Source organism: Cantharellus anzutake (assembly GCF_015039405.1).
Source record: "Cantharellus anzutake strain C23 chromosome Unknown EI90scaffold_123, whole genome shotgun sequence".
NCBI classification, from domain to species: domain Eukaryota; kingdom Fungi; phylum Basidiomycota; class Agaricomycetes; order Cantharellales; family Hydnaceae; genus Cantharellus; species Cantharellus anzutake.
In genome coordinates, this window is record NW_024067073.1 from 77,122 (window position 1) to 148,640 (window position 71,519).

Below are 71,519 nucleotides of genomic sequence, written 5' to 3' on the forward strand. Positions count from 1 at the left end.
TTTAATGACACATGAGGGTGGCAATGCAAAGGGAACCGGCCATCAGAACCAAGATCCGCACTTCGGCAGATCACGAAGACCAATTTCCATCCAAATAAGGAAGAGCCCAGTCAAAACAAAGCACAGAAAGTGCAAAACAACCTTAGATCATGAGGGAAAAATTTGAAATAAATCACGGAAGCCCATATGAAGGATACAAACACCCATGTATACCATAAATCCCGAACAATTAAACAGAAATGGTGCTCGCATATGAACGACTATGGGAACAATGCATGTGATTACTGAATGTGCATGCGAACTTTTGCTAACTCGACGAATACCAGGAAATAGAACACAACTTTAGTACCATTGGAAAGGTGGGAATAAATGAAAATTTATAATACCAAGAACGTGAAAAACCATCCAGAAATGAATGAGATACAAGGACATGAAGTTAGAAACCTGAAAATGCATGGGAAGACAGCTTCAAGAGGTCCAGAGCCCTAAATAAAATACATAAAAATATGATATCTTCGAGGACGACCTACTATAACAATGAACAATACATATGGAGGATTAGGATGTGATAATACAAAGGGGAATCAGGGGAGATGAACGAAATCCACGAAATCCACTAAACTATGACGGACCATGGTGGGAATTTTAGGGAACGATATTCTAATGAAGTGGAGAGCTATAATACATTCGTTTGAGTAATTCTTGACTACTAGCAACTTTTTCTTTCGGTTCTAAACCTGAATAATTCACTCATTTACCATTTCAAGTCTCATTTTAACTAAATGTTGCTGGATAAAAATGGAATAAATCAGCTGAAGGTCTCAGCGCAGCCGTACGCATAGTAATCCGAAGTTTGAATTCAGAATCACCGAGTCATAGCGATTTTAATGGTAAAAATGAGGAATTTGAAATAGGAAACTGCGACAAATGCAGCGCAGTCAAGTTCTAATTAACCATTAAAATAGTTTAGGCAAGGAAGGACAATAAGGATTCTAGGCGCAGTCTGACTGCAGTAGAGCCGCAGTTCAGTGCAGCAGAGTGCAGTAGAACTATAGCATGAAAATTTCATTTTTTATTCAGTTTGAGAAAAATACACTGTAAATAAATCCTGTAAATACGAGGTAGAGCGTGAAAAAGGAAAGCGACCCAAGGAGTATAAAAAGGAGACCCTTTCTGCAACTTTCGCCCCCCTCAGAGAAGTAAGAAAATAGAGTATTATTTTTCTCAAGCATTTCTGGTTGTCACTCCAGTGCGAAAAAGTGATATACAGTTAAGATTGCCACTGTAGTAAAAGGCAGCAATTAAGGAGAGAAATATTAAGTAGATATTTCAACAGGAGAGCTGGTTAACACTCCAGATTTCAAAGTGTAAACACAAAACAGTTATTTTGCTACTGTTAAAACAAGCAATAAAATAAGACAAAAATAAAACAAACTCAAGGGACACCCCAGACACAATCTAAATCATTAACTGAGTAGAATCTTTGAAACTTCACCAAGTAGAAGATTTAATTCAAGTTAAAATCCAAATTAAACAACTCTACACAGAATTACACCAGACAAATTAAGAAATTACAATAGAGGAACAGCTCCGCAGGGCTTGGTTTATCTGTAAGTCAATTCTCAGAAACTTTTAGACTAACCCATAAAATAGAATTAGCCAAAACACTCAGATTGGTACTATAATTACAACAAATATTACTAGTACACTTCCCCATCCTAACTAAAGAACCAGGGAACAGCTTGGTGGTGGTCTTGTTTGAACCTCCCAACTGACCTTCCTTCATTCTCTCCTTCAGCAGGGGAAGCGGAGTGGGGGAGTGCAGGTGGGTGTGCCCTGTTAGAACTGGGTGAGGGTGGACGATTCTGGAGGGGAACCGGAGACTTAGCAAGGAGGGACCTTTGCCTCAGCGACTCATGCAGAGCGCTGTGCCATTGCTGTTTGTCCATTTAGTCCTTAATTTCAGAGGCGTTGAGCAGGAAGTCTCTAGGGGGCATTTCAGGTCGATTTTAGACTAAGGGCCTAAAACGAGTATGTACAAGCGCCAGTATATAATGGAGAGGGCAAAAGCATGAGGAAACAAAGAGGGTCCAAATCGGAACAAAGGCATCCAAATGGGACAAAGGGAAGACGAAAGCGGAGTGGTACCGAAGGTCATAGGTCAGAACCTGTGGTACATCTGAAAGGAGATAGGGAGGGCGAAGCCCAGAGGGGCAGGAAGATGAGGTGAAGTGGGGATGATGACTAACTGGCTAGAATGGGAAGAAGCAGCAGTCCAAATAAGGATGAGGGGAAAGCACAAAAGATACATTACAAACGGCGAAAGTGCCGAGTATGATCCATGGAGCTTGGAGGTTGCAGAGCTTATGGAGGTTACGGAGGCAGGGTTGAAAGTCCAAGGAATGTTGGCAATGGTGTTTACGTTGTAATGGGTCTATCACCACTAGACTTGAGACAGAAGAGAGGGGGAGGGTTGGAGTGGTAGCATGCACAGGTTCGTTAACTGGGAGTGGATTCCGCTACTCCTCACTGTCTAGCTAACTATACAGCTGGTCACGGTATCACGGAAGAATCTGAAAATGACAAATAAGGAAAGAACAATAAGAAAGGGAAACATCGGGCTCTAGTGACTAGAAATGGAATCAGAAAAATCAGGAAAAATAAGAAATATGCAGGAGAAAACATTGGCTAATGGTGGTAGAATCGCAGGATTTGGCTTGTTTATGGTACACCAGCAAATCCCCATTACAACGTAGTATGAGGTCACCAATGCAATGGACTTAAGCTGAGGTGGAGTCAAAGTCCAAGGTTGGAACTATGATGGAATCTCGGAGCAAAGGTACAAGTGGTGTCCAAGTACAGGGTACAGGACAGTGGCGGAAGGTCGTAACTTGCTGGAGGTTTGGCGGAAGAGGGTCAGAGGGAGGAGAGAGAAGAGAGGAGTGGGGAGAGGAGTGGAGGAGAGGAAAGGTGTCAGGTCCAAAGGTGAGTATCGGAGCAAACAGAAGTAGGGCAGGAGAGTGACGGAAGGGTGGCAGTGATGTGAGGAGTAAGGGGAGGAGGGTGGCGAGAGGAGTGATGTTCGGTCCGAAGGTGAATATCGGAACGGATGGTGGTAGGGTAGGACTCCGGAGGAGATGAAGATGAGGGTCCGGGAGTCGGTTCAGGATTGGGTATTGTCAGGGACGCGTCCGGATGTATCGCCGGGCAGAAGGGCCCTCACGGGGTGCGAACCGGGCGTGCGTACTGGCAGGTCCGGGAAGGGACAGCAGTCCCTGGCCACTTAGACTGAAGTGGAGAATGTGTTATTGTTATTAAAAGGGAAAACTATACTACTTACCTGAAGTGGAGAATGTGAGAAGAAGGTTACTTCTTTGGTTCCCACTTCAGGTACATTTATGTACATGTGGCTTGAGTCACATGATGAGTGCCACGTCACCCTCAGAGACAGCCGCAGGCATCTGGGTATCCCCGTGGGGGATCCCGAGAGCGTCCGCTGCATGCGCATGTGCTGGGCACAGCGGGAAGCCATCTGGGGTGTGTAGGCCGGACGGGTCAATAGTACATTGATACAAAGGAAGGTGGTCCATGTAGATAGAAGGAAATAAACAAGAAGAGGAAGATGAGAGGAATGAGATAAAGAAAGGGGAAGAAAGAGAGAAAGGAAAGGGGAGGAGAGGGAGGAAGGAGGAGGGAGAGGGTTGGACAGTGGGGAGCGGGTGTGGTGTGGCCGGATGGGTCCGGGTGGACCCAGGTCAGGTGGGTGTGCCCTGACAGGTATGTATGGATATGACAGAGGGGTCTGGAATCAAAAGGAGCAAGGGTACTCTGAAAGGAGACAAAGGGAGCTGGAAGGAGGAACAACACCGAGGGTCAAGGGTTTGACTCAATGGTGTTTCCCAAAGGAGGAGTGAAGGGCCAAGGCCCAAGGAGGAAGGAAGGAGGATGGGAGTGGGGAATGGCCAGCTGACTGAATAGAAAGGAAGCAGCAGCCCAAATAGGAATGAGGGAGAATAGCGGAATTGAATGGAGCAATGCAATAGTTGCAAGGTCCGAAGTAAGTCCGGAAAGTCCGAACTCAGAAGTTAAACTCCGGAATATTGGCAAAGGTAACTAAATGGAATGAGCTAACCAATACAATGGGTATAAGCGGAGGTGGGGTCAAAGTCCGAGGTCGGAGCTAAGACCGGAGGTTCCGGAGACGGAGATGTGAACAGGATTCCGGAGTCGGGAGCATAGGTGTTGCATGCTCATCTGGAAGGTGTCGAGGTTGAGGTCGGACCCGGAATGTTCCGGAGTCGGACCGAAGGTGGTGTTGGAGCCAGAGGTGGGATAACCTCTTGGGAGTTGGCAGGGAGAAGGTGATGGAAGGGAAGTAGGGCTCCGGAGTCAGTTTCGGAGTTCTGGGAGCCCGGAATGGAGGTTGGGATTGTATGGATATGACATTCTCCAGGAACTTCAACACCCCTAATGAAGGCTTCATTGGAACCAGAAATTAGGGAAGTGTTGGATAAAGGAATTGGAAGGGGTGCAGGTTGTGCAACTTAGACAAGAGAAGGACCCTGGGTTAGGATGGAAGTTTGCAATGCTGTAGTATCATGACTATTAGTTCACTCCTGTCAGAGACCAGATTCACGACAAAGGAGATGTCCCCATGGCGGAAGGCTTCTGTAAGGAGTGGAGGCAACACTTGCCCCATCCTTCATTCTATATCTTTATTGTATATTTGTTGCATCATAAATATGTATAAATGTTGGAATACAAGTCACATGATTAGATTGAACCGGAATATCCGAGAATATTCTACAGGTTACTAGGTGCCTGTGTAAGCGCTGAGCATAGAAGACCCTGGAATGTTATTCAGGAGTATAAGTATGGGTGCTTTAGCACCGTATGTTCTTTAGTTAGTTACAGTTTCTCTTCTCATTTCTATATTACATCTGGGTTGCGAGGGGGTTGCCATATATGGAATGCCGCATTTACAACAATAAACACTGTATATATGGAAGTGTGGGAATGTTGCAAGGGTGGATTAGCTTTTACTTCCCTGTTGAAAATACAGCCCATTATAGCATATTTGACAGTCTGGAAGTGTGAGGCAACTGTCATATCCATGCATATCCGATTCCGACCCGACTCCCAGACCTCCTTCTTCACCACCTCCAGAGTCCTGCCCTACTGCTGTCCGTTCCGATATTCACCCTCGGTCCTGACACCACACCTCCTCTCACCCCCCATGCCACCTCCACTCCTCCGTCCCTCTCCTGTCCTATCTCCATCCGCTCCGATACCCACCTTGGACCGAACACCACCCCTCTTGCCACCCTCCTACTACTCCTCCTCCCACTCCTCCACTTCCTCCCCACAACACCTCCACCCTTCCGTCACCCTCCTACTCTTCTCCCATCCGCTCCAATACTCACCTTCGGACCTGACACCTTTCCTCTCCTCCACACCTTTCCTCCTTCCTCCTTCCTCTCTCTTCCCTCTGGCCCTCTTCCATCGATCCCCCACCAAGTTATGACCTTCCGCCGCTGTCCTGTACTTTGTACTCGGACACCACTCGTACCTTTGCTCTGAGCCTCTGTCATAGCTCCTACCTCGGACTTGTGACTCCACCTTGGCCTTAGTCCATTGCATTGGTGACCTCATACTACGTAAACACCATTGCCAATATTCCTTGGACTTTCAACCCTGCCTCCATAACCTCTGAGCTCCATGGATCATCTTCGGCTCTTTTGCCACTTGTAATGTATCTCTCGTGTTTCCCCTCATCCCTATTTGGACTGCTGCTTCTTCCCATTCTAGCCAGTTAGTCATCATCCCCACTTCCCCTCATCCTCCTGCCCCTCTGGGCCTTGCCCTCCTTACCTCCTTTCGGACATACCACAGGTTCTGCCTTATGACCTTTGGTACCGCTCCGCTTCTGTCTTCCCTTTGTTCCTGTTCAGATGCCTTTGTTCCGATCCGGATCCCCTTTGTTTCCTTGTGCTTTCGCCCTCTCCATTATATATATCGGCGCTTGTACATACTCATTTTAGTCCTTAGTCTAAAATCGACCTGAAATGCCCCCTAGAGACTTCCTGCTTGCCTCCTATGAAATTAAGGACCAAATGGACAAACAGCAATGGCACAGCGCTCTGCTTGAGTCACTGAGGCCAAGGTCCCTCCTTGCTAAGTCTCCAGTTCCCCTCCGGAATCATCCGCCCTCGCCCAGTTCTAACAGCAACCAAGATATCGCACATATAGTGCAATTAAACTCATATCTTACAGCTTTGGCCTCAGCAACTAAACCAGGAGTGCTGTGCCTAGTTACATGTCCATGCCCTAATTTACTAACTGGCAAAGAGAACTAGAAGAGGGGAAACTCTAGTTGATTTTATCACTAGGGTGTAACCTATCTACAAGTTATGTATATATAGTTACATAGGGGGCAGGCCCATGAATGGTGGGACCGAGCGGAGTGGAGCTAACGGAGTTACATGTTAGCCAACTGAATATTACCGATGAGTTGGGTTACAGGTTTAGTGGAGTGATGGGCTGTAGCCCAGAAATGGAAAGGAGGGATTGGCCTGAAGGTAGACTTGCAGGGCAAGCAACTAAATTGCCCAGCAGAGGTGGGGGTGTGCCAGCGGACATCAGAGCTGTCCAGAGGCCTTCAGGGCTCCGTACTTAGGGAGGCATAGGTAATATATTGAATTGAGGGGGTGGTGACCATCAGGGGAGTTGGAGGTGGTTGCAGAATCTGGAGGCTCCTGTCAGGGCACACCTGCCCAACCTGGCTCCACCCGCCCTCACCTGGTATCCTGCTCACCTCTATCCCTCACCTTTCATCATGGTTCCTCATTTCTTGTTCTTCCTTTTGTCCTTTTGTTCTTTTGCTCTTTTGTCCTTTCTTCTATCTTTATCTACATGGACGACCTTTCCCCATATCTATGTATTATTGACCTGCCCACGATGCGTGCATGACACACCCAGCCCTGGACAACCCAGACAGCCTCACAGTGCAACCCAGCATGTGTGCATGCAGCACACACCCTCGGGATCCCCCACAGGGACACCCGGATGACTGCAGCTGTATGCAGGGTGATGTGGCAAACCTCATGTGACCCAAGCCACATGTACATAAAGGTACCTGGGGTGGGAACTGAAGAAGTAACCTTCTTCTCACAATTCCCACTTCAGTCTGAGTGGCCAGGGACCATCGTCCCGCATCGGGCCCATCAGTATGCATGCCTGCTCCACACCCTGCAACGGCCTCAGTGATGGGCATTACACCTGGGCCCCTTTGACCCCGGACGCATCCCTGACAGCTCCGAGGTTAGTGACAAAGGAGCAGAGGTAATCCGGAAGGACCAGAGGTAGTGGAGGGTGATGGCTGTGGATGGATATGACAACTCCCACAGCCTCTGGGAGTTGCCAGAGGCACCAAATCAATCCAATCATGTTCATTTTCAATTCAATCCAAAACCTTCGTGCAACATGTGATGAACTTATGGTCGTTGTAGTACAGTAATTGAGGACCTCTTGCATGGGCATTCAGTTCATGCTTTCAGGACCTGCTACAGAGTAGTGGGAATAAAAAAAACAAAGTCCTGAGGGACACATTGGGACTTCTTGTTGAAATCCTTGTTTTCTTGGTACGCTGTGGACCGTCCATTGAGTCCGTCGGACTATACATCTTGCGCACGGGCATTTCCATGAAGGATTGCCCGATGCTTCTACTTTTGGCATCCATGTTGATGAACGCAGTCGAGGATGGCTTAAAAGCCACCTCATGCGATTTTTCTCTTTCCTCTCTCCTCAGTTCACATCCTTGGAACTGAGGTGAGATTTCTTTTCATCACTTGGAGCAGACTTTAGTCTGACACTTGTACATATTTCCCAGACTCCTTCCCAGTCGCTCACATGATTTCTCCGAGGTTTAGCTGCAACTTACATTGCCCTCCGAAATCTGTCGAGCGACTGGTACAAGTTGCAACACGTGATGTTCCCACGCTAAGTTGTAATGAGTTGTACATAGGTTACGGAATATAATTTTTAGTATTTACACATGCAGTCATTGCACTCAACCCAACCCATGAAGACTAAGGGAGCACATCCAAGGTTATGGAGTCCATATCCGGGTGTGCGCGAAGTTTAACAGTTTATATATTACTTAGTTGCTAGTCACTTGTTTGTGCCTGGTGGCATAAGTGGTATAGCGCAAGCTGAGGCTATGCAGTTTTTTTAAGTGGCACATGTTCGATTCTCACTCAGGAAACTTTTTTTTTTCATACCCTTCACTCCTTAGTGTACAGAAAAGTACAGAAAACAACCATTTCACACAATTATTCCATGGGAGGGCCCGAAAAAAGTTTTCCTATGTGAGAATCAAACATGTGCCACTTAAAAAAACTGCATAGCCTCAGCTCACGCTATACCACTTATGCCACCGGGCACAAACAAGTGACTAGCAACTAAGTAATATATAAACTGTTAAACTTCGCGCACACCCGGATATGGACTCCATAACCTTGGATGTGCTCCCTTAGTCTTCACGGGTTGGGTTGAGTGCAATGACCGCATGTGTAAATACTAAAAATTATATTCCGTAACCTATGTACAACTCATTACAACTTAGCGTGGGAACATCATGTGTTGCAAGTTGTACCAGTCGCTCGACAGATTTCAGAGGGCAACGTAAGTTGCGGCTAAACCTCGGAGAAATCATGTGAGCGACTGGGAAGGATGTCGCAAAACACGGGATTTTGTTTTAACGCGTTAAGAAGCTCTCAACACATTACAACGCTTTAGTGGCCCGTTACAACGCTTCATGAGAAAATACTCGAACACACTGTATATGGGTATAATACTATAGTTCTTACGGGCTGCTGAGGATGCCACATATAAATTATCGTGATACACGTCATATTAGTTGTCTGAGGGTCCCGCAATATTACATGCTGAGGGATGATAACCTTTCAAGCGAAAAAACATGTCTGTATCGATTACATCATTAAGTAAGTAATGGCGAGGCCGCTGTCTGTCAGATGTAGGGGCCAAAAATGCCCGCCAAGTGAAGTCCGTCACCGGCACAAAGTGAGAATTTTCGGCGTTGTCGAGTTGGAATAGCAAGAATCCAGTGGCTCGGTCTTGTGCCGTATACTCAGAGAGTGAGGCCATGTGGAAGTCGGACACTAGTGCAATGAGATCCTGGGACAATCCCGCAGATATCTCAAGCAGTGCATGGACTTGGGCAAACCTCACGCTGCTGGACAGGTCCCCCATCACTACAGCATCATCCCTGTGACGACCATGGAAAGTCTTGTTTGTCCGTACGAATTCTTCACCCCAACTTCCATCATCGAAAGATCGATACCGGATCTTGTAGTAGTGTCGTAGAATCACCTAAACCCAGAAGAGAAGTTAAAATGATGATGCATATATTATCGCAAGTCAACGTACCCAATTTGCCTTGGATCCATCAATATTATGCAGTCCATAGTTAGTACGAAGAACTTCAAAGTCAAGCCAAGATACACGGGTTCGTCCAAGTGAGATTGCTCAATAAAGGAAATTGAGCATGCGACAGCTTTCAAAGTTCTGGGTCTATTGGCACTGGGGCTTTGTGCTTCACTTGCAGAATTGACGGGTCCTTCCAGTGCCACAGTGGATGGGTCGCTGGTGCTGGTGGTGGAATGTTCGATGTCTTGACGAATAAGGTCCAGGATTTGGACTCGCTGTGTCTGGATGGTAACCTATTTCTAATGTTATTACTGGGACAGATTAAGGTGGTAGGTACGAACTCGCTCGGCGGTGTTCTTGAAATTGCCTGCATGAAATGTATCGCGAAAAAATTTGTGCTCCTTTTCATTTGGTTTCGTGCTTGAGTTTGCGGGCACTCCTTTGGCCGTGAAGGATGAGAAACTGTGATGAAGTAGGATGTGGAATTTGGGGAATGACCAGGACTTCTGTCCATCGGATGCCCGCTTGCTTCGCATCTTCTCTCGGAGGTCCTCTGATCGAGCAATAAGCGTTGCAGGCACAAGTTCTCCCTTTTGTGAGAGATGTTGGGTGAGTAAATTGGCACAATGACAGAAATCATACCTGAGTCAATTGTTGAAGCTCTTGAAGGGCCGCGTGTCCACGCGAAATTCTATCATCGTCCAGGATCTCACATTGGAACAAGATGTTGATTACTGCCATGTTCCGTACACAGTGTATTAAGCGGATTAGGTTGGGATTCAACGCATGCATTGCATGCAGGATGACCTGGGGCATAATGAACAAATACGAATGCAATATTGAAATTAATTCCTTACCCGGAGTACATGGTCCTTCGTGGTTCCATCATTGAAACTCTGGCTGAGGATGCCTGATGGGAATGATTTGAGGCCCTTCCATCGCGGGAGTGAGGATAACCTATCAGGGCACTAGATATCAGGAGATGGAACGAGTCTTGGGAATATTTGAACTTACGTTGTCTCAAATCGTCCGACAATGTCCCTTCCAAGGAGAGGGACAACACCTCTGATCATCGCAAACATATGATCCCCCCAGACGCCCTCGAGCCATGTATGTAAAACATCGAATGTAACAGCCCAATGGGGGTCACAGTTAGGCACTGTTGAAAACGCGCTCTTTGGGCCATGAGTTGAGCCTACCACTGAGAGTGCAAAGTTTACCTCATGCGATCGGAGTCCCTGTGACTTTAGGAGTTCCTCAGCCCCACCCTTACTTGCCATAGTCGCTGCCGCATTAATGACATTGCGCGATTGAACCTTTGTGCGTCTCTCAAACACCAGATCGAGCCGACTTAACATGTCCCGGGGTATAAGACAGATAGGGCATGGCATTATCGAATGACCGCCCCGCATCGCTAACATGCTCCATCTGTCATAAATATATCAGCAGGATTATTAATGATATAACATACTCACATTTCTTGATTGTCTGCAATGAGTCCAAATATGAAAGGGAAAATGCGTCTCATCACCCCATCTGCACACACTATGTTTTGTCCATATGCGCCTGGCCGACAGAGTGACCGGAGGATCTCAGACATGGCTCGTTGGTAAATTTGTGCTTGGAATTCAGCCCAATGGCTGTCACAGCTTTCGGATCCGTTTGGATGGAGCTGATTACAATGATACAAATATTAGGCTTAATTAGAGAAAAAGCACTTACATCTGGCAACCACCCAACCAAGCATCCACCACCAACTCCTCGGGAATTTCTCATAGATCGGGGCAGATTGGCCAGTCGTGCGATAACGGGGTAACCGTTGACAGAGCCGAAAGAGGAGAGTTTTGATTTGTCGGCGTAGATATAGATGCCCAATAGACAGTTTTCGATTCCATTTGTACTTTCGGGGATAGCATCCTATTGGAACAGATTAGCTAGCTAGAATACACTATGAAGGGAAATACCCAGGCAGCCCAAAAGTCATCACCCGTCCACGGCTCCCCAATGCGTCGCACCCATGAACCATCAGGATGCTGGGAGTACTGTTGCTCTGGGTACCAATGAACAGATGGACAGATGAAGGGGTCTCGCAGGAGCTCCATGACCCAGTTGAAGATTGATTTACAAAGCACTTTGACTTTCCGATAGAGGGTTTGCAGTCGATGTTCAACGGTGACTGTCTCAAACTCAATGAAAGATTAGCTACGACTACAGTACAGTTAACTGTAATAGCATTGTGCTTACAGTGGTTGAGGCATTGGATGCCTGATCAAGTATTTGGAACAGTTCCCGGTGATTTTTTAGTGTTATCGGCGAGTTTGGAATCCTCGCGTGTTGCTGAAGGAGAGAATCAATTACCTCGTTCTTTATGTTGTTCCTAATGCAGATGTCCGTGAATTCAAGATCTTCTTTAGTGGCAAATGGGTGGAATGCTTCAAAGTTGGACATAACGGGTGTTGGAGCTGCAGATAATAATAATGAAGTGGCCATCCGGGCTTTAGGGTGGGTTCTAACAAAGATCTTGACGGCATCCAAGTTGGGATGAGTAGGAAAACTGTCTGGAAAGGAATATGAATAAGGACGTCAAAGTGGACACAGTGCGAACCTTGGTGTGCCTCAGCTGCGGGCACGGATGATTCAGGCATGCTTGCATCGGCGGTCTGTATAGCTATTGTAGCATCTAATGAACCCGAGGGACACTCAAAGATTTCAAAGTCTTCTAATAAATCCCCAGTCCCCGGAGTGCGATGCATTCCTGAAGAGAGAAGCTGTCATAGTTCAAAGTCCTGCCAGTGACCGCCTAAAAAGAAAGAGGTATACATACCACTGAACCCTTCGATCTTTCTATAGCATCATAAAGACGCTGTCGATCCTCATCCATCATGCGTTGCCTCACTTGATCCCGGGTCTGATTGACACGACAAGCAGCTTCGTGCTGCTTGAGATTTTGAGGAGTCAGCCTCTTTTGACAATGAGCACAAGACTCCGAGTAGGCAACATTGGCCTTCTTGGAAACAGCAGCTGGGGCTTTAGGCATGGATAGTGGTGATGCGATTTGGACGCGTTCTGTCAATCGTCGAATCAATTGGTTCCGATGGACCCGAACAAGTCTCGGAGTCAACGAACTTACTTGCAACCGCATGTTACAATGATGTACGGAATCTTTGTGAACTAGTTATTTTTTTTCTGACTACTGAAGCACTGAGCTACAAATAAATTTTCGTTTATTTGATGTCCCCATTCACCTTTGCATTTTGGGCACTATTTTGAGTGGGCAGCGCCAATGCAATATCAGAAATGGGAATGTTGGTGTCTCCCACGGGGCCACTGACACGTCGACTCTTGCGAACAGACCCCTTGGCCTGGCTTTTCTGTGTATTGCGCTTTCTCTTCTGCTTGCCTTGAGCAACCGGCAAAGTGCCACTTGGTACACTTTCTGCAAGCGTGGCTGGGGTTGCGCCTGCAGTGGTTGCAGTAGAACCTATGGGTGGTTCTACTGCTGGGCATGTAGCTGCATTCTCAGTGACCACCGCGGCTAGGGTCCCATGGCTATTGCTGTTGTTGGAGTTGGCGTCATTGGACAATTGGTCTGGGGTCCCACCTGCCTATGGTTTGTTCGTCTCATCTTAGTTGCCAAAGGGAACCCCACACAAACTCACCTCAGTTTCTAATTCCGTTTCTTCCGTCATCACTGCTGCCTTAAACTCGGCAAAGAATTCATGCTCCAACAAGAGGTTGGACTTGGCCCCTAAGTCCGTCACTTGCGATACCGGCACCTGTTCCAACTTCTCGTTCCCACTTTGTCCGGAAGCCTGCCCAAATAACCATTCGTTCATTTGGGACATTGTTTCGTGGAAGGGCATTGGTCTGCCCTTTGCATATTTTTTCTCTGCACCAATGGCCATTATAAGACACTTCCTCCAGAAGTGGAACCGGTCTTCATCCTGGTGCCGATCCTCAGGGGGAAGTAAAACTCTCCAGGCCTACGACAGTGTCATATATTAGCGTAAACAATAAAAGAGTCTTCGACAAATACTCACTGAAACGGCAGCGAGGGCAATGAGTCCTGGAGTAACCTCGCGGATGTTGTAAACCTTTGCAGTGCAGTTTGGGGCACTAATATCCCAACAAGACTTGATGACATTTTTTGCATTGTCCATCTCAGGCAATTTTCCAGCAAAGAGGATCACGCCCAGAGTCTGTAGTTCAGTGATTGTTAGCTCTCGGAGATGAGGTCACAATTGATTGCCTTACGCGAAGAATGTAACAGGATCGGAACATCCAGTGCTTTGGTTCGCCCTCTTGCATATGGATAAGGAGGGGGTCGATGGGATATCGTCTGCGTCCATCAGGTGTTCCACGTAACTGAACTGCCCCATCACAGGAGTGCAGTTCGCAGTTGTGATCTGGGCGCCAGAATGGGAAAACCAATGCGATGTTTCCTGGGGAATTCATCTGGAATCTAATGGCACGTCGCATTCTTCCAGCTGCCTGGTGGATCTTCATCGAGTCTGTTGGTTCAGTCTATTCATCGATCTGAGGTAATTGTACACACTGTTTGGTGGATTGTAGGCTCGCCAATGCTGTTCTTGATCGTTTCCGACATTCTTGGCCATTCGAGAAACTCGCGTAAATGCCCCTCTTGCATGAAGGCATTATCCCACCGCCTTTCGGAATCCCAGCATGACTCAGCACTCAGCGTCGTTAGCAATATGCGTGCCGTAAGGAATGGGCTGACTGTCAAGGAATACAGGTGCGTCAATGCAGAAGCATCCAGTTCACCTTTGGTTTTTGGATTTTGCGACTGGCGTTTTGGTAGGGAATCCGCCTTTGAAACATGTTTCAACCTTGCAATAGTGACCACTTGGCCTTTCAGTTGTTGAATTTGCGCATCTTTTTCAGCCAGTTCCTTCAACATTTTCCGTCAACAGGGCTGAACAAGAGTGAATAAAAAAACTAAAAAATCAACTAACTTCGTGCAGCGTCTGAATGTCCGATGGCACCTGAAATGAGTCGAATGGCCTTCTCGATTCCAGCTCTAGGTGCCTCTGAGGCACATCCATGGTCACGAAATTGGGAACACAACTATCCCGTCGACGCTGTGGGATTACTTAAGCAATGTTTGAGGTCACGAATTGACAACAATTATCGTGTCAATATTATTATGCATGGACATGACATACCATGAATAGATATGCCATATATTGATGTATATTGATTGTTCCTTGAAATAATTGATGGCTATATTGTCTGGGAAATCTCAGGAGAGCGTTAGGGGAGCATTAGTACAGCGGTAAAGTGTCCACTTCTTACTAAAATTATATTCCAACTGATCCAAGTTCAAGCCCTGCGTGTGATAATCATTTAATGTTAGTGGCACGAATCTCACTCTGTCTTAGTCCCATACCTCCATTAAATCGAAAACTGGGTTTCAAACAGCCCAATAGAATGTGAGCTGCAACGGTGGCAGGCCATGGCAAAGCATGGCTCGCAGAAAGATTTTCAGTTTTTGTTGACTTTTCCCTATTGCCGTTCCAACGGGTTGTAACACTTGGTGATCATTGTAACCCGTTGTAACACTCACAAAGAGTTGAAATGCGTTGAGACGATCGGGAAGCGTTACAACGCCTCGAAGCATTGGAACGATCGAGCACGTGTTGAAAGCGTTAAAACGGTATGTGCCGTGGAGAAGCGTTGTAATGCCTGATAACACGTCACAATGCTTGGACGGTGTTTTCCGACAGAGTCTGCATATTTCCTAGCGCTAATTCGCGACTAGTTCATAATTCCAATACTTCTTTCCACCCAATTTACAGCCCATTCCATTCAGCTGTTGTTGAGAAAATCGTGTAAAAGGGGTAAAACCTAAAATCATAAAAAATGAAGATTATCGTTATCACTAAAAATGTCCGGGCGTAATAAATATACAAACGTCTTCCAGCAAACCGCAAGTGGCTAGTTTATGTTGCTGAGATATGGTGCACTCTTTGTTGAGCCCTGTTAACGAGCAAGGCGGAACCAAAACGGATCACGTGACAACTAAGCCGAAAAAAAAAAGAGCTGTATTTGTAGTTCGACTTTCTCGACTGCTCGCCTCCTGTGTCTCCAGGATGCACGTCGCCAAAAGCAGAGTCGGTATGTCTCATAATTGGAACACCATGGGCCACCCTATTTACTCCTAGAACATAGACAAGCCAGGGGGAATGAAGTTCAAAGTTGCGTCCAAACCTCAGAGACGATCGGTTGCGCTTTCAGATGTTTCCAAGGCATCTGTATCCCGTCAGGGAACGGTTGTGCCTTTGGATTCCAGCCCTGTTAAGGGATTGCCACATTTGCTAGACCTCGACCATGGCGTGGACGGACAGGAGATACTGAATTGTATTGATTCAGCCTCTTCGCAAGCGTCTATTCCTGAGATGGGAAAAGTTGGGGGCGGTAATACTCAGAATCAGAATCCCTTCATTGCACCGCCCGGAGCCACCCCGATAGGCTCAATATCAATATCTCGACCTTCTGCCTCGTCTTCTCACCCTCCTAAGTCCGATACCGTCGCCCCCAGAGGACAGTCTACTGCCATAACCACTTTCCCACACGTTACTCCTGCTTCTGCGCGTGCCGACCCTGGCACTTCGGTATCTGTGTCACCCGAACAAAGGACAACACCGGCTCGAAACTCTCGAAAACACAAGGTCCCTCAGCCCATGTTAAATAACCCTAGTTTATCTCCTGCAACGGGATCTTCTGCAGGCGAGGAGCGGCCATCCAAGCCTGTCCGCCGAGGGATTGCAACTAGGAAACGTCGACCGAAGACCGCTGAAGAAATAGCAGCAGAGGACAGAGAGGCGGAAGAAAGAGAGCCCCCAGACCCAACTCAGATCACCATGTCTCAACTAGTTCGTGACATGCCCGTCGGTAGATCCGCTCCTGGCCGTTCGGAGAAGATCCAGAGACTGGAAGAAACCAGACGGCGTAATAGAGAACTGCGTACATCTCTCAGGGAGCGAGACAGGCGGCTGACGATGGGCTTGCCAAGAGACCCTGAGGATGACAGTCTAAACGTTCCAGAGACTATGGCCCCCCCACTCACTGAGTCCAATGATGCCAGCGTGGGAGTCGTGGGCGGGCCATCTGAACCGATTCTGGATAGGGATGATGATATGGACTTCATTAACCGCCTGCCAGGGCATGCGATAGTCCCCCGTATGATGATGGACGAGCATGGCAGGATCGCTGTAGACGAGAGATCAATGACTTATACCCGACCAGATGTTGTTCCAGACGACTCAATGAGGCATATAACTGAAAGAGAAAGTGACAGGTTTGTCAACTCACAGTCACACTCTAGAAGGAACAAGGGGGGGCAGCGATGGTCAAAAATCGAGACTGCAGAGTTCTACCGCGTGCGTACTCCACTTGTTCGCCACTCAAATCGCTCATCCGAAAGTTTTCGGTAGTGGCTGTCCATGTTCTATATGGATTTCGAGTCCATTGCGCGGGTCATGCCAGGGCGGACCCGTGCAGATATCAAACGGAAATTTAAAGCTGAGGACAAAAGGAATTCACAGCTCATTGATATGTACCTCAAAAATCAAGTGCCCATTGGTATGCTGAAGCCTTTTCTGTTAAAATTGGCAACTCATCGCGTCTGAACAAGATCTTGACGAATACAGTCGTATCACTGGTAAGGATATCACTGGGCCTGTCCCTGTTGTATCTATACCGTCTAAACCTGCTTCTTCAAATGTTTCAAACATTGTCGAGGGGATGGGGCCTGCAAATTTGGGAGAAGCAGACAAAGAGGGTGACAAGGATGTCATGGAAGCGGATCTTGCAGTTGGGAATGAAGTTCGTTCCATGGTGACCATGGTCACACCGGCTGTTCTTGGTGGTGCACCCATCCCCATCCAAGTTGGCCGGCCTAGTCGCTGATAGTGTTCAGTTGCATGACCAAAAGTGCAAATTTGCAATTTAGTATTTTTATTCCATATGATTAATCATGATGGTAGCTAGCACTGAATGGTGCCGCATGGCCCTGTGTTGTTGCAGTGCTGATTCCCGCTACTCTGTAGCGGGTCCTATGAATCTTTGCGACGCGAAAAGCCTATAGCCGTGCAAGAGGTCCTCTATCATTGCCAATACCCTAGGTTTCAATTCATTTCCCCTAGGTTAACAGGGTCTTCTTTATTTCCAGCTGATGTTCCTCCACTTTTGTGTCCCCCTCCCAAACCTAACATGCTCCATTCAGGCCTAGTAGTATGACATTTGACTCTTCCTTTCTCGGGAAATGCAACGGGTTCTCCAATATACCATGCCAAGCAGATTGCTTGAGGAAGGACTCTTCCTCGGTTACGCTTCTCAAACTTCCTTCTTCAGGGACTATGTCAGCGAGCGTAAGCATGCTCCTCCCTGAAGGGTCTTCAGGTGGGTCCAAGATCGCGGCTTCAATGTCGTGATCTTCCATGCCAAGTCTGGTTGTTGCGAGTTTCAAACAGAGGTGATGGAAATATAACATTTCCTCCGCTTCTTCAATGCGACTTAAGGGGAGATCATCCCCTAATTTGTCTATGTGGATGTCCGCAGAGACAAACTCATCATAATGTAAGTCCTCATCACACAAAGACTCATAGTAGTGACTCAGAGTGTCCGTGACTTTATTCCTATGGCCTTCGACATAGATTATGTCACAGGTAAAACCATAGAAAAAATTCTGCCATCTTATGTGGCACCCTGACATGTGTTGCTTCTCTTTGAAGTATGTCAGGGCCTTATGGTCCGTTACCACCGTGAATTTACAGCCACCTGTTAGCTCATCCATCCATTTGGACAGGGCTTCCAGGACTCCCAGGGCCTCAAGTTTGTACAATGTTGTGTTGAAGTAAACTTCTTCGACATGAATGCTGCAGGGTGGGAGGTTTCCCATTTTGTGCCCTGGGCCAGAATAGCACCAACGCCTGCTGGGCAGGCATCCATGATAACCCAGACTTGGAACTTCGATTGTTCATTGTCAGAGAGGCCCGTAGGGGCACTCCAGATGATGGGTTTCAGAATCGGTGTTTTACAGGCAAGATTTTTGATCTTGTCGAAACACTTCTGGTGTAAAGGGGTCCAGAAGAATGGTAAGTAGTTGGTGCATATTGTCTGTAACAGACCTGTATATGCACTAACATTTGGCATGAAGTGCGCGAGATACTCAATGAGCCCCAGGTGTCATATCCATCCCTGGCCATCGACTTCCACTCCCTCCGATCCCTCCAGTCTACCTCTGCTCCTTCTTCACTAACCTCGGAGCTCCTGTATTCCGCAATCACCTCGGTACCTCTCGATGGTCACCACCCCCTCTTTTCAATTTATTACCTATGCCCCTTAAGTACGGAGCCCCGAAGGCTTCCAGACAGCTCCGACGTCCGCTAGCGCACTCCCACCTCTGCTGGGCAATACACTCACTTGCCCTGCAAGCCCACCTTCGGGCCTATCCCTCCTTTCCGTTTCTGGGTTATCGCCTACCATTCTGTTAACCCCATAACCTGACTTGTCGGTAATATTCAATCAGCTAATGTCTAACCCCGTTAGCTCCGCTCCGCCATTTGTGGGCCCGCTCTCATTGTAACTATATATATACTCAACTTGTACATAGGTTACACCTCAGTAATAAAATCGACTAGAGTTTACCCCCTTCAGTTCTGGTTGCCAGTTTAGTAAGTTAGGGCATGGACGTGTTACTTGGCACAGCACTCCTGGCATACGTCGCTGAGGCCGAAGCCCTCCATCACGGAGACACTCCTTCATCTCAACCTGGTCTCTGACACCAGGAAGTGTAGTACTTCCCAGTGATCTTCAGGTACTTGCCAGTCGCGAAGTTTTGCCATTTTAGAGTCCACATGGACTCCATGGCCATCCACCTTACATCCTAGGATGTCCAGAACCGCTGCAAAAGGCTCAAACTTTTTCCTACTGATGTACAGGTGTTCAGCTTTCAGTCGGTTGTGGACCCACAAAAGCTTCTCATTGTGTTCGGAAACCGAATCAGTTCCCATAGATATATCATCGAACCATGTGTGTATGGCCCATCTGATGTTTTGTCCGAGGACCCACAACATGGTCCTTTGAAAGGTTGAGGGACCATTGCAGTCCCCTTGCTGCAGTACATTCAAGACGTACATGCCCCATGGAGTGGCAAATGCAGTGCATGGAACACAGTCAAGTTCCATGCATATTTGCTCATTGTCATGAACATCTTTCCTTGGGGGATAGGTCGATTGCTATCCAGGCAATGCTGTCAGGTGGAGCTTGGTGTTCCGAGTTGTCTGATGGTGGGTCGGAGACAGACCGGAGGTGGGGTGGAGCTCCGAGGGTGATGGGGTGTTGAAGGGACTCGGCTTCAGCAACTCGGAATGGAGCACTGCACCCAGTACATTCTCGTTGTCTCCATTTGTCAGGGGAGCTGGCAACAGAGGAACCGAGGCCCCCAGCAGAAGGGGGCTGAAGGCCCCCCCCTCACTACTTAACGGAGGAGGCGTTAGCGAGGGTCAATCGTTCGTCACACGATTCGTTGGGTGTTATACCAAGGCGTCTCTGGGAGTGTCTGTTACTCAGTTCTTAGGAGCAGCAGACAAGTGGGATGCGATAGACGTCCTGGAAGAGGTTTTGGAGGGCTGAAGACTGTTTATATTATAACTGGGGGAACTATTTACTAGAGGGGTACACATGTACATATAGTGGAAACAATTGGATCCGAAGGTAAATAAAGGTTACCAAGGGGAAGGGGAAGTAAATAGAAAGAAGTCCACAAAACAAATAGGAATAGGTGAAAAGCCTGAATTACGTTGTAGGCGGGATAATCACCCACACACAGACTCGGCTTGGATACCCGTTTTCATGACTATAAAACCACTTCCATTCATGCGACAACTCGGTATGGAATTTGGTACCTAAAAATAGTCCTAATTCGTACGATTCTGACGATACCAAGAACGCCCCAATCGGTCGAGATTTGACGGAGTTCTGCATTGGACAGGTTAGGCACGGAAGGTCACGAGTATGTGCGGGCATGGGAACCTCAAGCGGCAATCCAGAATTCCAGCCTCACTCGTTCCCACGGCGTCTAATAAATCGGTAAAAATGCTTATCGGCTGCGTAATAGTTCTATTCAGCTACATTTCCAATTTAGGATCTTAATTCCGTAAATCCGTTGAGAAATCGCTTATTTTCTTATATTTTCATATTTTGCCATCATTTCAGTTATTGATCAATATTCTTTTATTGATACTGTTACCCTTTTTTATTATTTCGCCTAATAAGGTATCCAGGTGCCATATGGTACCAATATTTGCCATCTATTCTTTCTAAAAATAATTATTAGATATAATCCTGTACATACCGGATTTTGAAAAGAAGTTCTCCCCTCCCCCAAATTCTCTAAGGTGCTAGGACCCGCTAGAGTTGGAGTGAGTGAGTGGAATTCCAACAGTAGGAATAAGGGCAGCTGTCTAGCTCACAACGAGTGAGTAGTGGACGCTGAGCCCGGACCTTGCGGAAATCCCGGAGAACCCACACGGAGTTTAAGGATCGAGAGTCAAGTGAAGTTTAGAGAGAAAGTAGAGAGTTTAGGAGAGTTTGGCCCCACAAGCTTAGTTGGCATAGAGAGCTGCTAGTGAGGCTCAGCAACGTATGTTGCAAACCTTCACCCCCACATGACCTATTTTTCGCCAGAATTATGGCGAGTGGCTTGAGGTTTCAACACACAACTCAAACTCCATCCGATCTCTTTATCATTTCCATTAGTAAATAGATATGGTCCCTGGACATCTAGGAAGCTGATTATTTTGTAAGTTACTTCATGGATTTGCATCAATCGGCCATTATCATTGGGCCTTTGCCATATCCCCACTGTTCCCCGCATTCATTTGCTAGTACTAGTTCCCTAACCTTGTCGCCATTTCTTGGTGTATGGCTGCTGAGAGAATCCAGAGGATCCTGGAGCCTATATACACTCAACTGCGGCTCCAGTTGTGCAATGGTGGTCTTTGGGTTCCTTGCCCATCCCGCATCATCTGTCAACTGAACGGCCTTAAATTCCTCAATCCATGCTATAATAATATCAACACTCTTTCCAACCCCCTGTGTGGGTTGTGAATGCATTCCGGGCAGGAAGAGCGCACACTTGATGACTTCGGCAACTTCCACCTCCATTTAATCTCCCAAATCTTTGAAGCAAAAATTCTCTTTCATCTAATAGTCTCAAGCCCCTGCGCCTGAATTAAAAGTTTATTCTGTCACCCTTACCTAGGTATTGTTGGGTGTCAATTTTCAAATTAACTCCATCTTTCGTGTTTTTTCAACTGATTCTCACCCATATCTCGACAATGAAGCACATTTGAGAAAAAGCAAACCTAGGGTGCACTAATATAGGTCACTACAAACAACATCCTATGTTTATTTGCATACTATCTTCATTGTGTGCAGAGGAAACCGTCCCGCCATTTTTGGGATAGCCAGCACAGCCACAAAACTGTGGGCGGTCACAACCTTGGTTGCTGACCCTCACTGCTAGCCCTCTTGCAACGTCTGAGGTTTTGTGGAGTGAGAGAAATAAAAGCCAACTGAATGGCAAGGTCTGGAAGCATCTATGAACAAGCAGGGAACTACAGAGAAGAGGTGTCTGGAAAGGTCCGGAGCCCGGAAGTTGTAGTCTGGAAGATTGGGGTTATAGAAAATATCAAATGATAAAACAATAAGATTATCAAGACCGGAGATAATATAGGAATGAGGAGGTACCGGAAGTACCAGAGGTGTGGAGACCGGAGGTTGGAAGGAGGGTAGATAAGCAAGTTGAGACTTTATCAACAACGAGCAAACCCAACTCCTTTGAACAAGGTGTCCGAGGAGGTTAAGGTATGGTGGTGGAGGTCCGGAGGTGATGCGGACGTAGGTGGGTGGCAGAGTGGGAGAGAGTCGGAGGAGGAGGTAGTCCTAGGTTTGTTGGCATCGACCGGAGGTAGCAGAGAGAGATTGGGAGGGCTGGTGGAGGTCATAGGAGTCGTGTATGGATAGAGCGGAGGGAGGCGGAAGATCCGGGATATGACACTCATATGCATTGGTCATATCGATTTTCGATCAATATGAGTTCCTTGCCAGACTGTCCATTATGGATCTCATGTCTGGCATCGGTGTGATGTCGAGGATCGTATTCGCATTACGATTCCTTACATCTATGACAGTTCTAAGAGAGCCATCCTTTTTTGCAAGGCAGAGCAACAGGCATGCCATGGCAGCAGGACGTCTAACCCACCACCCAGCACACTCGTAACAAAGAGCCTTCTCTTGTAGCTGTTGCTCGAGAGCCTGAGGACATGTAGCATGCCGCTCATTGTACTGCTTCATGGGATTGATAAGATCGATCCTATGGTTAACTTCATGGAAAGGAGGCAAGACCTCAGGTGCAGGCACCATGATGTCTTCAAAACACGCCCTCCACCAATTGCAGAGGGAATGAAACCATCCTCCATCATTGGGCGATGGTCCAGATGAGAACAATCAGGTAACTGACCTGACTTTGGGTCAGGCCAGTGTTCTGGAAAATTATGCATGGCATCCTGTACAGATGACATGTAAGAAGATCCCCTCATAGTGGCTATACTACAAGGGTTGGGCTCCTCCCTAGAGGGGTGATCAGGCAGTGAAGTTGGCTTCACCTTACCAAGTCACAATTGCTGTGTGCTTGGCAATTTGGATGCCTGATTATTTGAGGGCAAAGCCTTCTTAACTAGGCTTGAATTGTGTTGGTGGGCCTGGTGCCCAGTCAAGATAAAGGAACGTCAAATGAAAGGAGTTGGCCTCTGTGAATGTGGATGATGTGCTTGCCAAAGTCAAGAATCGCCTTATTTGTGTTCAACCATGGAGCACCTAATATAGCATCATACCTTTCGATGTTCACAACATCGAAATAGTGCTTCTTATTCTGACCTAATATCTTCAGGTCAACATTCATTCCGTAGTAAATGCAGGAACGACTCCCTTTGGTACCCATTTGGAGTACCAAAGGGTTTGGTAGCTCTAGCAGAGGGATGTGGCATGCCCTGACAAAGTCGGGGGACAGTGCATCCGTCTCTGCTCCACTATCAAACAGGGTGAATGCTCTGGTCCCATTGATTTCAACGAGACCAGTCAGAGTGTGGCGCAAGTCCGCACTCTGATCCATAGGGTATTTACCCACCTCTTGCGATAGTCGAAACTTTGCATCAAACATGGGCAGGTTTTTCTTTGAAATTTTAGCAGGAACCGTTTCAGTTTCCTGCCTGCAAGAGGGTAACTGGCCCTCAGTCTTGAATCGATGAATGGGTTTGTTGACCAATTCAGCATAGATTTGTTCTTCACTCAGGAGTTTCTCTGCCCTCTGAGCCAAAGCAAGTTTGAGGATGTAATTATCCTCAGATGGGTCCACAAATGTCATCCCTCATAGACCCACATGCCCAAAGGCAACCTCGCCTTCAGGCTCACTTTCCAACTCATCCTGAGGATCAGGGTGTTCATATGGATTGTTGACAAGGCAGTCATCCCCTTCATCGACAGCAGCTGCTGGGTCATCTGGGGACTCCCCAGATGGCTCTTCTTCTTCCACCCCAGTGTCTGTTGCTGGGGTGTCGTCGTTCACATCCTCATCAATCCCCAGAGTGAAAAGTTTGGCCCTGGGTGGATGATTTGGGCATTGGAACAAGTACCCGATTTTGCCACATTTGTAGCAAAGTGGGTTACCCTTTGCACCCTTTGAGGGATGACGTCCATAACTGGAAGATCCGGTATTCGAAGCATACCGATTATTATTTGGAGGAGGCACCTCAGTAGGTGCCTCAGTCTGAGTTCTTGATGACTAAGCCACTAAGGGTTTCGTCACCACCTGTGTTTTCTTAGCACTATAGGCTACAGATGGAGGGAAACTACGTGTCATAGTTACCTTTGAAGTGGAGCTTGCCACCCCTTTCATTGGAGGGGCGGCGCTGTGAGAGCCACTCGATTTATTTTCGAGGGATTTGTAAATTTGGAGGATGTCAGTCCTCCCCTATATGTGTTGATGGTGCGCATGGAATCATACATGTGGTCTACACATAATACTGCAGTCCAAAGGTCATCTTTGGATGAGAAATCGACTGAAATTCGATGGTGCATTACTAGCTCTTCCTTCATGTATAAAGGAAGAGCATTCAAGAAACACTCATTGAAACTTGCCTGGTCAGGGCGAGTTATCATCTTCTCTGATGCTCGGAGAAGTTGAGTGTAAAAGTGCTTGATTCCTTTGGAGGAATCATACGCAAGGGTTTTGAAGAGTTTGGTGGCAGGAACTGCCACCGATCTCTTCATGTATGTTAACATCAGCTTGTTTAACAGCTGAATGAAGGTAGGGGTCGACCCCTCCTCAAAACCTTGCTTCATATCATGAAGCATGATTTGTTTGGGGTTGCTGTCTAAGGTGCGAGCTAGAGTGTCTATATGAAGCTCATTATAGCTTGTGCCTTTCCACCCATTTCCTGATATCCAGGAGGTGAGCTCCACCAGCCAGTTTGTCAGGGACACGTCCGGGGTCGAGAGGGCCCGGGGGTAATGTCCGGCACTGAGGCCGTCGCAGGGTGTGGAGCGGGCGTGCGTACTGGCGGGCCCGATCCGGGACAGTGGTCCCTGGCCACTCAGACTGAAGTGGAGAATGTGTTATTATTATTAAAGGGGAAAACTATACTACTTACCTGAAGTGGAGAATGTGAGAAGAAGGTTACTTCTTTGGTTCCCACTTCAGGTACATTTATGTACATGCGGCTTGAGTCACATGACGGGTGCCACGTCATCCTCGGAGGCAGCCGCAGGCATCCAGGTGTCCCTGTGGGGGATCCCGAGGGCGTCCGCTGCATGCACGCGTGCTGGGCACAGCGGGAAGCCATCCGGGGTGTGTGGGCCGGACGGGTCAATAGTACATCGATACAAAGGAAGGTGGTCCGTGTAGATAGAAAGAAATAAACAGGAAGAGGAAGATGAGAAGAATGAAATAAAGAAAGGGGAAAGAAGAGGGAAGAGAAAGGGGAGGAGAGGGAGGAAGGAGGGGGGAGGGGGATAGACAGCAGGGAGCGGGTGTGGTGTGGCCGGGTGGGTCCGGGTGGACCTGGGTCAGGTGGGTGTGCCCTGACACAGTTCTTGAATTTTTCGAGATCGTTTTCCCCAGACCACAAAGTGGTGGGAAATGGCACAGAGTTCTTTTTCAGTAACTCTGGTTTTACATCGGCTGGGGGTGTCAGAGACCAGATTCGAGACGAGGGAGAGTCTCCGTGACGGAGGGCTTTGGCCTCAGCGACTTCTGCCAAGAGCGCTGTGCCTAGTGACACGTCCATGCCCTAACTTACTGACTGGCAATCAGAACCGAAGGGGGGGGGTAACTCTAGTTGATTTTATTACTGGGGTGTAACCTATGTACAAGTGGGATATATATATGGTTACAGCGAAGACGGGTCCGCAATTGGCGGAGCCGAATGGAGTGGAGCTAATGGGGTTTAAACATTAGCTGACTGAATATTACCGACGAGTCGGGTTGCGGGGTTAGCGGAAAGGCAGGTGATAACCCAGAAACGGAAAGGAGGGATAGGCCCGAAGGTGGGCTCTGCAGGGCAGGCGAGTGTATTGCCCAGCGGAGGCGGGAGTGCGCTAGCGGATGTCAGAGCTGTCCGGAAGTCTTCGGGGCTCCGTACTTAGGGAGGCGTAGGTAATAAATTGAAATGAGGGGGTGGTGACCATCGAGGGGTACCGAGAGGATTGTGGAATACGGGAGCTCCGAGGTTAGTGAGCGAGGAGCGGAGTTAGACCGGAGGGATCGGAGGAACCGGAAGTTGATGGCCAGGGATGGATATGACAGGGGGGGGTGTTAGGATACGAGCCTTTACAAGGTTTGATACCCTTCTTACAGGATTGCCCATGAAACCCTCCGGGTCTCCAGGGGTTATACTGTTAGGGTCCCTAGAATAGGACCTAAGAGTAGTTTCGACAAACCCATCATTCGGGTTGGCGGCACTTGCCATCCTCGGAACAGTTGACCTCATCACCTGAAGAGGGTTCAGATTGTTGCTGAACTCTCTTTTCACAGGAGAAATTAGGTCTATCAGGGCCTCAACCTGAGGACCCGGCATTCGGCGAATGGTAGGCTGGGGAGTCGAGACTTCTCGTCTCAGCTCCTGCCCTCATTTGTGTTGTTTACTAGACCGATTAAGGCCAAAGAAGGTGGCCACATTGTTGTCACCACCACTGGGAGGCACTTGCGCCCTGAACTGCCCATAGGTATTTAACCTACTCTGCAGTTCTCAAGCATGGCCTCGGTGTTCTGATTCAAGACCATGCGGCATATAGACATATGCCGCATCATCATCCACTCACATCCTATATTCCTTGGATGCTTCACTTGGTGCAGGAGTAGCAAAGAGATGTCTTTGCTTGCTCTTGATTTCGCCTTGCTGGTTGACCACAATGGCTGAACCAGTTCCATGATGAGATATACAAGGCAATCCTGCCTCAACATCTGCATCACCTGAATCTGATGAACTAACAAAAACCACAGGTGGTTCTCGAGAGTTTAAACGAGACACGTTCAGTTGTTGCACAACTGTCATCACCACCTGCCCCAACATTTCAGTGATGGTCTTTTGTAGACCCTCACTCCTGTTGGCCTCATCATCAGGAGGTTGATTCTGTGGCTTGAGAAAGTGATCAGGTTTGTTACGATCCTTGTTCACCCATTTCTCTTTCTGTATTCCAGGATCCCCTAAACCTGGGACATGGATAAACTTGGGTAGGTCGTTGTTGTCGTGCAGATTCTGAGTCGTTGTAACCATGGGAAAAGTCCCTTGGTCATGCAGTGCCTGTTTAGATGCCCTAGCTGGATCTAGGATTCGCCTGGGCACAGTTGATGCAGGCTCCGGGGGTCCTTCAGGGTGTCAGGGGACGGACCCTGGGTCCCCATGACCCCTCTCTATGGCCCACAGGCTAACCTGTAACAGCAGCCCATCTCAGGGCATAACACTACTGTGGGTAAGAAAGTGAGAAGAAGGTTAACTTCTCACTTTCCCACCGTGGCCCCAATATGGTGAAAACTTCCGGGGATACCCGGAAGTCACATGAAGGTAGGATCTGGGGACCGGAGCATGTGGCGCACGGATCATGCGGTGCAGGAAGCGCGTGCGGGAAGTGGAGCGGGTCCGGATGCGGGTCCGGGTCTGGGCTAAGTCAGGGTATGCGCCCTGACATAGGGTCTCTTCCAATTCGTCAGGTTCAACAGGTCGGGGGACTTCTTCAGGGCGAAGCTCCTGATGTCCCTCAAGCACGTCTAATCTTTCCAAAATGGTGCTGAATCTACTTTCGAGCCCTTTTTTGAAGCTCACCAATGTCTGGATGAATTCCCTCCACAGCATATCTTCTTGTGGTGCAACAACAGAGAATGGTAGGTCTCCCTTCATTGTTGCTTCATCAACAGGGGGATTATTAGTCCCTGTCAGCTCACCACTCATGGTTGGAAGTAGGGGCACAGGTGCTGAAGGGCTGGTGCCTCTTGCCACTGACTGAGTCTCTGTGTCAATCGGCGTGTTGTCCAGATTGGCAGCGATTGCAGCTGGGGCTTCTGTATCAGCCACCACTCCCAATGAGTCTAGCTCGTCTGGAGGTGCATTAGGGCTCCCGATCGGATCAGGGTCAATTGGTGCAGCGTCGGCCTCACCAACATCTACAATGGGATCGAGTTCTCATGCAGATTTCTGCACAGTCTTCGTCTTCTTTCAAGAAGAAGACGATCCAGCCGCCCCTCAAGAACTCATTGGGGAAGAGGGTCTGGGTGAAGATTAGATCAATGTGCTTTTCAACATCGATCAAATCAGGAACAAGTGCGGGGTTAACTGGATTAACTCACCAAGCATAAAAAAGTGTAAGCGCATGGTTATAAGCACCTCACACTCCCGGTCCATCACACAAGTACGCTTTAATGAGCTGTATTGTTAACAGGGGAGTAAAGGCTGAGGGGCCTTTCCTCCTACCTGCACATCTTATATACATGTATCTACATGATGTAATGCAGCTTTATATTATACATGTTACTGAAGTGCGACTGCAGTCGTGCTTGATGTGAAGTATGCAAAGGACAGACAATGTGTGGGTACACATTGTAAGTCCTTACAGACCTCCCTTTTGACTACAAAGAGACTGTAGTGCTGAGAGATCCAAGTAAAAAAGAGATTCTAAGCTTGACTCCTTGTCAGGGCATGCCTTCGGGTTGCTAGTGTAAGTAGCACATTGCCACATGACCCGTATCTCCATCAGCTTCTACTTCTTTTCTTCTTCTTCATCTCCGATCTGATCCAATCTGCGGCTGTTGGTTATGATGCCACATGATCTTCTATCTTTCTTGATCCAATACTACCGGTTATTAGCTAGTTGACTAGTTACCACCCCTACCGTGTATATATGACCATGTGCTGGCATGGGCATGTCCCCCCAGCTTTGATATCAATTAGGTTTCTGGGGCATCCTTTGTTGTGAGCATGCATGACCCTGACACTCCTTGAGTATTATAAGGAATCCCTGATGATTGTCCAAGACAGACCAGGGGTACGTAATTCTTAACGAGTTTTTGTGATTATTTTTGTTTTGTTAGCACCCAGACCAAACCTAGGATGAGCTTAAGACATCCCAGACTCCCTCCCCACGAATTTGCTTGCATTTAGGGGGTTAGATCTCTAGCCTGCTTGCAACGACAAAGTTGAGCAAGTTCCTGTTCCGGTACTTGCCCAGTTAGCACAAGCAATCACCTATCTTGCTCACTCCACCGCTCATCCCGCTCGATCCCTGCTCCCATACAACCTCCCGCTCCGTCCACCTCCTGTCAGGGACCGACCTGGGGTTGAGAGCATCTGGGTATATCGCCCAGGGCTGAGGGCCCGGTAGGGTGCAGTGTGGGCATGCGTAACAACGGGCCCGAAGCAGGCAAGGGTCCTTGGCCACTTAGGCTAAAGTGGGAAGTGTGAGAAGAAGGTTACTTCTCAGTTCCCACTTAGGCTGTGTTTATGTACATGCGGTTGGAGGTCACGTGGGGAGCGCCACATCATCTACACGCACAGCCATGTCTGCCCAGTGTAGGAGAAATAATATTCAAAGAATAAAACAATGATCTATCAGAATAGTCAACGAACAGGTGACAAGTTCAGACGTTTAACAGATCTCATGATCTTTATGAGACTGGACAGACATTAGAAGATCATTATAAATTGTCTACACCCATGTAGAATGAGATTTAATCTACTACAAGCATGCCTAGAACCTGGCATAGGTGTAATATTCAAAGAATATATCCCTACAACAAGAAAATAGCACATAGATGGCAGAATAAGAAGGAACATTGGGAAAGAAATGTGAATATCTCGGGAACCAGTAAACTTCTGACTGTAATCTTTTTGCCATCTGAAAGAACTATTTCTTAACTTTATCCACGGTTTTGTTTCATTCTAAAAGCTTCAAAACTGACGGAGATATGGCTCAAACGGCGAAACACCTTATAATTCATATATATTTATTTGCTAATTCTTACAAAAAGTAATGTGACTCAAGGGAAATATATTGGCGCCCGGAAGTCTGGCGGACCGAATACCATATGACAGAGTATTCCCCGGCGCGGGCGGACAGTTTTTGATCGCATCAGAAGAGGAGAAAATGCTAAAAAAAACACATCTTGTATATTTTCCCATGATTCATCAAACTTTTTGATTTTAAGCTCAAATAAATCGGAACAAAGGAATGATTGATGATCTGGATCTCGGATCATAAGCATGAAGTGATTCAGAAGTCCGCGGATCGGTTAATTAATTGGGAAGGCTCTAGAACATTAGTAATGATGTGGCTTCACAAAAAGGGGTCAAATAGAGAACAGTCTAGAAAGTTCCTTTATAGCCGAGTCATTTCTAAAGATAACCGTTCGTAATTAAGGCGGTGTAGAGCATAGCTTCAGCGCTACAAGATCCCGCTAAGATCGGCCCAAAAAACAAAGAAATGAATTACTTATTGCTGAGTCATGTCCTAAGTCCATTATTAAGCTTACACAGCCCAAGCCCCTATATCATTCTAGAACTATCTATAATACAAATGTAGCACATGTAACTAGTGCGAGGCGTGGGAGTAGAGAGGCCTCTGAAAAGCATAAAAGGCCGCCGCTTCTGCCCCCTCTCAAACCTCAGGTAGAAATAAAAGTTTAATTCTCCTCACCAGTGGTTGGTTCATTTGCTCCAAAAGATAAAAGCAAATATTAGTTGTTAGCTAATATAAAACTAACACGTCACTCTAAGCGTGAGTTAGGGTCAGTTAGACACAGCTGAACAAAAGTGTCATAGTGAGAATTAGTGAGAATTTGGTGGAGGGACTTCTTAATTGAATAATCTCTCAGCAATACTTGGTTATCACACCACAGGAGAAAAGTGAGCGATCCTGAACCTGCTAGATAACTAGCACGCACTCTAAGCGATAGAAAGAGCAGTTTGGTCACTCCTGTATTGAGTAACATTTATTGCGGAATTATTTTATTAGTAGTTTTCCTTCAGTAAATTATCAGGAAAATCACGTCCTACTGAAAAGTGGTTTAACTAGGTGTAATATTGACTAGAAATCATAGTAAAGTCAATATAGAATTTTATCCATAGACGATCTATATGTCAGGTGAGATCGTTGGGGGGTGTTTATTGTTGTTTAGACAGTGAACAATTATATATTTGGCAACCAAAACACGGTCAGTAGGCAAATCAGCACAAACTCTAATATCGTTATTGGACGTAGGAAACTGGTTACATAAGGTGATCCAGCTCCGCTCCTTCACCGGGCATCTCCGTAAGAGGTCTCAGGGGCATCCAATGTGTAGGGTGTCACCTGGTGTGTCCGGGTCCGGGCGTGTTGCGCAGTCTGGTTAATGGTACATTGAGCAAGGAAGTCGTCCGTGTAATAGAGAAGGAAAGAAGGAGAAAGAAAGGAAAGAAGAAGAAAGAAGAAGGGGAAGGAAGAGGGAGAGAAGGGAGGAGGGAGGATGGGGGCAGCGGGTGAGGGTAGTGGAATCGGGTGGGGTCGGACCGGATGGAGTGGGGTCAGGTGGGTGTGCCCTGACACCTCCCTTAGAACCAAGGTCCGAGAACCCAACCAGTTTAATGGGGTCGATCCCTGCAAGCTCCGCACCTTCTTGGTCCAGTGTGAACTGAACTTTCAGGACCACCCCCTGGCCTTTGTGAGTGACTGCTCAAAAATTATTTATGTGCAGTCATTCTTGACAGGGATGGCCCTTGATCGTTTCAAACCGGACCTTCTGGAAGGGCTGCCTGAGGGCACTCGACCTTTGTGGATGGATAACTTTCAGGAGTTTGTCTTAGAGCTCAAGGAGAACTTTGGCCCCCATGATGCAATGGGTGATGAGATCATCCAGTTGAGTATGAAAGATGGACGTCACATAAACAAGTAGTACATTGTCAAGTTCAATCGATATGCTACACAGTTGCATGGTTATGGTGAGCCTGTCAGGGCACACACCCTGACTAGCCCGGACCCGGACCTGCGTCCGGACCCGCTTCCACCCGCTGTGCTTCCCACATGTGCGCACGCTCCGCGCGCCGCATGCTCCGGGCCCGGTTCCTACCCCTTCATGTGACTTCCGGGTATCCCCGGAAGTTTTGCTGATATTGGGGCCACTGTGGGAAGATGAGAAGTTAGCTTCCTTCTCATCTTCTTACCCACAGTAGGATTGTGCCCTGGATAGGGCTGGCCAGACCTGAGGCTGTGGGCCATAGGGGAGGGTCATGGGGACCTGGGAGTCGTCCCCTGACAGAGCCTGCACTTCGTCAGTTCTTTTACAATGGACTGCCAGAGCGTCTCAAGGATGATTTCTCGCATGTCACCAAACCTACTTTCTGCCCTCTGAAAACTCATGCAGACGTTTGACATGCAATATTGGAAGCATAAGGCTGAAGCTGGATGACATGTTAGACCTCCACCCTCCTCCACCACTACCTTTGACAAGTCTGCTGTGTCTCAATCGGCAAGTACTTCCTTCCGTCCTTCCTCTACTCCCTCTGCCTCCACTTCCGCTGTGGTTGCTGTCAGGGACAGCTCTGAAAGTGGCAAGGTCCCGGTGCAAGGGACTCGATGGGACAGGTGTCAGCTATGCATAGCAGCAGTCCTGTCATGGGGTGAGCATCCCTGACCACTTAGTCTGAAGTGGGAAGTTGAGAAGAAGGCTGCTTCTTCTGTTCCCACCCCAGGTGCTATTATATACATGCGGTTAGGGTCATGTGGGGGAGCCACATCATCTCCACACACAGCTGGACCTCTCCGGGTGTCTCTGTGGGAGACCCCAGAGGTGTGCCACTCCGTAGGCGGGAATGTGCACAGCAGGTGCAGCAATCAGGGGAGCGGCATTAGGTGTGTAATGATACATAGAAAAAAGGGAAGTCTACTGTGGAATAGAAATAGAGAGAAAAAAGAAAAGGGAGAGGAGAAACAAGGAGTGATAGTGGGGGAAGCAGAGTAGGGCAGGGTGGTGCAGGGTCAGGCATGGTGTGCCCTGACACTACTCTCTCCTCCTCTGTCTCTCCCATCTGTTGTTGATCCAGGAAAACTGTTTTCTCCAAATGGTCTACACCAAGGTGTCCCTCATCACAAGCCTTTCAGCTTGTTGAAACAACTCCCCATCCCCAAACGTCCTTGGAACTCCATATCCATGGATTTCATAGAACAACTCCCCTCCTCCTCCAGTTTCACTTCCGTGCTGGTTGTCGTGGATCGCTTATCGAAGCAATGAGTCTTCGTCCCCACTGTCATATCCGTGCATACCCGACCCTGACCCGACTTCCGGACCTCCACCCTCTTCACCTCCGGAGTCATAACCTACCGCTGCCGTTCCGATACTCACCTTCGGTCCTGGCAACACGCCTCCTCCTTACCTCTCGCCACCCTCCTACTACTCCGCTCCCCCTTCACAACACCTCCACCCTCCCGTTATCCTCCTACGCTTCCCCCGTCCGCTCCGATACTCACCTTCGGACCTGACTACTCTCCTTTCCGCCACTCCTTCTCCCCTTACCTGCCCCCTCTCTCCTCCCTCCATTACTCCTCCGCCACCCTTCCACCAAGTTACGACCCTCCACCGCTGTTCCGTACTTTGCACTCGGACACCGCTCGTACCTTACTCCGAGCCTCCGTCATAGTCCCTACCTCGGACTTTGACTCCACCTCGGTCTTAGTCCATTGCATTGGTGACCTCATACTACGTAAACACCATTGCCAATATTCCTCGGACTTTCAACCCCGCCTCCATAACCTCCGTAAGCTCCGCAATCCCCGAGCTTCGCGGACCGCCTTCGGCACTCTCGCCACCTGTAATGTATTTCTCGCGTTTTCCCTTCATCCCTATTTGGACTACTGCTTCTTTCTATTCTAGCCAGTTAGTCACCATCCCCACTTCCCCTCATCCTCCTGCCCCTCTGGGCCTCACCCCCCTACCTCCTTTCGGATGTGTCACAGGTCCTGCCTTATGACCTTCGGTACCTATCCGCTCCTTCTACCCTTTGTTCCCGTTCGGACGTCTTCGCTCCGATTCGGTTACCCTTTGTTTTCCTTGTGCTTTTGCCCCTTCCATTATATATATCAGCGCTTGTACATACTCGTTTTGGTTCAGTCCGAAATCGACCTGAAATGCCCCCTAGAGACTTCCTGCTCACCTACTGTGAAATTAAGGACCAAATGGACAAACAGCAATGGCACAGCGCTCCGCTTGAGTCGCTGAGGCCAAGGTCCCTCCACGCTAAGTCTCCGATTCCACTCCGGAGTTGTCCGAATCCGCCCGTTCTAACACCCACATATGATACCATCACCTCGCTGGAGCTGGCGAAGTTGTTCCTCCTCCATGTGTTTTCCAAACATGGAGTTCCTTCCCATATCACCTCCAATAGGGGTCCGGAGTTTGTTTCACACTTCTTCCATTTGCTTGGTAATTGTTAGAACTGGGCGAGGGCGGACGATTCCGGAGGGGAACCAGAGACTTTTTTAGCAAGGAGGGACCTTGGCCTCAGCGACTCAAGCGGAGTGCTGTGCCATTGCTGTTTGTCCATTTGGTCCTTAATTTCATAGGGGGCGAGCAGGAAGTCTCTAGGGGGCATTTCAGGTTGATTTTAGACTAAGGTCTAAAATGAGTATGTACAGGTGCCGATATATATAATGGGAGGGTGAAAGCACAAGGAAACAAAGGGGATCCAAATCAGAATGAAGGCGTCCGAATGGGAACAAAGGGAAGACCGAAGCGGAGCGGTACTGAAGGTCATAAGGCAGAACCTGTGGTACATCCGAAAGGAGGTAAGGAGGGCGAGGCCCAGAGGGGCAGGAGGATGAGAGAAGTGGGGATGATGACTAACTGGCTAGAATGGGAAGAAGCAGCAGTCCAAATAGGGATGAGGGGAAAACGTGAGGGATACATTACAAGTGGTGAAAGTGCCGAAGGTGATCCATGGAGCTCGGAGGTGCGGAGCTTACAGAGGTTACGGAGGCGGGGTTGAAAGTCCAAGGGATATTGGCAATGGTGTTTATGTAGTATGAGGTCACCAATGCAATGGACTAAGGCCGAGGTGGAGTCAAAGTCCGAGGTAGGAGCTATGACAGAGGCTCGGAGCAAAGGTACGAGCGGTGTCCAAGTGTCAGGGACGCATCCGGGGTCGAGAGGGCCCGGGGGTAATGCCCGGCACTGAGGCCGTCGCAGGGTGTGGAGCGGGCATGCGTACTGGCAGGCCCGATCTGGGACAATGGTCCCTGGCCACTCAGACTGAAGTGGAGAATGTGAGAAGAAGGTTACTTCTTTGGTTCCCACTTCAGGTACATTTATGTACATGCGGCTTGAGTCACATGACGAGTGCCACGTCATCCTCGGAGACAGCCGCAGGCATCCAGGTGTCCCCATGGGGGATCCCGAGAGCGTCTGCTGCATGTGCGCATGCTGGGCACAGTGGGAAGCCATCCAGGGTGTGTGGGCCAGACGGGTCAATAGTACATCGATACAAAGGAAGATGGTCCATGTAGATAGAAGGAAATAAACAGGAAGAGGAAGATGAAAAGAATGAAATAAAGAGAGGAGAAGGAAGAGGGAAAAGAAAGGGGAAGAGAGGGAGGAAGGAGGAGGGAGAGGGATGGACAGCGGGGAGCGGGTGTGGTGTGGCTGGGTGGGTCCGGGTGGACCCGGGTCAGGCAGGTGTGCCCTGACACCGAGTACGAAGTATGGGACAGTGGTGGAAGGTTGTAACTTGGTGGGGGGTCGATGGAAGAGGGCCAGAGGGGAGAGAGAGGAAGGAGGAAGGAGGGAAGGTGTGGAGGAGAGGAAAGGTGTCAGGTCTGAGGGTGAGTATCAGAGTGGATGGGAGAAGAGTAGGAGGGTGACAGAAGGGTGGAGGTGTTGTGGGGAGGAAGCAGAGGAGTGGGAGGAGGAGTAGGAGGAGGGTGGCAAGAGGTGTGGTGTTCGGTCCGAGGTGAGTATCGGAGCAGACGGAGATAGGACAGGAGAGGGACGGAGGAGTGGAGGTGGCATGGGAGGTGAGAGGAGGTGTGGTGCCAGGACCAAAGGTGAATATCGGAACAGACAGCGATAGGGTAGGACTCCGGAGGTGGTGAAGAAGGAGGTCCGGGAGTCGGGTTGGGATCGGATATGCATGGATATGACAGTAATTGTCAGGGACCGGTCCGGGGTCGAGAGTGTCCGGGTATATTGCCCAGCGCTGAGGGCCTGGTGGGGTGTGAAGCGGGCGTGTATGGCAACGGGTCCGGCACAGGCAGATGTCCCTGAAGTGGGAATGGTGAGAAGAAGACTGCTTCTCTGGTTCCCATCCCAGGTATGTTTATATACATGGTGCTCAGGTCACATGAGAGTTGCCATGTCATCCCCATGCACAGCCCCAGCCACCCGGGTATTCCCATGGGGGATCCTGAAGGGATCCGCTGCAGGCGCACGTGCTGGGTGTACCCGGGGGTCATCCGGAGCATCCGGGCTGGGTGCGTCGTGCATGGGTCGCAGGCGGGTTAGTAGTACATCGATCAAGGGAAGTCGTCCATGTAAATAGGAACAGGAAGAATAGAGAATGAGACAGAGAAGAAATGTCAGGGCACACACCCTGACTAGCCCGGACCCGGACCCATGTCCGGACCCGCTTCCACCCGCCGCGCTTCCCACATGTGCACACGCTCCACGCACTGCATGCTCCGGGCCCGGTTCCTACCCCTTCATGTGACTTCCGGGTATCCCCGGAAGTTTTGCTGATATTGTGGCCACTGTGGGAAGATGAGAAGTTAGCTTCCTTCTCATCTCCTTACCCACAGTAGAGTTGTGCCCTGGACAGGGCTGGTTACACCACAGGCTGTGGACCATAGGGGAGGGTCATGGGGACCCAGGAGTCGTCCCCTGACAAGAAATAAGAAGAGGGGGAAGTGGAGGGAGGAGGAGACAGGAAGGGGAAGAAGGGGGTAGCGGGTGGGGTGGAGCCGGGTGGAGCCGGGTGAGGCGGGTGTGCCCTGACAGTAATGTTAGAGACCAGATCGAGATGAAGGATTGTCTCTGTGGCAGAGGGCTTTGGCCTCAGCAACTCAAGCCAGGAGCGCTGTGCCAAGTTACACGTCCATGCCCTAATTTACTTACTGGCAATGAGAACTAAAGGGGGGATCAACTCTAGTCGATTTTATCACTGAGGTGTAACCTATGTACAAGTTAAGTATATATAGTTACAGCGAGAGCAGGCCCATGAATGGCAGGGCCGAGCAGAGCAGAGCTAACGGAGTTAAACATTAGCCGACTGAATATTACTGACAAGTCAGGTTACAGGGTTAGCAGAATGGCAGGTGATAACCCAGAAATGGAAAGGAGGGATAGACCCGAAGGTGGGCTTGCAGGGCAAGCAAGTGAATTGCCCAGTGGAGGTGGGAGTGCGCTAGCGGACATCAGAGCTGTCCGGAAGCCTTCGGGGCTCCATACTTAGGGAGGCGTAGGTAATATATTGAAAAGAGGGGGTGGTGACCATTGAGGGAGGCGGAGGTGGTTACGGAATACGGGAGCTCCGAGGTTAGTGAAGAAGGAGTGGAGGTGGTCCAGAAGGATCGGAGGCAGTGGAGGTCGATGGCCATGGGTGGATATGACAGTATCCCCTTCTTAGGCCTGAACCCTTGAAGGCCCAGAATTAGTAAGGTGAGGGGAGCTGTACTTACAGAAAAAAAAATGAAAATGGAAGTGAGGAGTCGAGAGGAAGGAGAGATGGGAGAGGAGTTGAGTTTCCTAAGGGGCTTCAGGACCAGGCTTGCCTGGGTACCGAGAGTGGAACGCTTCGACAAGGTCGGAGGCGTGATCGAGTTCGCTGGCAAGGAGCCATTGTGTCTCCTCATCAGTCCCTTCATAGCCTAGCCACTTGACCAGGTAGAGCAACTTGTTGCATCTACATCGGTCGATCTTGGAGTCGAGTATCTCTTCAATCTCGAACTCCATTTTGCCTTCAATTTCTATTGGAGGTGGAGGTGGCTGATGGCGGCTCAGAATGACGTTCGGGACGGAGGGTTCGATCTGCAAGACATGGAATACTGGGTGAATGGCTCGCATGTTTTCCGGCAGGCGGAGAGTGAGTGGGTTCCCGCACAAGCAATGATCTCAAATGGGCCGAGGTTTTTCTCAGAGAGCTTTTTGGAAGGTTGGGTGGAACGGAAATACTTGGCCTTTACATAGACTGAAGTTCCCACCTCGAAAGCTGGGGCAGGACTCCAACAGGAGTCTGCTGGGCCCTGGTAATGGATCTGAGCGAGGTGCATTTCCTCGCAAAGGAAGTGATGGAGGGAGTCGAGATCTACAGAGTACTCTTGGGCGTGTACTGATTGTCATATCCATGTATACCCGATCCCAACCCGACTTCCGGACCTCCTCCTTCCCCACCTCCAGAATCCTACCCTACCGCTGTCTGTTCCGATATTCACCTTCGGTCCTGGCACCACACCACCCTTCACCTCCCATGCCACCTCCACTCCTCCGTCACTCCCCTGTCCTATCTCCATCCACTCCGATAACCACCTCGGACTGAACACCACCCCTCTTGCCACCCTCCTCCTACTCCTCCTCCTACTCCTCTGCTCCCTCCTCACAACACCTCCACCCTTCTGTCATCCTCCTACTCTTCTCCCGTCCGCTCCGATACCCACCTTCGGACCTGACACCTCTCCTCTCTTCCTTCCCCTCTCTTCCTTCCCCTCTCTTCCTTCCCCTCTCTTCCTTCCCCTCTCTTCCTTCCCCTCTCTTCCTTCCCCTCTCTTCCTTCCCCTCTCTTCCTTCCCCTCTCTTCCTTCCCCTCTCTTCCTTCCCCTCTCTTCCTTCCCCTCTCTTCCTTCCCCTCTCTTCCTTCCCCTCTCTTCCTTCCCCTCTCTTCCTTCCCCTCTCTTCCTTCCCCTCTCTTCCTTCCCCTCTCTTCCTTCCCCTCTCTTCCTTCCCCTCTCTTCCTTCCCCTCTCTTCCTTCCCCTCTCTTCCTTCCCCTCTCTTCCTTCCCCTCTCTTCCTTCCCCTCTCTTCCTTCCCCTCTCTTCCTTCCCCTCTCTTCCTTCCCCTCTCTTCCTTCCCCTCTCTTCCTTCCCCTCTCTTCCTTCCCCTCTCTTCCTTCCCCTCTCTTCCCTCTGGTCCTCTTCCGCCGACCTCCCGCCAAGTTATGACCTTCCACCGCTGACCCGTACTTCATACTCGGGCACTGCTCGTACCTTTGCTCCAAGCCTCCATCATAGTTCCTGCCTCGGACTTTGACTCCACCTCGGTCTTAGTCCATTGCATTGGTGACCTCATACTACGTAAACACCATTGCCAATATTCCTTGGACTTTCAACCCCACCTCCATAAGCTCCACAACCTCCGAGCTTCGCGGATCATCTTTGGCACTTTTGCCACTTGTAATGTATTTCTCGCGTTTTCCCCTCATCCCTATTTGGACTGCTGCTTCTTCCCATTCTAGCCAGTTAGTCATCATCCCCACTTCCCCTCATCCTCCTGCCCCTCTGGGCCTCACCCTCCTTACCTCCTTTCGGACGTATCACAGGTTCTGCCTTATGACCTTCGGTACCACTCCATTTCTGTCATCCCTTTGTTCCCATTTGGATGCCTTCATTCCGATTCGGTTCCCCTTCATTTCCTTGTGCTTTCACCCCCTCCATTATATATATCGGCGCTTGTACATACTTGTAGGAGGCTCAGACCAAAATTGACCTGAAATGCCCCCTAGAGACTTCCTGCTCGCCTACTGTGAAATTAAGGACCAAATGGACAAACAGCAATGGCACAGCACTCTGCTTGAGTCGCTGAGGCCGAGGTCCTTCCATGCTAAGTCTCCAATTCCACTCCGGAGTCATCTGAATCCACCCATTCTAACACTGATGTTAGGTCTCACTCCGGGTGAATGGTGATGTTCAGATGGTAGCCTTTGTTGGCAAAGAATGGAGAGATGCCTGTGGTGGCATTCAGAGCGTTGTTGTATGCAAACTCCATGAGAGGTAGGAGTTCGGACCAATTGTCCTGCTGGTAGTTACTATAGATATGCAGGTACTGCTCGAGTGTCTGGTTCATCTGTTCGGTCTGTCCATCTCCCTCCGGATGATAACTGGAGGTGAAGTGGAGGCAGATGTCAAGGGCCTTACCAAGTGAACGGAAAAAATGAGAAACAAACTCCGGACCCCTGTCGGAGGTGATGTGGGAAGGGACTCCATGCTTGGAGAACACATGGAGGAGGAAGAGCTTAGCCAGTTCCGGAGAGGTGATGGTATTGTGGGTAGGAATGAAAATGCACTGCTTGGACAGGTGGTCCACGACGACCAAGATGGAAGTGAATCCAGAAGAGGAGGGTAGCTGTTCAATGAAATCCATGGAGATGGAGTTCCAAGGGTGTTCGGGGATGGGGAGTTGTTTGAGTAAGCCATAAGGCTTGTGACAGGGAACTTTAGCATGGGCACAAGAAGTACAGGAGGAGACATAGCTCTTGACGAAGTTACGGATGCCTGGCCAGGTATACTCACAGCGGACTAGATCCAGAGTCCGGTTTTGACCGAAGTGTCTGGAGAGCTGGTGGTCGTGTTTGTCTCACAAAATGCGGAGACGAAGATCATTGGAATCCGGAACGTAGATGCGGTTGTCCAGCCTTAATAGGCCTTCGGCATCAACGGACCAGCGGGAATTGGGGAGGTTGGGGGAAGCGAGATGAGAAGAGATTGTGGTATCAGAGGAGAGGGAGGCTAGAATGTCTCGATGGAGAGCCTCTGTGTCAACGAGTATGGCTGCTCAGATTACTGTGGCAGCTAGGAACGTAGCTCGTAAGGACACAATGAGCTGCTCTGAAGTGAAGACTGGTCGGAAGTTCTGCGGATTGACATGAGCGTAGTCCATATCCCCTTCTTTGGGATAGACGTCCCAGCGTCTAGTCAACGCATCTGGTTTTACTCCGAGTCTTCCGGGACGGAATTGGACAGTCATGTGGAACTGGGAGAGGAACTCTGACCAGCAGGCTTGCCGCCGGGTCAAGAGTTTGGTGGTGGAGAAATACTTGAGGTTCTTGTGGTCGGTGATGACGTCGATTGGGGTTCCTGAACCTTCAAGGTAGTGACACCACGATTGGAACGCATCGTGAATGGCAAGCAGTTCCTTATCATGGGTGTCGTAATTGAGCTCCGGTGCTGAAGGAGAGAACGAAGGAAGGGGAGTTGGGAGGTTCAAATGAGACCACCACCAAGCTGTTCCCTGGTTCTTTAGTTAGGATGGGGAAGTGTACTAGTATTATTTATTGTAAATATAGTACCAATCTGAGTGTTTTGGCTAATTCTATTTTTATGGGTTAGTTTTAAAGTTCCTGGGAATTGACTTACAGATAAACCGAGCCCTGCGGAGCTGTTTCTTTATTGAAATTTCTTAATTTGTCTAGGTGTAATTCTGTGTAGCGTTGTTTAATTTGGAATTTAACTTGAATTTAATCTTCTACTTGGTGAAGTTTCAAAGATTCTATTCAGTTAATGGATTTGGATTGTGTCTGGAGTGTCCCTTGGGTTTGTTTTATTTTTGTCTTATTTTATTGCTTGTTTTAACAGTAGCAAGATATCTGTTTTGTGTTTACACTTTGAAATCTGGAGTGTTAACCAGCTCTCCTGTTGAAATATTTACTTAATATTTCTCTCCTTAATTGCTGCCTTTTACTACAGTGGCAATCTTAACTGTATATCACTTTTTCGCACTGGAGTGACAACCGGAAATGCTTGAGAAAAATAATACTCTATTTTCTTACTTCTCTAAGGGGGGCGAAAAGTCGCAGAAAGGGTCTCCCTTTTATACTCCTTGGGTCGCCTTCCTTTTTCACGCTCTACCTTCTATTTACAGGATTTATTTACAGTGTATTTTTCTCAAACTGAATAAAAAATGAAATTTTCACGCTATAGTTCTACTGCGCTTTTCTGCGCTGAACTGCAGTTCTACTGTGGTCAGACTGCACCTAGAATCCTTATTGTCCTCCCTCGCCTAAGCTATTTTAATGGTTAATTAGAACTTGGCTGCACTGCATTTGTCGCAGTTACCTATTTCAAATTCCTTATATATACCATTAAATTTGCTATGACTCGATGATTCTGAATTCAAACTTCGCATTACTATGCATATGGCTGTGCTGAGACCTTCAGCTGATTTATTCCATTTTTATTTAGTGACATTTAGTTAAAATGAGACTGAAATGGTAAATGAGTGAATTATTCAGGTTTAAAACTGAAAGAAAAAGTTGCTAGTAGTCAAGAATTACTCAAACGAATGTGTTATAGCTCTCCACTTCATTAGAATATCGTTCCCTAAAATTCCCACCATGGTCCATCGTAGTTTAGTGGTTTTCGTGAATTTCGTTCATATTCCCTGATTCCCCTTTGTATTATCACATCCTAATCCTCCACATGTATTGTTCGTTGTTATAGTAGGTCGTCCTTGAAGATATCATATTTTTATGTATTTTATTTAGGACTCTGGACCTCTTGAAGCTGTCTTCCCGCACATTTTCAGGTTTCTAACTTCATGTCCTTGTATCTCATTCATTTCTGGATGTTTTCTCACGTTCTTGGTATCATAAATTTTCATTTATTCCCACCTTTCCAATGGTACTAAGGTTGTGTCCTATTTCCTGGTATTCGTTGAGTTAGCAAAAGTTCGCGCGCACATTCGGTAATCATGTGCGTCGTTCCCATAGTCGTTCATATGCAGGCACCGTTTCCGTTTAATTGTTTGGGATTTATGATATGCGTGGGTGTTTATTTCTTTCATATGGGCTTCTGTGATTTATTTCAGATTTTTCCCTCATGATCTAAGGTTGTTTTGCACTTTCCGTGCTTTGTTTTGACCGGGCTCTTCCTTATTTGGACGGAAATTGGTCTTCGCAATCTGCCGAAGTGCGGATCTCAGTTCCGACGGCCGGTTCCCTGCGCATCGCCACCCTCACGTGTCATTACACATGATGCGGATTTCTATATTCCCATCATGGGTATAACTTCACAATGGCTGGACCATTTGGGCTGAAAATTTGCATAACTATAGTCCCCCATTTTTCATAATTTCCGTGTAAATCTCGTTGTATGTTTTAATTATGGATCCTATGCAAACATCGTCTTTTCCCTGAGCTCGGACTTTTGATGTCGCTATTCCCGTTATTGGATATCTCATTAATGCATGATCCTTTTATTATGAAAATTTGGGAGGATTAAGATTAGATCCCTTCCTTTCTAATGGGCTATCAATCTTGTCTCAGTCGTTACTGGTTAATCTTCGCGCTTGCCTTCTAGACGTTGTCCTCGTTTTGCAGGAGTTTTAGTCATATCTCCGTCGTTTATGGGTAGTTTCCCCTGTAATTACTTTCATTGGGTCCGTTTGGGGGACATCTACATTTCCTATTATAGACACGACTTTGAATTTTGCATTAGTTCCTGAGGAATCTTTGTTCCGTGGTACTTCCATCCTTGGCTATGTGTGCGGACGTGGGAAAGTAGTTTCTGTAGAGGTTCTCTGATTGTTTTTATAGTCAAAATCTTGGTCGATTGTCCTAATTCTTGGTTTAATATTTGCTATAAATTCCCCCAAGAATTCCGTCTCGTTGATGGTAAGCTTGAAGTATTTTTGCTATTTTTCTTTCTTTCGATTTATCCCGTATAGTCATAATAATTCGTTAAAATTCAGGTCCTTCTATTTTCTCATATCTACTTGTCATATGAGGTTTTGTGATTTATCTGGCATATTTCCATCATGGGTTTCCATAGTGTGACCGTTATTTCTCCTACAGCGCTGAGAGTGTTCTAGAGCAGAAAGCGACGGGGCGAATCTCTCCATCATCACAATGGATGGACAGGATTCCGGAGATCGCATAATCGGAGGCGTCAGTTTCTACAATGAGGGGGGCATCGGGTACCCAATGTGTCAGGATAGGAGTGGAAGTGAAGGCTTCTTTCAAGGTGTTGAAAGCAGAGCGACAGTTGTCAGAGAATAACCAGGGGGCTCCTTTACGCATAAGGCACGTCAAGGGGACCATGTCAGGGACTCGTCCGGGGTCGAGGGAGCCCGGGCGTAGCGTCCAGGGCTGAGAGCCTGGCAGGGGGCGGATCGGGCGTGCATACTGGCAGGCCCGATGCAGGACAGTGGTCCCTGGCCACTTAGACTGAAGTGGAAAGTTGAGAAGAAGGCTACTTCTTCGGTTCCCACTTCAGGTTCGTTTATATACATGCGGCTTAGATCACATGACGAGTGCCACATCACCCTCGCACACAGCCGTAACCACCCAGGTGTCTCCGTGGGAGATCCCGAGGCCATCCGGTGCATGCACGCATGCTGGGCACAGCAGGAAGTTGCCCGAAGTGCCTGGGCTGGGTACATGGTGGGCACGCAGCAGATGGGTCAATGGTACGTTGATACAAAGAAGGTCGTCCGTGTAGAATAAAGAGAGAATAAAGAAGAAGTAAGATAGGAAGAAAATGAGGAAGGGAGAATGAAGAGAGAGGAAGGGGAAGGGGGAGGAGGTGAGGAAGGGTGGACAGCGGGGTACCGGGTCAGGTTGGGCCGGGTGGAGCCGGGTCAGGTGGGTGTGCCCTGACAGACCACAATGTCGGAGTATTGGTGGATGAAACACTGATAGAAGTTAGCGAAGCTGAGGAAGGACTGGACATCCTTGACTTTACGGGGCTCAGGCCAATCTTGGACGGCTTTAACCCTCTCGATGGACATGGTGAGTCCGGAGGGAGAAAGGCAGTATCCGAGATATTCCATAGTATCTGTATGAAATTTGCATTTCTTCGGATTGGCATATAGGCCATGTTTGCAGAGTCCCCTAAGAACTTCTCGGACATGCTCCTGATGTGAAGCCATGTCTTCTGAGTAGGTAAGGATGTCATCTAGGTAGACTACCACAGAAATGTCCAAGAGGTTGGCAAAGATCGTGTTAACAAATCGCTGGAAGGCCACAGGTGCATTTGTGAGACCGAATGGCATGACGAGCCACTTGTAGGAACCATAGTGCGTGTGGAAGGAAGTCTTCCATTTGTCACCTGCTGCAATGCAAACCAGGTGGTAAGCATGCCGGAGTGTCATGGCTGTGCATTCCGGCCCGCTCCCCACCCGTCCTGATGCTGCCTGAGCCCATTCCCGCTATGCGAGCGTGAGCGTGAGCCCCAACCTCAGCCCTATCCTCCCTGAGGACTCCTTGCTCACTCCCCTGCTTGCCCCTAGGCTCCCCTGCACCTGGCCAACTCCCCCACAGCCACACCAACCTTCCTGCCCTGAGTCTGCCTCTGGCACCGTGCCCAGCGCGACTCCTCTACCCCGCCCACTCGGCCCCTACAGGGCTGCTACCATTCCTGCGCCCAACTCTGGCCCAACTCTGAGTCCGGCGCCACTACGATACCATCGCCGCTATCATGGCCCTACGCTCCTTCCTTTATTTATCTGTTATTGTTTGTTTTGACCCTCGGTCATGGCTGGCTGCTGTGCAGCCAACCCCGCTCCTTATTCTTGTTTGCTTCCGGACCCTTCGGCCTGGGTCCGCTTCCATTCATTCCTTCCTCCTATGTATATCCTGTATACTACATTATAGTACTTTAGCTCTAATATCGATGTGACCATGACCCCTAAGTCCTGACCCCAACAAGGCAACCCCAGTAAGTCTGAAATGAGGGCCAAGAGACAGCTAGGGGGCACAGCACTCCCTTTAGAGTTGCTGAGGCCAAATGCCCTACCCTCAGGCCTTGTTCGCAGCATCACGGCCATCGCAGCCTATAGCGGCCCGCAACGGCGACCTTCGGTGCTGACCCCGGACCAGTGTCTAACACGGAGGTCGAGTCTGGTATAGACAGTGGCATGGCTAGGTGCGTCAAGGAGGTCTGAAATGCGGGGAAGTGGGTAGCGATCCTTTTTGGTGATCTTGTTCAGCCCTCGGAAGTTGACGCAAAGATGGAGGGAACTGTCCTTCTTGTGGACAAAGAGGACCAGTGCCGTGTGAGCGGAAGTAGCAGGTCAAATGAACCTGGAGGCTAGGTGTTCATCTAAGAACGCCTGGAGAGCCTCGAGTTCTGAAGTAGAGAGGGAGTACATAGTACCCAAGGGTGGTGAAGTGCCTTCCTCAAGGTTGATCTTCAGGTCGTGCTCACAGTGCGGTGCCAGCATTGAGGCTTTGCTCTTACTGAACACATCTGCGAACTTGTGGTACTCCTTCGGAATGGCTGAGAGGTCAACAGAATTGGTGTGGGATGAGGCAGCCCTCAAGTGGCTTTCCTCGGAAGGGATGATTAGGCTGAAGGATACCGATCCTTCAAGTCAACAAGCCTTCGCAAATGCGGAATGACTGATGAACTCGATAGATGGTAATGGAGGAATGGGAGCCTGGGACTGAGGTGCTAGTGGAACATCAGATGGTTGGATGTCGGACGATGGCAGTGTTGCTGGAGACGATGGGGGAGAGCTCGGAGTAACTGTCTTGGTTGGTTCGTGTCAGGGACAGCTCCGAAAGCGGCAAGGTCCCTGCATGCAGGACTCGGTGGGACGAATAGCGGCTATGCGTAGTGGCGATCCCATCGCAGGGTGAGCATCCCCGACCACTTAGTCTGAAGTGGGAAGTTGAGAAGGAGGCTGCTTCTTCTGTTCCCACCCCAGGCACTATTATATACATGTGGCTAGGGTCATGTGGAGGAAGCCACGTCATCTCCGCACACAGCCGCACCTCCCTGGGTGTCTCTGCAGGAGATCCTGGAGGTGGCCACTCAGTAGGCGGGAGTGTGCACGGCGCGTGCGGCGATCAGGGGGGGCGGGGTTAGGTATGTAGTGGTACATAGAGAAAGGGAAATCAACCGTAGGATAGAAATAGAAATAGAGATAGAGAGGAAGGGGAAAGTGGGGGAGGAGAGAGGGGGAGTGATAGCGGGGTAGTGCAGTACGGCGTGGGGTGCGGCATGGGGTCAGGTGGGCGTGCCCTGACAGTTTGGAAGTTCAGAATGTAATACTGCTTGAGACCCAGTCAATCAATGGATTGTAGCAGGTAAGCCAGTTGTGTCCTAGGACTAGGGAACATGATCCATCCAGCGATGTGACAAAGAAAGTCGTGGGGGTGATGTTTCCAGAAGCGAAGCAGAGGGGAATATCAACAGCGTGGGTTATGATTGAGTTAGTGCTACCGTCGAAAAGGTGTAGTTGTAGAGGTTTAATCTGATATGTCTTCAGGGCCAACTTCTTTATGAATGTGTCATCAATGAAGCAGTCCAAAGACCCAGAGTCTATGAGTGTGGGGCAGAAGAGTTTATTGTTTGTCCTAACATCAGACAGGGAAGAAGAAGAAACAGGAGAAGAGAGAGAAGAGAAATGGAGAGAGGTGGAATGATCTATGGAAGTAGTTGGAGGGGGAGGAAGAGAGAGTGGTACATCAGCAACACTATCTACAACGGGTAGACATCAACCGAAGGGTCAACATTGAGAGGAGAAAATAGACCATTGGAAAGAGAAAAAGAAATGGGAATATGGAGGGAGGATAAGTCAGAGATGGAGGATGCGTTTAAGCACACTTCTTTGAGTGCACGGAGGGAAGAATTGCAACCCCCGGTCCGTGCGGAGTCCACAGGGGTGCGGACTAATTTTTTTGCCTCTGCGGAAGTGGATCCTTGCTCCTCGGTCTGGGCCGTACAGGCCTTAGATGCGTGAGAAGAAGACTTGGGACAGTCCTTGACCATGTGGCCAGACTGACCGCAGAACATGCAAAGTTTCTCATCAAGACGACGCTTACGCTCTTGTGGCGTGAGCTTGCCATTGTCTCCGAGTTTTAACGAAAGATCCGGCTTAGCGGAGCTGGCCTCGGACTTTTTATTGTCCTTTGGAGGCTTGCTACCGGAAGCGGAGTTGAACGAGGAGGAGGAAGGAACAGGGTCGGAGCGAGAAGAGGTAGTGGCCTTGTCAAAGACATTGGAGGATGAGGGTTTCGCGTGACGTGTCACTTCGGATTTGCATTCCCAATAGTGCGCATCGAAAGTTTGTGACAAGGTGCGAAGTTCCGAAAGAGTAGAAGGTTTACCTACTCTGGCAATATCATCCTTGATACATTCCAGCAATCCGTTATAGAAAAAACAATGGAGCGCGGCTTCTCTGTAACCATGAAGTTGAGAGGCATGTCGATTGAACTCAACAACGTATTTATTGATGTGGTGTCCATCCTTCATATCCAGGGTCATTAGTTGGACTTCGGCGTCGCCCACAGGATCATGAGGACCGAAGTTGGTTTGAAGTTTGTTGACGAACTCCTGGTAGTTATTCATCCATCGAGGACGAAGTGTAGAATTTTGATCAAATAATAGATCCGGTTCAAACCAATCGAGGGCCATCCCCTTGAGGTAGGACTGTGTGAAGATGACCTTGGTGCGGTTGCTAGCAAAAGCGAGGGGGCGGTCCTGAAAGTTCAGTTCGCATTGGACCAGAAATACTCGGAGTTCACAAGGATCTTTTCCGTCAAACTGTTTGGGCTCACAGACCTTGGTCCAGAGAGCGGAGGATGGTGGAGGTGGTGGAGGTCCGGTGTGATGAGCCAAACTGGCAATGGCTTGGGCTAGCTGTGTAATAGCCATGTTGGGGATGGGTTCAGCATTGTCGGTGGTTGGGACAGTGGGGATGGGAGGATCAGCAGGAGGAGGGTCGACAAAATCGGGGACCTAAGAACCGAGTCCAAAGAAGTGAACTGGGTCTATGGGCTGTTCCGTGGTGTCTCCGAAGTCGGAATCTGCAACTGGTGATTGATTTCTAACAGGATGCATGATCGGAGTTGACAGGAGAGGGGTTTCTAGATTATAGAAGCTGCGAAACTCAACTGGGTTTCTCACCAGATGACTAGGACCAGGCTGCGAGGGTTCAGGGGACGGCGAGGCAGAGTTGGGGACTAATGTGCGTAGTTGCGAACGAGTGCGAGGGACTTTGGGTGCCATACAAGATGTGTACTAGTCAGGGAGTGATAAAATACTGTTAGAGACCAGATCGAGACAAAGGATTGTCTCTGTGGCGGAGGGCTTCGGCCTCAGCGACTCAAGCCAGGAGCGCTGTGCCAAGTTACACATCCGTGCCCTAATTTACTTACTAGCAACAAGAACTAAAGGGGGATCAACTCTAGTCGATTTTATCACTGAGGTGTAACCTATGTACAAGTTAAGTATATATAGTTACAGTGAGAGTGGGCCTGTGAATGGCAGGGCCAAGCGGAGCGGAGCTAACGGAGTTAAACATTAGCCGACTGAATATTACCGACAAGTCAGGTTACGGGGTTAGTGGAATGGCAGGTGATAACCCAGAAATGGAAAGGAGGGATAGACCTGAAGGTGGGCTTGCAGGGCAAGCAAGTGAATTGCCCAGCAGAGGCAGGAGTGCACTAGCGGACATCGGAGCTGTCCAGAAGCCTTTGGGGCTCCGTACTTAGGGAGGTGTAGGTAATATATTGACAAGAGGGGGTGGTGACCATCGAGGGAGGCGGAGGTGGTTATGGAATACAGGAGCTCCAAGGTTAGTGAAGATGGAGCGGAGGTGGTCCGGAAGGATCAGAGGCAGTGGAGGTCGATGGCCATGGGTGGATATGACAGGTAAAGCCCTTGACATCCACCTTCACTTCACCTCTGGTTATCTGTAAGGAAGGGGTGGTGGTTTACATTATTCCTTTATTATTCCTTGTTGTACTTTTGTATTTACATATGTATGGTGCAGAGTCGGGTAAAGGGTTCTTTACTCTTCTCCACACCAAGTCAAATACTAAGTTCTGTACAACCTAGATATCGACTGACCTGAGGACTGAAGAGGCACCAAGGTCGGCACCTACACCAACCTTACATTATCACCTGGAAGGAGATGGACAAACAGAGCATATGAACCAGATGCTAGAACAGTACTTGTGCATCTATTGCAATTATCAGCAGGATAATTGGGCTGAGCTCTTGCCTCTTGCAGAGTTCACCTACAATAATGCTCCCAGCGCAACCACTGGCGTCTCCCCTTTCTTTGCCAATAAGGGTTACCATCTGAACCTCTCCATCCATCCAGAGTGAGATCTGTCTTCACTACGTGCACAGGAGTACACTGTGGATCTCAACTTTCTCCACCAATTCCTCTGTGAGGAGATGTACCACACCCAGATCCGATATCAGGGTCCAGCTGATGCTAGGTGCATCCCAGCTCCTGATTTTGAGGTCGGTACTTCAGTCTACATCAAGGCCAAGTACTTCTGTTCCACCAGACCTTCAAGGGAGCTGTCCAAGAAGAATCTCGGCCCCTTCGAGATCATTGCCCATGTGGGTAGCCTGTCAGGGCATGCCCTGCCCAACCCCCGCTCCGCTCCCCCGCTCCACACCGCTTCTCCCTCTTCCTTTCTCCTTTCCTCCTTTCTTCCTTTCTTCCTTTCTTTATTTCTCTCTCTCTCACATGGACCACCTTTCCCGCTGCTCAATGTATCACCAGCGTGCACGCCTATTTCCCCTCCTGTATCCTACCATCCCTACATCGCCGCCACCGCCACCGCACTCGCCCCGCACCCACAGCGAGCCCTCTCGGGATCTCCCGCAGAGACACCCGGAGAGCCGTGGCTGTGTGCAGGGGTGACGTGGCGCTCCCCACGTGACCGATCCCGCATGTATATAATAACGGCTGGAGTGGGAACCGAAGAAGTAGCCTTCTTCTCATATTCCCACTGCAGACTAAGTGGTCGGGGATGCTCACCCCATGACGGGATCGCCGCTATGCACAGCTGCTATTCGTCCCACCGAGTCCCACGCACAGGGACCTCGCCGCTTTCGGAGCTGTCCCTGACAGCAGAAGAAGGCTTCAACCTCATCTCCCCCGCCTCCCCCGCTATGGTGACCGAAGAGCAGTACGATGAACTGCTGTCCCGATTCCAAGAGCTCCAGGCCATCATAGAAAGCCAAGCTCAAAACCAGCCCCCAGCTGCGCCTGCACCAGCGCCGCCTCCCGCACTGACACCCGCACCTGCCCCAGACCCAAACCACCTAAAGTCGCCCCCCCCCCCCCACCACCTTCTCTGGAGCAGCCGAAGACCTTGACCGCTTCAAGGCTGAATGCGGCATATATTTCCATGTCCGAGCGGCGGAATTCCCCAACGCCCTCTCCCAGATCCTTTTCGTCCTGTCCTACATGAAGGGAGGGACTGCGGGGGTGTGGGCGACGCAGCGCACCATTGCGCTACTGACGACGGGCTCCCCCCGGCTCACCATGGATGAGTTCAACACGGAACTCGATGCCATGTTCCAGGACCTGAACCACGAGGCCACAGCCAGACAGAAGCTGGCCACTCTGTGGCAGGGCAGCGACTCCGTGGATAAGATCATCCAGGAGTTTGAGATCCTCGGACCCGCCTCACAGCTAGGGGACGTGGGGCTAGTAGATCGCTTCGAACAGGCGATCAACTCCCGCCTCTGCGAGAGCATTTACCGCCTCCGCCCCATGCCAACAACCTGGGCTGAGTGGAAACATGAGGCCACCCTCCTTGACAACCAGTGGCGGCGTTTCCAGGCGACGCAACCCCACTTAGCCCCCGCCAGGCCCCCACTCCTACCCCCGAGACCCCCACTCCCCACCACTCTCCCACAGCCACGCCCCCCACCTGCCGCCGCCGCACCCCAGCCCCCTGCGCCCCACCCCGCGGCAGGAACAGGGCCACAACCCATGGACCTCGACTGCTCAAGGATCGACCAGAGGTGAAACAGGCTGTGTTACAACTGCGATGCACCAGGGCACATCGCGCAGGATTGCCTGCAACCGAAAACCCACCAAGCTCGACGGATGCACCCTGAAGACCTCAGAGCACTCATGGAGGGGCTGAGGAGACAGCTGGTGGATGAACCAGAGACAGAGGGAGAAAGACAGGAGGGGGAGGCCCAAGAGGATTTTCAGGATGGCGACTGGTGAGGGATGTGCCCCAGCCGCCTGTAGGTGATAGTACTAGCTCGTGTAGATACTGTGAGGCGCCTAGCCCAGCGCCGACATCTAAATTCCACCAAGTCATCGCCAAGAAGAAGAGGAAAAACGCGTCCTCAACCAGCAAGGGGAGAGAAACCCCAGAAACGGTGTCGGAGGTAGCGGTCCTGCCACTTGCCATCTATGTGTTGTCCAAGCACCCCCCCAGATCCCTCAACCTTGCCGTGAAGCTGACCGCCTTAATGTCCCTCGCCAGCATCTCTGTGTCGGCGCTCCTAGATTCCGGAGCTACAGGGAACTTCGTGAGCCCCGAGTTCGTCCGAAAACACAGACTTGAGACGACCCCACTCCCTCAGCCCATCCCTGTCCACAATGTCGATGGAACCCCGAATGAGAACGGAGCCATAACCGAGGAGCTAGAGGCCCTCTTGACGTTTGGGCGACACACGGAGCGGGCCCGCTTCGCCGTTGCGAACCTTGGGAGGCAGTCCCTCATTATAGGACACTCGTGGCTGCTACACCACAACCCGGAAGTGGACTGGACATGACAGAAAGTCACCATGTCCCGCTGCCCAACATCCTGCCGGTCAATACGAGCGCGAGTCGACTCAAACCCTGCAATAGAGCCCGGGGATGGAATCTACGCTGCTATCATCCCCCGGGGTGGGGACACGAGCTAAGAGCGACCACGACCCCGTCGCAGCGGATGGCCCAGGAGGCCCACGAGCCGGAGGCAGAACCCGCACAGTTCGAGGCACTGGTGCCAGAGCAGTACCAAGACTTCCGAGATGTATTCTCGAAGGAAGCCTTCAACCAGCTACCTCCGCGGAAGCCTTGGGACCATGCGATAGACCTGGCACCAGAGGCCAAACTCCCGAGAGGGAGGACCTTCCCCCTGTCAAGGCCAGAACAGAAGGAACTAGACGAGTTCCTCCGCAAGAACCTGCAGAACAGACGCATACAGCCGTCCAAGTCCCCGATGGGGGCGCCAGTCTTCTTCGTCAAAAAGAAGGACGGGTCGTTACGCCTGGTCCAAGACTACCGCAAGCTCAATGAGATCACGGTGAAGAACTCATACCCCCTCCCCCTCATCTCGGATGTCCTTGCGCGCCTCCGAAATGCCAAGTACTTCTCGGCACTAGACCTCCGCTGGGGGTTCAATAACGTCCGCATCAAAGACGGCGATGAATGGAAAGCGGCATTCTCGACCAACCGGGGGCTGTTCGAGCCTACCGTCATGTTCTTTGGCCTATGCAACTCCCCAGCAACATTCCAGACTATGATGAACAACATACTCCGAGACTTCATCGACTGGGAGGTTGTCATCTGTTACATGGACGACATCCTGATCTTCACCGCTACCCTGGAAGAACACCGGAAGGTTGTCCGCAAGGTTTTGGAAATGCTGCAAAGAAGAAAGCTCTTCTTGAAGCCGGAGAAGTGCAAGTTCGAGCGGACCCGAATCGAATACCTCGGCCTCATCATCACCGAGGGCAGCGTCGCGATGGATCCTGTGAAGATCTGCGGAGTCCTCGACTGGCCGACCCCAACTAAGGTCAAAGAGGTGCAGTCCTTCCTGGGGTTCGTCAACTTCTACCACCGGTTCATCAAGGATTTCTCGGAGATAGCCCGCCCCCTCCACGCATTAACCCACAAGACGAAGACTTGGGCCTGGGGACCAGACGAGGACCGTGCGTTCCGCACCCTCAAAGACGCCGTCACCTCCACCCCCATCCTCGCCTTCCCCGCTGACACAGGCCACTTCAAGCTCGAGTGTGACGCTTCCAACTTCGCAACCGGTGCCATCCTCTCTCAGCTCCAGACAGATGGAGAATTCCACCTGGTAGCCTTTATGTCAAAAAGCTTCACAGATGTGGAATGCAACTATGAAGTGTATGACAAGGAGATGCTCGCGATAGTGCGCGCCCTCGAGGAATGGCGACATTTCCTGCAAGGAGCAGAAGAGAAGGTTGATGTCTACACCGACCACTGTCTAGGGTACTTCCGCACCGCGCAGCGCCTGAACCGGCACCAAGCACAGTGGTCGCTCTTCCTCTCCCAGTTCCACTTTACCCTCATCCACTGCCCAGGGAAGCTCATGGGGAAACCGGATGCACTCTCACGCCGCACCGACCACCCAAGAGGTAAGGACGACAACGAGGGGCTGACACTCCTCCAACCAACTTGGTTTGAAACCCGCGCGATGGAGGTGATCTCCATAGAAGGAGAAGAGATGACCATCCTCGAGAGGATCTGCGGAGCAAAGGACCTGGATGAGAGCGTGGTGAAGGCGATGCGAGAACTCGGAGAGGGGACAGTTAGGTCAGATGAATGGGAGAAACAGGGGGAGCTAGTCCTATACAGGGGAAGAATATACGTCCCCAAGGACCCACAGCTCCGCCATGACCTGGTGTGGCTACACCACGATGCGTGGGCGATGGGGCACCCAGGGCAATGGAAGACCCTGGAACTCGTCTCCCGTGACTACTGGTGGCCCCGGATGGCAGAGTATGTAGGATGGTACGTGCACGGGTGCGACACCTGCAACTGCGTCAAGTCCTTCCCCTCCCGTAAGGTCGGAAAGCTCATCCCAAACAAAATCCCTGCACGCCGCTGGCAAGTGATCTCTGTTGACATGGTAGGGGAGCTTCCCGAGTCGAAGGGATACAATGCCATTCTCATCGTAGTGGACCGCCTATCCAAGCGCATCCATGCGGTCCCTACGGTGACGATGGTGGATTCAGCAGGAATCGCGCGGCTTTTCCTTGAACACGTCTGGAGCACCACAGCCTACCTGAAGAGATCCTCAGCGATAGAGGAAGTGCCTTCATCTCCCGCTTCTCGAAGGAACTCGCAGACCTCCTCGGAGTCAAGCTCACCCCCTTGACACCCTACCACCCACAGATGGACGGACAAACCGAGCGGGTAAACCAAGAGATAGAAGCCTACCTTCGAGTGTTCGTCAACCACCGCCAAGACGACTGGGCGGACTGGCTCCCACTAGCGGAGTTTGCCTACAACAACCGCATCCACTCCGCTACCCACCGAACCCCCTTCGAGCTCGACACCAGGCAACACCCCAGGATGGGGACAGAGCCCACATGCACGTCCGAGGTGGAAGCCACAGATGCGTTCTCCTCAAGATTGATGAAAATGCAAGAGGAGGCGAAGGCGGTGCTGGAGCACGCGGTGGACGAGATGGCCTGCTACTATGACCGCAATTGCGGGGCAGCACCTATGTACCGAGAAGGCAACCAGGTCTGGCTTAGCACCCAGAACTACACGACTGACTGTCCGACCAAGAAGCTAGACCACAAGTGGATTGGCCCCTTCGAGATCACCAAAGTCGTCTCCCCCACCGCTGTCAAACTCCGACTCACTGCACGGCAGAAGGGGATCCACCCAGTCGTGTCTGTGACGAACGTCAGACCGCACCGCCCTGATGAAATTGCGGAACTTCCACCCCGCCGACCCACGCCCAGGCCCAGACCTCATAGATGGGGAAGAAGAGTACAAGGTCGAAAAAATTCTGGACTCCAGATGGCGACGCCGGAAACTCTGGTACTTGGTAAAGTATACCAGCTGGCCAAACTCAGAGAACCAGTGGCTCGCACGCGACCACCTAACCCACGCCTCCGACCTAGTGAAAGACTTCCATCAGACGCACCCCCATGCCCCAGGGAGAGAAAGAGAAGACCACCCAGCCACTTCAAGGCGAAGCGGCTTAAGGAGGGGGTGATGTCAGGGCATGCCCCGCCCGACCCCTGCTCCACTCCCCCGCTCTGCACCGCTTCTCCCTCTTCCTTTCTCCTTTCCTCCTTTCTTCCTTTCTTTCTTTCCCTCTCTCTCACATGGATCACCTTTCCCGCTGCTCAATGTATCACCAGCGTGCACGCCTATTTCCCCTCCTGTATCCTACCATCCCTACATCGCCACCACTGCCACCGCACTCACCCTGCACCCACAGCGAGCCCTCTCGGGATCTCTCACGGAGACACCCGGAGAGCCGTGGCTGTGTGCAGGGGTGACATGGCACTCCCCACGTGACCGATCCCGCATGTATATAATAACGGCTGGAGTGGGAACCGAAGAAGTAGCCTTCTTCTCATATTCCCACTTCAGGCAAGTAGTGTAGTCTCCCCTTTTAATGATAACTCATATTCCCACTTCAGACTAAGTGGTCGGGGACGCTCACCCCGCGATGGGATCGCTGCTACGCACAGCCGCTATTCATCCCACCGAGTCCTGCGTGCAGGGACCTCGCCACTTTCGGAGCTGTCCCTGACATAGCCACTCCATCATGCTCTGCCTCCCCAAGTCCATGAGAGCCATTCACCCAGTCTTCCATGTGTCTCAAATCGAATCAGCCACTCCTAACATCATCCCAAACTGCAACCAACCTCCACCTCTGCCGATTGTGATTGACAGACAACCTGAGTTCAAGATTGGAGAAATTCTTGACTCCAAGATCAATTGCCGTAGACAGGGTTGTAACCTCATCTATACCATGCATTGGTTAGGTTATGAGGGGACTGATGAGGAATACTCTTTGCTCTTAGCTTCGGAACTTGATCACACTCCTGATCTCGTTGTGGCTTTTCACACCCACTATCCACACAAGCCTGGGCCTGAGTACTAAGTTCAATAAAATTTTCTTCTTCTTCTCCACCACCTCTCCTCCTCCAGCGCCAACATTCCTCCTGTCTGCAGTACCTCCCTTAGCCTCTCTCATAGGTCTTACAGCCTTCAGGGGTTCAGGCCTAAGAAGGGGATACTGTCATATCCATACCAACTCCGCCCAACCTCCGACCTACTCCACCACCATTCCAGTTCACTTCCAGTTCGTCCTCTCCCTCACCTCCACCATATCCTCCAGTATACTTCCGGTCCACCTCCACCTCTGATCTCTGGTACCTTCTCTGGTACCCTGTATCCTCATCATAGAAGTTTATTAATATTTCTATCTACCCAACATTACTACAGACCTCCTAGGACCTCCACCAACCCTGCAAAGGCTTTCCCATTATCCAATAGCTGTCGCTAATCCCACCCTTCATTTACCCACTCCACAGTGCTTGATCAGGCTATTCTCTGTCAGGTCCCGGCCCTCGTTCCGTGATGAGCCCAGGGGGATCCTCCTAGTTGCTGGGGTATCTAGTCCCAGTCCGAGATCCTCAAACTCACTGAGGGGGCTAGCCCCAGCCTTCACAGGAAATGAGTTGAGAAGAAGGGTAACCTTCTCAACCTCCTGTGAGGCCGCTACAAATGGGAGCTGGGGACTATACAGTTTTCGGCTCTTTGCCAACTTTCCATAATTGGCACCCCCCCGTGGGAAGATTCTGGGTGAGCCCACGGTTGTGGCTGTGATGGTTTCTGGGCAAGTAACTTGCCCAGAATGTTCCCATGGGACTGCATGCATGTGGGATTGTGGAATAGTGAAGGGAAAAATAGGGGAAAATGGGGGAAGGGTACCTGAGGGTGTGTGGGGTCAGGGTGTGTGCCCTGACGGATAGCCCCATTGAATAGCTTCCAGAATATACAATTTGAGAGTGAATTGACCAATAAATTATCGAGAAATATGCAAAATACTTTTTTGGATGCTGAAAGAGGGCTCACAGCTCTTGATGCTGACTAAGCTCATGAGGGCCAAACTCTCAAAACTCTGCAATCTCCACTAAACTCACTACATTCTCGATCCTTAAACTCCATGGGTTCTCCAGGATTTCCGCAAGGTCCGGGCTCAGCATCCACTACTCACTCATTGTGAGCTAGATCACTGCCCTTATTCCTACTGTTGAAATTCCACTCACTCACACCCACTCTAGCATGTCCTAGCACCTTAGAGAAATTGGGGGAGGGGAGAACTTCTTTTCAAAAATCCGGTATGTACAGGATTATAAGAAATAATTATTTTTAGAAATAATAGATGGGGAATATTGGTGCCATATGGCACCTGGGTACCTTATTAGGCGAAATAATAAAAAAAGGGTAACAGTAACAATAAAAGAATACTAATCAATAACTGAAATGATGGCAAAATATGAAAATATATGAAATAAGCGATTTCTCAATGTGTTAGAACTGGGTGGAAACAGACGACTCCGGAGTGGAATCGGAGACTTAGCGTGGAGGGACCTTGGCCTCAGCGACTCAAGTGGAGCGCTGTGCCATTGCTGTTTGTCCATTTGGTCCTTAATTTCACAGTAGGTGAGCAGGAAGTCTCTAGGGGGCATTTCAGGTCGATTTCGGACTGAACCAAAATGAGTATGTACAAGCACCGATATATATAATGGAGGGGGCAAAAGCACAAGGAAAACAAAGGGTAACCGAATCGGAATGAAGACGTCCGAATGGGAACAAAGGGTAGAAGAAGCGGAGCGGTACTGAAGGTCATAAGGCAGGACCTGTGATACGTCCGAAAGGAGGTAGGGAGGGCGAGGCCCAGAGGGGCAGGAGGATGAGGAGAAGTGGGGAGGATGACTAACTGGCTAGAATGGGAAGAAGCAGTAGTCCAAATAGGGATGAGGGGTAAATGCGAGAGATACATTACAAGCGGCGAAAGTGCCGAAGGCGATCCACGAAGCTCGGGGGTGGCGGAGCTTACGGAGGTTACAGAGGCAGGGTTGAAAGTCCGAGGGATATTGGCAATGGTGTTTACGTAGTATGAGGTCACCAATGCAATGGACTAAGACTGAGGTGGAGTCAAAGTCCGAGGTAGGGACTATGACGGAGGCTCGGAGCAAAGGTATGAGCGGTGTCCAAGTACGAAGTACGGGACAGCGGTGGAAGGTCGTAACTTGGCGGGAGGGTGGCGGAGGAGTACCAGAGGGAGGAGAGAGGGGAAAGGTAAGGGAGAGGGAGTGGCGGAAAGGAGAGTTGTCAGGTCCGAAGGTGAGTATCGGAGCGGACGGAGATAGGGGAGGAGAGGGGTAGAAGGAGGTGTGTTGCCAGGACCGGAGGTGAGTATCGGAATGGCAGCGGTAGGGTATGACTCCGGAGGTGGAGAGGGTGGAGGTCCGGAAGTCGGGTCGGGGTCGGGTCTGCACAGATATGACACAACGGATTTACAGAATTAAGAGCCGAAATTGGAAGCGAAGCCAGAGATAACTCTCACACAGCTGATAAGCATTTTTACCAATTTATTAGACGCCATGGGAACGAGTGAGGCTGGAATCCTGGGTTGCTGCTTGAGATTCCCACACCCACACATGCCCGTGCCTAACTTGCCCAACATAGAACTCCGTCAAATCTCCACCGATTAGGACATTCTTAATATCGTCGGAATCGTATGAATTAAGACTATTTTGGATACCAAATCCGTATCGAGTTGTCACATGAATGAAAGGGGTTTTCTAATCATGGAAGCGGGTATCTGTAAGGGATTAACCTTACTTCACTATAATTCCGATTATAGTGATATTTATATTATGTTGCATCGCTATAATTCCCATTATAGTGATGCTGTTCTTTCTTTATTTATTTGTGCCAAGATATGTAAATTACATATATATACCTTGGAGTAGTTGTAAAGGCCTGGTAGCCTTTTACCTCTACCCCGTTGAATATACAGCTGTCAGAGACCAGGTTGAGACGAAGGAGTGTCTCCATGGCAGAGGGCTTCGGCCTCAGCGACTTATGCCAGGAGCACTGTGCCAAGTAACATGTCCATGCCCTAACTTACTAAACTGGCAACCAGAACTGAAGGGGGTAAACTCTAGTCGATTTTATTACTGAGGTGTAACCTATGTACAAGTTGAGTATATATATAGTTACAACGAGGGTGGGCCCGCAAATGGTGGAGTGGAGCTAACTGTCATATCCATCCCCAGCCATCGACTTCCACTCCCTCCGATCCCTCCGGTCTACCTCCGCTCCTTCTTCACTAACCTCGGAGCTCCTGTATTCTGCAATCACCTCGGTACCCCTCAATGGTCACCACCCCCTCTTTTCAATTTATTACCTACACCTCCCTAAGTATGGAGCCCCAAAGTCTTCCGGACAGCTCCGATGTCCGCTAGCGCACTCCCGCCTCTGCTGGGCAATACACTCGCTTGCCCTGCAAGCCCACCTTCAGGCCTATCCCTCCTTTCCATTTCTGGGTTATCGCCTACCATTCCATTAACCCCGTAACCGACTCATCGGTAATATTCAATCGGCTAATGTCTAACCCCATTAGCTCCGCTCCGCTCGGCTCTGTCATTTGCAGGCCCGCTCTTGTTGTAACTATATATATACTCAACTTGTACATAGGTTACACCTCAGTAATAAAATCGACTAGAGTTTACCCCCTTCAGTTCTGGTTGCCAGTTTAGTAAGTTAGGGCATGGATGTGTTACTTGGCACAGCGCTCCTGGCTTGAGTCGCTGAGGCCGAAGCCCTCCACCACGGAGACACTCCTTTGTCTCAACCTGGTCTCTGACAGTATTTTATTACTCCCTGACTAGTACACGTCTTGTATGGCACCAAAAGCCCCTCGCACTCATTCTCAACTATGCACATTAGTTCCCAACTCTGCCTCACCATCCCCAGAACCCTCACAGCCTGGTCCTAGTCGATTGGCGAGAAACCCAGTTGAGTTTCATCGCTTTTCTAATCTAGAAACCCCTCTCCCATCAACTCCGATCATGCGTCCCATTAGGAATCGATCACCAGTTGCAGATTCCGATTTCGGAGACACCATGGAACAACCCATAGACCCCATTCACTTCTTTGGACTCGGTTCCGAGGTCCCCAACTTTGTCGACCCTCTTCCTGCTGATCCTCCCATCCCCACTGTCCCAACTGCCGACAATGCCGAACCCATCCCCAATGTGGCTATTGCACAATTAGCCCAAGCCATTGCCAGCTTGGCTTGTCACACCGGACGTCCACCACGTCCACCATCCTCCACTCTCCGGACCAAGGTCCGTGAGCCCGAACAGTTTGATGGGAAAGATCCCTGAGAACTCCGAGTATTTCTGGTCCAATGCGAACTTAATTTCCAGGACTGTCCCCTCGCTTTTGCTAGCGACCGCACTAAGGTCATCTTCGTGCAGTCCTACCTCAAGGGAATGGCCCTCGATTGGTTCGAGCCGGATCTATTATTCGATCAAAATTCTACACTTTGTCTGCAATGGATGAATAACTATCAAGAGTTTGTCAATGAACTTCAAACCAACTTTGGTCCTCACGATCCTGTGGGTGACGCCGAAGTTCAACTAATGACCCTGGACATGAAGGACAGGCACCACATCAATAAGTACGTCGTCGAGTTCAACCGACATGCCTCTCAACTTCATGGTTATGGAGAAGCTGCGCTTCGTCGTTTTTTCTATAACAGATTGCCGAAATGTATCAAGGACGATATTGCCAGAGTAGAGTAAACCTTCTACTCTTTCGGAACTTCGCACCTTGTCACAAACTTTCGATGCGTGCTATTGGGAGTGTAAATCTGAAGTTACACATCACGCAAAACCCTCCTCCTCTAACGTTTTCGACAAGTCCACCACCACTTCTTGACCCGACCCCGTCCCTTCCTCCTCCTCTTTCAACTCCGCTTCTGGTAGCAAGCCTCCGAAGGACAATAAGAAGTCCGAGGCCAGCTCCGCTAAACCAGACCTCTTGTCAAAACTCGGAGACAACGGCAAGCTCATGCCACAAGAGTGTAAGCATCGTCTCGACGAGAAACTTTGTATGTTCTGTGGCCAGTCTGGCCACATGGTCAAGGACTGTCCCAAGTCTTCTTCTTGCATGTCTAAGGCCTGTTCAGCCCAGACCGAGGAGCAAGGATCTGCTTCCACAGAAGCAAAAAATTAGTCCGCACCCCTGTGGACTCTGCATGGACCGGGGGTTGCGATTCTTCCCTCTGTGCACTCAAAGAAGTGCGTTTAAACGCATCTTCCATCTCCGACTTATCCTCCCTCCATATTCCCGTTTCTTTTTCTCTTTCAAATGGTCTATTTTCTCCTCTCAATGTTGACCCTCTGGTTAATGTTCTACCTGTTGTAGATAGTGTTGCTGATGTACCACTCTCTCCTCCGCCCCCTCTGACTACTTCCATAGATCGATCCACCTCTCTCCATTTCTCTTCTTTCTCTTCTCCTGTCCCTTCTCCTCCGTCCAATGATAGGACACAAAATAAACTTTTCCGCTCCTATGAGAACCTACCCGCACTCATAGACTCTGGGTCTTCGGACTGCTTCATCGACGACACATTCGTAAAGAAGTTGGCCTTGAAGACATATCAGATTAAACCCCTACAACTACACCTATTCAACGGTAGCACCAACTCAATCATAACCTGTGCCATTGATATTCCCCTCCACTTCGCTTCCGGAAACATCACCCCCACGACTTTCTTTGTCACATTGCTGGATGGATCATGTTCCCTAGTCCTAGGACACAACTGGCTTACCCGCTACAATCCGTTGATTGACTGGGTCTCAAGCAGTATTACGTTCCGAACTTCCGAACCTACCAAGACAGTTACTCCAAGCTCTCCCCCATCGTCTCCAGCACCACTGCCATCGTCCAACATCCAACCATCTGATGTTCTGCCAGCACCTCAGTCACAGGCTACCTTTCCTCCATTACCATCTATTGAGTTCGTCAGCCATTCTGCATTTGCAAAGGCTTGTCAACTTGAAGGATCGGTATCCTTCAGCCTAACCATCCCTTCCAAGGAAAGCCGCTTGAGGGCTGCCTCATCCCACACCGATTCTGTTGACCTCTCGGCTGTTCCGAAGGAGTATCATGAGTTCGCGGATGTGTTCAGTAAGAGCAAAGCCTCGATGCTGGCACCGCACCATGAGCACAACCTGAAGATCGACCTTGAGGAAGGCACTTCACCACCCTTGGGTACCATGTACTCTCTCTCTACTTCAGAACTCGAGGCCCTCTGGGCGTTCTTAGATGAACACCTTGCCTCCGGGTTCATTCGTCCCGCTACTTCCGCTCACGTGGCACCGGTCCTCTTCATCTGCAAGAAGGATGGATCCCTCCGTCTTTTCATTGACTTCCGAGGGCTGAACAAGATCACCAAAAAGGATCGCTACCCACTCCCCCGCATCTCCGACCTCCTTGACGCACCTAGCTGTGCCACAGTCTACACCAGACTCGACCTCCGGCATGCTTACCACCTGGTTTGCATTGCAGCAGGTGACAAATGGAAGACTTCCTTCTGCACACGCTATGGTTCCTATGAGTGGCTTGTCATGCCATTCAGTCTCACAAATGCACCCACAGCCTTCCAGCGATTCGTCAACATGATCTTTGCCGACCTCTTGGACGTTCCTGTGGTAGTCTACCTAGACGACATCCTTACCTACTCGGAAGACATGGCTTCACATCAGGAGCATGTCCGAGAAGTTCTTAGGAGACTCCGCAAACATGGCCTATATGCCAATCCGAAGAAATGCGAATTTCATATGGACACTACGGAATATCTCGGATACTGCCTTTCTCCTTCCAGACTCACCATGTCCATTGAGAAGGTTAAAGCCATCCAAGATTGGCCTGAGCCCCGTAAAGTCAAGGATGTCCAGTCCTTCCTTGGCTTCGCTAACTTCTATCGGTGTTTCATCCACCAATACTCCAACATTGTGGTCCCCTTGACGCACCTTATGCATAAAGGAGCCCCCTGGTTATGCTCTGATGACTGTCACTCTGCTTTCAACACCTTGAAAGAAGCCTTCGCTTCTGCTCCTATCCTGACACATTGGCTACCCAATGCCCCCCTCATTGTAGAAACCGACGCCTCCGATTATGCGATCTCCAGAATCCTGTCCATCCGTTGTGATGACAGAGAGATTCTGTTACGGGGATGGGGGAAATTCCCCATTCCTCGATCCGTTCTTATAGTGGGATGACGAGGGTCATGTATAGTTTGTACCATAACTGGAAGTGTAATCGATGAGTCTTGCCCGGGAGTGGACGATCGAATTCCCATCGATCGTGATGGGTGATGTAGTGAGCTATTAAGGGGTTGATGATATGTAGTCGGAGATACCAGGACAGATGGGCCAGCCACGGGTACTTGGCGCTCCTCAATGGAGCGTACCGTGTGCGAGGTTACGACTTGTGGGATAGACGAGAACCTTGTGTAGTTGCCATCAGGTACTTGGCGTTCGCAGTGCGAACGTACCGGTGGCGGGTTGATATCATAGACGTGCAATGAGGACTGACTATTAGGGCCTTCGGTGACTTGGCGTTCCCAAGGGGAACGTACCGTTGGCGGGGACACATGTTGACTGGCAAAGGAAGTAACTGACGGCGGATGGGCGGCTACTTGGCGTTCGCGTAGCGAACGTGCCGGCATCGCAGGTGAGGGGACCTCATAGAGTTCGCGATCACTATGATCGTGATGGGATGTCGTATGTTGAGTACTGGGGGGAGAGCATAGTGATGAAGAACCATAGGGTACAGATTCAATAGGACGATACACATGTCGAGAGTCTTCGACTCTCGACCTCGAGTTCTCGCGGCGAGGGCCGTTAGAGGACTCGATATACCCAGACTTATAAGACATATTGAGAGTTGTACAGTCACACGAGTTCAGTTGAGTCACAGGGAGGGTTGTTACAGAAGACGGTACACGAAGCAGTTGTAGAGCAGTTGTTAGTTCGCGGGAACCGCCTTCGGCGGTTTCCGTACATGACGCGTGACTATCTACAAATGGTAAGGTCGCGGGAAATCCCGCGAAACACAAATAACCTCGGCCAGCACCAAAACCCCAGTTGGGGAAAGCTTTGCACGAGGGGGGGGAAAGGGGTAGAACGGGTAAGGAGGATAGAGTATCGGGATAGAGGATGAAAGGGAGAAAGAAAGGAGGAACGATAGTGAGGAGGGGTCTTTGACCATGTGACGGATATGGTCGTTGGAGACTCCGTATCCGTAACAGATTCGCCCCATCGCTTTCCGCTCTAGAACACTCTCGGCACCGGAGCTCAACTACGACACCCATGATAAGGAACTGCTTGCCATCCATGACACGTTCTGATCATGGCGTCACTACCTTGAAGGTTCAGGAACTCCAATTGACATCGTTACCGACCACAAGAACCTCGAGTATTTTTCCACCACCAAACTCTTGACCCGGCGGCAAGCCTGCTGGTCAGAGTTCCTCTCCCAGTTCCACATGACTGTCTGATTCCGTCCCAGAAGACTCGGAGTAAAACCAGATGTGTTGACTAGACGCTGGGACGTCTATCCCAAAGAAGGGGATATGGACTATGCTCACGTCAATCCACAGAACTTCCGACCGGTTTTCACTTCGGAGCAGCTCACTGTGTCCTTACGAGCCACATTCCTAGCTGCCACAGTAATCCGAGAAGCCATACTTGTCGACACAGAGGCTCTCCATCGAGACATTCTAGCCTCCCTCTCCTCCGATACCACAATCTCTTCTCATCTCGCTTCCCCCAACCTCCCCAATTCCCGCTGGTCCGTTGATGCTGAAGGCCTGTTAAGGCTGGACAACCGCATTTACGTTCCGGATTCCAATGAACTCCGTCTCCACGTTTTGCGAGACAAACATGACCACCAACTTTCCGGACACTTCGGTCAAAACCGGACTCTGGATCTAGTACGTCATGAGTATACCTGGCCGGGCATCCATAACTTTGTCAAGAGCTACGTCTCCTCCTGCACTTCTTGTGCCCATGCCAAAGTTCCCCGTCATAAGCCTTACAGCTTGCTCAAACAACTCCCCATCCCTGAACATCCTTGGAACTCCATCTCCATGGATTTCATCGAACAGCTACCCTCCTCTTCCGGATTCACTTCCATCTTGGTCATCATGGACCACCTGTCTAAACAGTGCATTTTCATTCCTACCCATGATACCATCACCTCTCCGGAACTGGCCAAGCTCTTCCTCCTCCATGTGTTCTCCAAGCATGGAGTTCCTTCCCATGTCACCTCTGACAGGGGTCCGGAGTTTGTCTCTCATTTTTTCCGTTCACTTGGTAAGGCCCTCGACATCTGCCTCCACTTCACCTCCGGTTATCATCCAGAAGGAGATGGTCAGACCGAACAGATGAACCAGATGCTCGAGCAGTACCTGCACATCTACAGTAACTACCAGCAGGACAATTGGTCCGAACTCCTACCTCTCGTGGAGTTTGCATACAACAACGCTCCGAATGCCACCACAGGCATCTCTCCATTCTTTGCCAACAAAGGCTACCATCCAAACATCACCGTTCACCTGGAGCGAGACCTAACATCAGTACGCGCCCAGGAGTACTCTGTAGATCTTGACTCCCTCCATCACTTCCTTCGTGAGGAAATGCACCTCGCTCAGATCTGTTATCAGGGCCCAGCAGACTCCTGTCGGAGTCCTGCCCCAGCTTTCGAAGTAGGAACCTCAGTCTATGTAAAGGCCAAGTATTTCTACTCCACCTGACCTTCCAAAAAGCTCTCCGAGAAAAACCTCAGCCCATTCGAGATCATTGCCCACATAGGAACTCACTCCCTCACTCTCCGCCTGCCAGAAAACATGCGAGCCATTCACCCGGTATTCCATGTCTCGCAGATCGAACCCTCTGTCCCGAACATCATTCCGAACCGCCACCAGCCACCTCCGCCTCCCATAGAAATTGAAGGCGAGATCGAGTTCGAGATTGAGGAGATACTCGACTCCAAGATCAACTGACATAGACACAACAAGTTGCTCTACCTGGTCAAGTGGCTAGGCTATGAAGGGACCGATGAGGAGACAAATGGCTCCTTGCTGGCAAACTCGATCACGCCTCCGACCTCGTTGAAGCGTTCCACTCTTGGTACCCAGATAAGCCTGGACCTGAAGCCCCTTAGGAACCCCGACTCCTCTCCCATCTCTCCCTTTCTCTCCACTCCTCACTTCTGTTTTCATTTTTTCTTTCTGTAAGTACAGCTCCCCTCACCTTACTAATTCTGGGCCTTCAAGGGTTCAGGCCTAAGAAGGGGATACTGTCATATCCATCCCCAGCCATCGACTTCCACTCCCTCCAACCCCCCCAGTCCACCTCTGCTCCTTCTTCACTAACCTCGGAGCTCCCGTATTTTGCAATCACCTCAGTACCCCTCGATGGTCACCACCCCCTCTTTTCAATTTATCACCTATGCCTCCCTAAGTACGGAGCCCTGAAGACTTCTGGACAGCTCCAACGTCCGCTAGCGCACTCCCACCTCAGCTGGGCAATACACTCGCTTGCCCTGCAAGCCCACCTTCGGGCCTATCCCTCCTTTCCATTTCTGGGTTATCGCCTACCATTCCGTTAACCCTGTAACCTGACTCATCGGTAATATTCAATCGGCTAATGTCTAACCCCGTTAGCTCCACTCCACTTGGCTCTGCCATTTGCAGGCCCGCCCTCGTTGTAACTATATATATACTCAACTTGTACATAGGTTACACCTCAGTAATAAAATCGACTAGAGTTTACCCCCTTCAGTTCTGGTTGCCAGTTTAGTAAGTTAGGGCACGGACCTGTTACTTGGCACAGTGCTCCTGGCATAAGTCACTGAGGCTGAAGCCCTCTGCCACAGAGACACTCCTTCGTCTCAACCTGGTCTCTGACACTAATGGGGTTTAGACATTAGCCGATTGAATATTACTGATGAGTCGGGTTATGGGGTTAACAGAATGGTAGGCAATAACCCAGAAACGGAAAGGAGGGATAGGCCCGAAGGTGGGCTTGCAGGGCAAGTGAGTGTATTGCCCAGCAGAGGCAGGAGTGTGCTAGCAGACGTCGGAGCTGTCCAGAAGCCTTCGGGGCTCTGTACTTAGGGAGGCATAGGTAATAAATTGAAAAGAGGGGGTGGTGACCATCGAGGGGTACCAAGGTGATTGCAGAATACGGGAGCTCCAAGGTTAGTGAAGAAGGAGTGGAGGCAGACTGGAGGGATTGGAGGGAGTTGAAGTCGATGGCCAGGGATGGATATGACAACAGCACATTAAAGCTTATGTTTAGATGGACTATCTGAGGCCTGAGGCGAACAGGGGAACGGAATGTTACCATCCCCAAACAAGTAAGCAACCCTTCAGTATCCAAGCTGAGTCTGTGCATGTGGGATGTAGGAGAAATAACATTCAAAGAATAAAACAATGATGTATCAGAATAGTCAACAATCAGGTGACAAGTTCAAATGTTTAACAGATCTCATGATCTTTATGAGACTGGACAGACATCAGAAGATCATTATAATTATCCACACCCATGTAGCATGAGATTTAAGCTACTACAAGCATGCCTAGAACCTGGCATAGGTGTAGGAAAATATAATATTCAAAGAATATATCCCTACAACAAGAAAATAGCATGTAGACAGCAGAATAAGAAGGAACATTGGGAAAGAAATGTGAATATCTCGGGAACCAGAGAACTTTTGACTGTAATATTTTTACCATCTGAAAGGACTGTTTCTTAACTTTATCCACGCCTTTGTTTTATTCTCAAAGCTTCAAAACTGACGGAGATATCGCTCAAACGGCGAAACACCTTATAATTTATATATATTTGTTTGCTAATTCTTACAAAAAGTAATGTGACTCAAGGGAAATATATTGATGCCCAGAAGTCTGGCAGACCAAATACCATATGACAGAGTATTTCCTGGCGCGGACGGGCAGTTTTTGATCACATCAGAAGGGGAGAAAATGCTAAAAAACCGGATCTTGTATATTTTCCCATGATTCATCAAAACTTTTGGTTTTAAGCTCAAATAAATCGGGACAAAGGAATGATTGATGATCTGGATCTTGGATCATAAGCATAAAGTGATTCAGAAGTCCGCGGATCAGTTAATGAATTGGGAAAGCTCTAGAACATTGGTAATGATGCAGCTTCACAAAAAGGGGTGAATTAGAGAACAGTCCAGAAAGTTCCTTTATAGCCGAGTCATTTCTAAAGATAACCGTTCGTAATTAAGGCAGTGTAGAGCATAGCTTTAGCACTGCAAGACCCCGCTGAGATCGGCCCAAAAGACAAAGAGCTGAATTACTTATTGCTGAGTCATGTCCTAAGTCCATTATTAAGCTTACACAGCCCAAGCCCCTATATCATTCTAGAACTATCTATAATACAAATGTAGCACATGTAACTAGTGCGAGGCATGGGAGTAGAGAGGCCTCTGAAAAGCATAAAAGGCTGCCGCTTCTACCCCCTCTCAAACCTCAGGTAGAAATATAAGTTTAATTCTCCTCACCAGTGGTTGGTTTGTTTGCTCCAAAAGATAAAAGCAAATATTAGTTGTTAGCTAATATAAAACTAACATGTCACTCTAAGCGTGAGTTAGGGTCAGTTAGACACAGCTGAACAAAAGTGTCATTGTGAGAATTAGTGAGAATTTGGTGGAGGGAATTCTTAATTGAATAATCTCTCAGTAATACTTGGTTATCACACCACAGGAGAAAAGTGAGTGATCCTGAACCTGCTAGATAACTAGCACGCACTCTAAGCAATAGAAGGAGCAGTTTGGTCACTCCTGTATTGAGTAACATTTATTGCGGAATTATTTTATTAGTAGTTTTCTTTCAGTAAATTATCAGGAAAATCACATCCTAGTGAAAAGTGTTATATCTAGGTGTAATATTGACTAGAAATTATAGTAAAGTCAATATAGAATTTTATCCATAGACGATCTATATGTCAGGTGAAATCGTTGGGGGGTGTTTATTGTTGTTTAGACAGTGAACAATTATATATTTGGCAACCTGTCAGGGCATGCCTTCAGGTCACTAGCATAAGTAGTGCATTGCCACATGACCCATGATCCCATCAACTTCTGCTTCTTTTCACTTCTTCATCTCCAGTTTGACCCGGTCTGCAGCTGTTGGTTATGACGCTGCATGATCTTCTATCTTCCTTGATCCAATACTACTGGTTATTAGTTAGTTGGCTAGTTACCGCCTCTACCATGTATATAAACACGGTCAGTAAGCAAATCAGCACAAACTCTAATATCGTTATTGGATGTAGCAAACTGGTTACATAAGGTGATCCAGCTCCACTCCTTCAGTGATTATCCCACCTACAACACAAGTCTGCAAACACTTGTGGCTGTCCAAATTCACTGTCTGTGCACAATGCTGGCCACTGTCCAGAGGGGTGTCAGGGCTGTTTCCCATGGTGTCAACTGTCAGAGTCTGGAATACTGTCAGAGTCTGGAATGCTGTCAGAAGACGGACTGAAGATGGACTGAAGATGGAATGGGTTTCTGTCTGAGTTGAGGTCAGAGGTGATGCAGAGGTCTGTTGGAGCGCGCACACGGATATGCGGGCGGAAATATGCAGTGCGTCCAGAAGTGCTGTTCAAGGTTAGCAGAGTGGGATCGCGGCCTCAGCGACTCAGGTGGAGCGCTGTGCCCTGAGCTTGACGTTTGGGGGAGATCCTGTATTTACAGACTGACACTTACAGTGGATGTCATATCCGTGCATACCCGACCCTGACCCGACTTCCGGACCTCCACCCTCTTCACCTCCGGAGTCATAACCTACCGCTGCCTTTCCGATACTCACCTTCGGTCTTGGCAACACACCCCTCCTCTTACCTCTCCAACCCCTTCTCCGTCCGTTCCGATACTCATCTCGGACCGAACATCGCCCTACTCGCCACCCTTCCTACAACTCCGCTCCCCCTCACCACACCTCCACCCTCCCGTCATCCCCTACGCTTTCTCCATCCATTCCGATATCCACCTTCGGACCTGACTACTCTTCCTTACCTGTCCCCTCTCTCCTTCCTCCATCACTCCTCCGCCACCCTTCCACCAAGTTACGACCATCCACCGCTGTTCCGTACTTCACACTCGGACACCGTTCGTACCTTACTCCGAGCCTCCGTCATAGTCCATACCTCGGACTTTGACTCCACCTCGGTCTTAGTCCATTGCATTGGTGACCTCATACTACGTAAACACCATTGCCAATATTCCTCGGACTTCCAACCCCGCCTCCGTAACCTCCGTAACCTCCGCAACCCCCGAGCTTCGCGGACCGCCTCCGGCACTCTCGCCGTTTGTAATGTATTTCTCGCAATTCCCCCTCATCCCTATTTGGACTACTGCTTCCTTCTATTCTAGCCAGTTAGTCATCACCCCCACTTCCCCTCATCCTCCTGCCCCTCTGGGCCTCGCCCACTCTACCTCCTTTCGGATGTATCACAGGTCTTGCCCTATGACCTTCGGTACCGCTCCGCTCCCTCTAACCCTTTGTTCCCGTTCGGACGTCTTCGTTCCGATTCGGTCGCCCTTTGTTTCTCCTTGTGCTTTTGCCCCTTCCTTATATATATATCGGCGCTTGTACATACTCGTCTGGTTTTCAGTCCGAAATCGACCTGAAATGCCCCCAAGAGACTTCCTGCTCACCTACTGTGAAATTAAGGACCAAATGGACAAACAGCAATGGCACAGCGCTCCGCTTGAGTCGCTGAGGCCAAGGTCCCTCCACGCTAAGTCTCCGATTCCACTCCGGAGTCGTCCGTTTCCGCCCATCTCTAACAGTGGACTTCAAACAAGACTTGCGGGCGGAGCGGACCTGTAGGAGGAGCATGGACTCCGTGAGCACGGACTCAGAGGGGGGGAAGCCCCCTTTGCA

General features: G+C 49.6%; 3 protein-coding genes across 3 annotated transcripts; 1 reads left to right on the forward strand and 2 right to left on the reverse strand.

Moving 5' to 3' along the window:
• Window positions 1–8,913: 8,913 nt before the first annotated feature.
• EI90DRAFT_3293745 (uncharacterized protein) lies at window positions 8,914–15,095 on the reverse strand (the record flags this gene model as incomplete). Its single annotated transcript, XM_039067397.1, has 25 exons — window positions 15,032–15,095; window positions 14,855–14,970; window positions 14,761–14,794; window positions 14,631–14,706; window positions 14,421–14,546; window positions 14,230–14,356; window positions 14,003–14,184; window positions 13,702–13,947; window positions 13,488–13,646; window positions 13,107–13,430; window positions 12,693–13,052; window positions 12,272–12,409; window positions 12,053–12,215; window positions 11,806–12,005; window positions 11,692–11,784; window positions 11,412–11,633; window positions 11,170–11,364; window positions 10,923–11,119; window positions 10,462–10,875; window positions 10,305–10,404; window positions 10,090–10,254; window positions 9,789–10,037; window positions 9,620–9,740; window positions 9,448–9,500; window positions 8,914–9,390 (listed from the first exon to the last, which is right to left on the reverse strand). Exons 4-25 carry the CDS (start codon window positions 14,646–14,648, stop codon window positions 8,914–8,916), a joined length of 4,329 nt encoding a protein of 1,442 aa, XP_038909057.1. The 5' UTR covers window positions 14,649–14,706; window positions 14,761–14,794; window positions 14,855–14,970; window positions 15,032–15,095.
• Window positions 15,096–15,480: 385 nt separating this feature from the next.
• EI90DRAFT_3158963 (uncharacterized protein) lies at window positions 15,481–17,606 on the forward strand. Its single transcript, XM_039066209.1, has 4 exons — window positions 15,481–15,582; window positions 15,637–16,847; window positions 16,902–17,049; window positions 17,102–17,606. The coding sequence occupies exons 1-4, from the start codon at window positions 15,558–15,560 to the stop codon at window positions 17,374–17,376; spliced, it is 1,659 nt and encodes a 552-aa protein (XP_038909058.1). The 5' UTR covers window positions 15,481–15,557; the 3' UTR covers window positions 17,377–17,606.
• Window positions 17,607–21,294: 3,688 nt separating this feature from the next.
• Window positions 21,295–21,636, reverse strand: EI90DRAFT_3021671 (uncharacterized protein; the record flags this gene model as incomplete). The annotated part of the gene is made up of 1 exon (XM_039057687.1): window positions 21,295–21,636. One exon carries the CDS (start codon window positions 21,634–21,636, stop codon window positions 21,295–21,297), a length of 342 nt encoding a protein of 113 aa, XP_038909059.1.
• Window positions 21,637–71,519: the final 49,883 nt, after the last annotated feature.

Bases quoted from the DNA above. Each gene is read 5' to 3' on its own strand.
- EI90DRAFT_3158963 (XM_039066209.1), top strand. From the start codon at position 15,558: ATGCACGTCGCCAAAAGCAGAGTCG. The intron at 15,583-15,636 runs GTATGTCTCATA...CCTAGAACATAG, and splicing joins CGTCGCCAAAAGCAGAGTCG to ACAAGCCAGGGGGAATGAAG. The intron at 16,848-16,901 runs GTGCGTACTCCA...AGTTTTCGGTAG, and splicing joins AGACTGCAGAGTTCTACCGC to TGGCTGTCCATGTTCTATAT.